Source organism: Schistocerca americana, chromosome 10 (genome assembly GCF_021461395.2).
Source record: "Schistocerca americana isolate TAMUIC-IGC-003095 chromosome 10, iqSchAmer2.1, whole genome shotgun sequence".
In the NCBI taxonomy this organism is placed as follows: Eukaryota; Metazoa; Arthropoda; class Insecta; order Orthoptera; family Acrididae; genus Schistocerca; species Schistocerca americana.
Genome location: NC_060128.1, coordinates 182,188,674 through 182,260,762, shown reverse-complemented (window position 1 = coordinate 182,260,762; position 72,089 = coordinate 182,188,674). Strand labels below are relative to the sequence as shown.

At 40.3% G+C, this 72,089-nt stretch overlaps 1 protein-coding gene across 3 annotated transcripts; it reads right to left on the bottom strand.

The window, feature by feature from the left end:
- Positions 1-16,897: 16,897 nt before the first annotated feature.
- Positions 16,898-60,683, bottom strand: LOC124552492 (max-like protein X). Of its 3 annotated transcripts, none has more exons than XM_047126774.1 (7): positions 60,540-60,683; positions 48,441-48,683; positions 37,115-37,218; positions 34,073-34,213; positions 26,939-27,106; positions 26,334-26,447; positions 16,898-17,221 (listed from the first exon to the last, which is right to left on the bottom strand). In XM_047126774.1, exons 1-7 carry the CDS (start codon positions 60,568-60,570, stop codon positions 17,141-17,143), a joined length of 882 nt encoding a protein of 293 aa, XP_046982730.1. In that variant the 5' UTR covers positions 60,571-60,683; the 3' UTR covers positions 16,898-17,140. The 3 variants fall into 3 exon arrangements, with proteins under 3 accessions (XP_046982730.1, XP_046982731.1, XP_046982732.1); XM_047126775.1 differs by lacking the exon at positions 60,540-60,683 and adding an exon at positions 60,436-60,524; XM_047126776.1 differs by lacking the exon at positions 60,540-60,683 and adding an exon at positions 60,458-60,504.
- Positions 60,684-72,089: the final 11,406 nt, after the last annotated feature.

Sequence of the window (72,089 nt, the reverse complement as noted above, 5' to 3'; positions counted from 1 at the left end):
ACGCCTAGATACGACTCTGACTGGCGACACGTACGTAAGCATCTTGACTGGTCACCTGCATCCATTCATGTCCATTTTGCATTCCGACAGACTTGGACAATTCCAGCAGGACAATGCGACACCCCACACGTCCGGAATTGCTACGGAGTGGCTCGAGGAACACTCTTCTGAGTTTAAACACTTCCGCTGGCCACCAAACTCCTCAGACATGAACATTATTGAGCATATCTGGGATTCCTTGCAACGTACTGTTCAAAAGACATCTCCACCCCTCACACTCTTACGTATTTATGGACAGCCCTGCAGAATTCACGGTGTCAGTTCCCTCCAACACTACTTCAGACATTAGCTGAGTCCATGCCACGTCGTGTTGCTATACTTCTGCGTGCTCGCGGGGGCCGTACGCGATATTAGGCAGGTGTACCAGTTTCTTTGGCTCTCCAGTGTATAAAATGGTCTTCACTGCCATTAAGAGCGTTATTTATGGTGCACTTCTTCAATGACACATTTGTTTGATTGTAGACCGTTTTAAAGCTCCCTTCAACGTGAATTCATGTTGGGTTTCATCCATCATCCATTTGTTCAATTCCTCCCTCATATACACTTTAAGTGGTTGGTTTATCGACACAGCAAGAGGTTGCAATTATGATGTGAGTCCTCCCAGAATAACGGCAAGTTCTGTATTTCCCTGACTCAATTTCTCTTTCACAGGATTTTTCAAATGACTACTGAAGTGATGATCTATCACAAGGAGGGAACGCTTATTCAATAAAGCACCTTTCTTTCTCTCCCACACTCTGTTAATCCAAAACTTCATACCACACTCGTCCATCCAATCTTCGTCATGTACGCGAACACCACCACCTGGCGGCGTTACAGAAGGTTTTGGCACTGTTTCTCCTTTGAAAATAATCGTTGGATTAAGTTTATAGTACCGTCAACACAAGACGAGAGGACAACAGTGTAGTGCATTTTTTCAAGCCCACTTGTTTTTGTAGTTACAGTTTTAGCACCCTTAATGGGAAAAGTTATTTTACTCGGCACATCAAATGTCAGAGGAGTTTCGTCGATATTCTCTATTTGGCTTAGATCCACACTGGTTTTCTTTCGATATTGAATAGTAAAGCGAAGGAAAGACAAAATATTCTCTCCAGATTCTTGTGGCATTTTCTGAGATATTTTAATTTTGTTCGCACCCTAAGTCCTTGATGCTTCTGACGATAAAGGGTACATAACCGAAACAGGTGTACTTATTTGCACGCTAAATAACGTAATCTTCATGAATTCCTCCGTAAGTAATTTATATATTGGTTATAATGTTTTTGGAATAATACATGACATGCTGTATTGTGCGATTTGAGTGCTATGTTGCAAGCTGGAGCAGCTTTCGTCTGTCGTTGAGACGATCTTTAGCGGGAATAGCATTCATGATTTAAATAATGAAACACTGCACCAATTATGTATTTTTCATGGTCAACACGATGCATTCCGATAATTTGTTGTTACAAACAAGTGCAAGTTACATGGGTAATTCATTCGATGTTTCGGAAAATTGCCGACTGCAGGCGGTAACACAAACACGACATAAAATATCTAAGCAAATATTTACTCTGGATAACGAGAATAAATTCTCGAAACGCGCCGTGTTAAGCAGAAAATGAGTGGCACAGTTTCAGGCTTTCAGAAAACATCGACTGTGATGAACGAAATGGCATTTCGTTAAGATCTGAAGAGAATGGCTACCAGAGGGGTTTTCTCATTCAAGGAAGAATGAGGCCGAGCACCGACAGTTTCGGAAGACAGTCAATACAGTAATAATAAGAAAATCCGCGTACAGGGACTCCTCAGAGCTATAATCTTGCAAACCGATTTGTGTTGTGGATGCATTAGCCAAGGTCTAGAAGAGGCTGCTGTGCGATCGCTTGTAGTCAGACAGAATCCTTTGGGGCTTTGGCCTGCATCGATTTGGCTTTCTGGCTTTCATGAAGGAAAAATCAATCTATGACGCTATAAACACAGCAATTAGAATAGTTTCAGAAACGCCACAAAAATATGCATTTGCAAATCCTTCGATATTGCTCACGTCTTCGGTTATCTCTGGTGACCTTCAATGTTCACAAGGCTAGGAAATTGGAGTACCTGAGGCCTTGCACTACAGTTTCATATATTGATGTAGGGATGCCTCCATGCTTATACTGACACACATTGTGTGGGGAATACAGCAAGCACACTTATTGGTGCACGCACGCTGCTAGAAGCGTTCATCATACTTACCTGTACCTTTGGTGAGTCGTGCATTGTAGCACGTGTCGACTGCCTGCACATGTAGTCTGAAAGCATCCCAGCAGGTGCTGTTGCCTACCTGAACTTTCGACTCTGAATTCTGATTGAGTAGCGTGAGCCTCTCCTTTCTTTCTTCTTCATACGACATCACTGCTCATAGTTTAGATTCCAACACCTGACAGCTGTTAAGTTGCTGTAGTTCGGGCTCCAACACCTGATAGATGGTAAGCAGCTGTAGATGGATGTCGCATGTAGAGTTTGAAGAGAGTTACGTCAGAATAGCCCTTTGCAGCTGCATGTGAGTGTGCTGGAAGACAGTCAGTGATAGCACGTACAGACTCTCCACTGCTGGTTCGCCTGAGGATCCCAAGTGTTAGGTCAAGGGAGAGGTGTGAAATCAGTGGAAAAAACCTGCACCCAGGATTATGTCGTAAATGTCTCAGGCCACGAATTGCTATGCAAATTTCTCATGCAAACTCAGGTCCACAGTGTGTGTTTCAGTTCCAAGCAGTGTAATGTATCAAACTTCCTGGCTGATTAAACTGTGTGCCAGACCGAGACTCAAACTTGGGACCTTTCCCTTTTGCGGGCAACTGCTCTACCATCTGAGCTACTACCCAAGCACGACCCACGCCCCATCCTCACAGCTTTACTTCTGCCAGTACCTCGTCTCCTACCTTCCAAACTTTACAGAAGCTCTCCTGTGAACCAGTGTAATGTAGCATTTCAGGCATGCAGTTGGATGACGGAAATTGTATGTTGCATCTGTGGCTGCTCACCAGAAATAATATGTTAACATCAGAGCCAGTTCCTACAAGGAAGTATTGATTTGCTGCTTGCAGTCTACTGACATCACTTGTAGATGGGGCAAAACATGTTTGGCCCATATGCTTGAACTGTAGTGTGTGTGTGTGTGGGGGGGGGGGGGGGGGGGGGGGGGTTGCACTGTGTAGAACAGTTGTGTGCCTCGTGTGATATTCCTGGCTGTGGCCGCCACTATTTTATCTTGTTAGGAGCTCGCCGCCTTGACGCAGCTTCGTACATGTGAAGTAGCATATGGCACAAAAGTGGAGTGAGATACAAGCAACAAATGGTACAGTATGTACCACTCCCGTGGGAGAATCCGCCAAATTATCTGAACTTGCTTCTGATTGGTTGGCACATTCGGGTGCTAGGCGTCAAAACACCTAACTTCTCTTATTAATTATTTATATACTGTTCATTATATTTACCCCAGTTCTTAGTATGACAATCTCTCATGGTTACCCTACAAGTCTATTGTTTTTGTTTAATATATTTCACTAGTTTTGAGAAACATAAGAGGAACGATATTGCAATCGAAGTGCATCTGACACCTTGGGGTCCCTTTGGCATGCCTGGAATATGAAGTATTTCGGCTGTGCAAGTCATTCTGCTTCGGGCGTTCTGGAGAGACGGACAAGTAATTCTGTTTTGGGCGTTCCTCAGAACTGGACGTCGTACTCGATATCAGAGGTCAGATGGAAAAAGTTAGCGTACAATTAAGAAAGCTACATCATATGTTGCAAAAGACAGTGTAAAATATGTGAATATTTAAATAATAACCAAACAGGATACATTAATGAGAAGTGTCGCCCACCATCACTGTCGGTACTACACATCTTGCCCTCTGTAGATACAGAGACTAACCTTGGCAAGTGGCAGCCCAGGACGAATAATTTATACTGGTCGCTGAAATTTGAGTGAAACCAACACAGCTGTGTGCCCCTCTTTGCTGCTGGGAATGCTATTGTCAACCACGGGTGTGGCAGTTGCGGTTGGCCGAATGTCACCATTCCCATGGCAGTTACTCATGACACCATTAACGTGAATGTACGTAAACACTTGGGGTTCCGTATTTCCTCGTGGCTGCAGGTTATGTGGTACGCCAGGAATGTGCTGGTGGCATACATTGTACACCATATCTGAATATAGTCATCGCTTTGTGATTGTCAAGAGCCTGTCATCCAGAAATAATCTGTTTTTCCTCATGTTACATTCACGCAAAGTCGTTGCTTACTGTATCAGAGATGGTAATTTAATTAACTAGAGCATTAAAAGTGTGCTGTGTGGTATGATAATCAGGGTTGATTGATTCACGAAGATGTCTCCTCCACTGACAAGGAGAGGTCCCGAGTGGTGGGATCAGATTTTTTAAGCCCTCTGCATGCTGATGTAGCTTAACCTTGAAGGTATCAAACTCAGCAGCCATTCAGTCTGGGGGACCCTCATTTGTGAGTAATTGACGGAAAAAACTTCTGTATTTTGTGTAACATTCAATAGCATTAAAAAAGTAGTATCATATAGACTGGATGTGTGCTATAATAGGTGACGTACTTCACATGCAGAAGCTGTGGGTTCGAATCTATCAGACATAAACCTTCCACTTTACTGCGTTAAAAAAGATTTTTAAAAAACCACATGTGGTGCTTTAATTATTTTTAAAAAAGTTTATCAAAATTACTTTCATCATTATTTTTCTTCAAACTGGTTTAAATGTATTTTTTTATTTATGTTCCCTTCTCACATTATTTTAAGCATCGTATCAATTTCTTCATTTGGTCTCATTTTTCTTCCTGTCAGTTTTTTCCACTTAAAATCTTTGCTCATGTGATTTCAATTAATTTTTTTCATTACTTTCGATTAAATTTCTTTTGTTTTATCATCCATGTTACAGCATTTATTAATTTTATTCCTCATTTCACTTGGATGTCGTTTTACTTATAAACCTTCCTTCATTCAAATCTTCTTTGGTGTTATTTTGTACATAGTGCACAGGAACTTAGGCTATGTTTTATATGTTTGTATGACAATTACCATTAAAAATATGCTCAACCTGCAATACATTTTGGCGTCACTGCATAATCAATGTAACTAAATTATTTTGTCTTTCGTTTTTTTAATTGATAGATCAGCATTTTGAAATATTTAGCTATTATAATGCATAAATAAAATTAAGTTCACTTTCAGAAAAATTCTGAGTGGAAAAAGAATGATATGAATAAAAATGAGAACAAATGAAAAAGTTCATATGGTGATTAAAATGATCTGACAAAGATGTTGTTGTTGTTGTTGTTGTTGTGGTCTTCAGTCCCGAGACTGGTTTGATGGAGCTCTCCATGCTGCTCTATCCTGTGCAAGTTTCGTCATCTCCCAGTACCTGCTGCAGCCTACATCCTTCTGAATCTGCTTAGTGTATTCATCTCTTGGTCTCCCTCTGCGATTTTTACCCTCCATGCTGCCCTCCAGTACTAAATTGGTGATCCTTTGATGCCTCAACACATGTCCTACAACCGATCCCTTCTTCTAGTCAAGTTGTGCCACAAACTCCTCTTCTCCCCAATTCTATTCAATACCTCCTCATTAGTTATGTGATCTACCCATCTAATCTTCAACATTCTTCTGTAGCACCACATTTTGAAAGCTTCTACCCTCTTCTTGTCTAAACTATTTATCGTCCACGTTTCACTTCCATACATGGCTACACTCCATACAAATACTTTCAGAAACGCCTTTCTGAGCCTTAAATCAATATTCGATGTTAACAAATTTCTCTTCTTCAGAAACGCTTTCCCTGCCATTGCCAGTCTACATTTTACATCCTCTCTACTTCGACCATCATCAGTTATTTTGCTCCCCAAATAGCAAAACTCCTTTACTACTTTAAGTGTCTCATTTCCTAATCGAATTCCCTCAGCATCACCTGACTTAATTCGACTACATTCCATTATCCTCATTTTGCTTTTGTTGATGTTCATCTTATATCCTCCTTTCAAGACACTGTCCATTCCGTTCAACTGCTCTTCCAAGTCCTTTGCTGTCTCTGACAGAATTACAATGTCATCGGCGAACCTCAAAGTTTCTTTCTTCTCCATGGATACTAATACCTACTCCGAACTTTTCTTTCATTTCCTTTACTGCTTGCTCAATATACAGATTGAACAGCATTGGGGAGAGGCTACAACCCTGTCTCACTCCCTTCCCAAACGCTGCTTCCCTTTCATGTCCTTCAACTCTTATAACTGCTACCTGCTTTCTGTACAAATTGTAAATAGCCTTTCGCTCCCTGTATTTTACACCTGCCACCAACAGAATTTGAAAGAGACTATTCCAGTCAACATTGTCAAAAGCTTTCTCTAAGTCTACAAATGCTAGAAACGTAGGTTTGCCTTTCCTTAACCTAGCTTCTAAGATAAGTCGTAGGGTCAGTATTGCATCACGTGTTCCAACATTTCTACGGAATCCCAACTGATCTTCCCCGAAGTAGGCTTCTACCAGTTTTTCCATTCGTCTGTAAAGAATTCGCGTTAGTATTTTGCAGCTGTGACTTATTAAACTGATAGTTCGGCAATTTTCACATCTATCAACACCTGCATTCTTTTGGATTGGAATTATTATATGCTTCTTGAAGTCTGAGGGTATTTCGCCTGTCTCTTACATGTTGCTCACCAGATGGTAGAGTTTTGTCAGGACTTGCTCTCCCAAAGCTGTCAGTAGTTCTAATGGAATGTTGTCTACTCCCGGGGCCTTGTTTCGACTCACATCTTTCAGTGCTCTGTCAAACTCTTCACGCAGTATCATATCTCCCATTTCATCTTCATCTACATCCTCTTCCATTTCCATAATATTGTCCTCAAGAACATCGCCCCTGTATAGACCCTCTATATACTCCTTCCACCTTTCTGCTTTCCCTTCTTTGCTTAGAACTGGGTTTCCATCTGAGCTCTTGATATTCATGCAAGTGGTTCTCTTTTCTCCAAAGGTCTCTTTAATTTTCCTGTAGGCAGTATCTATGTTACCCCTCATGAGGTAAGCCTCTACATCCTTACATTTGTCCTCTAGCCATGTCTGCTTAGCCTTTAGCACTTCCTGTCGATCTCATTTTTGAGACGTTTGTATTCCTTTTTGCCTGCTTCATTTACTGCATTTTTATATTTTCTCCTTTCATCAATTAAATTTAGTATCTCTTCTGTTACCCAAGGATTTCTACTAGCCCTCGTCTTTTTACCTGGTTGATCCTCTGCTGCCTTCACTACTTTATCCCTCAGAGCTACCCATTCTTCTCCTACTGTATTTCTTTCCACCATTCCTGTCAATTGCTCCCTTATGCTCTCCCTGAAACTCGTACAACCTCTGGTTCTTTCAGTTTATCCAGGTTTCATCTCCTTAAATTCCCACCTTTTTGCAGTTTCTTCAGTTTTAATCTACAGTTCATAACCAATAGATTGTGGTCAGAGTCCACATCTGCCCCTGGAAATGTCTTACAATTTAAAATCTGGTTCTTAAATCTCTGTCTTACCATTATATAATCTATCTGAAACCTTTAAGCATCTCCAGGGTTCTTCCATGTATACAACCTTCTTTCATGATTCTTGAACCAAGTGTTAGCTATGATTAAGTTATTCTCTGTGCAAAATTCTACCAGGCAGCTTCCTCTTTCATTTCTTAGCCCCATTCCATATTCACCTACGACGTTTCCTTGTCTTCCTTTTCCTACTGTCGAATTCCAGTCACCCACGACTATTAAATTTTCATCTCCCTTCATTACCTGACAAAGATATATAAATAAAAAATTACTTTTAAACCAATCATAGAAGAAAAATAATTATCTAGGTCATTTCGATAAAGATTTAAAGCTAAAAAAATTGAAGAACTTGATGAGATTCAAACCCACAACCTTCTGTACATGAAGGCCATATGCTATCCATTACACAACACACACAGTCTATACAATGGTGCATTTTAACACTATTGTTACGCAAAATTCCAAAATTTTTGTTCATCACTTACTCACAACTAAGGGCTGGTTGCAGTGTGTGATAACTGGGATTTTAACCTACACCACTATACATATGGTTTCAAAAAGTCACTCCCACCCCTGCGGACCTCTCCTTGTGAGATGTTGCCCCACTGCCCAGTTTTTTGTCATATATTACTTGTCGTAGCTGTTGTTCTGGCGTCTTTGCAAGTCAGTGGGGTTGCAGTGTCGAATTTACCTTCAGCTAGGAGTGCTTGTATGACATTAATTTGGTGAGCATAATCTCTTGTGTTTGCTTAGTAGGGTCATGGACTGAAGTACATTGGCAATTCTATAACTGTACAGTACAAATTCAATTGTCGTGAACCATGTTGCTGGGCGACCCATTGTAACAATTGGAAAATTGGTAGTTTATATACAATTTTCCACAAAAGTCCCATTGGGGACATGCTGGAATTTCCAGTCTGAGATTGACAGTGGATAAGATCCCACGGACCACGTGCTGCGTGGGTGGAAAACTTAGTCTTCTCACATGGCCCAGCTGGCTGGGACCTGCATTTGATTATGAATGCATTCGTCTGGATGATTCCCTATGCGGACAGACCAGTAAAAGCACAAGGTATTGTCATGGAGACCGAATTAATTGTCTAAATACTGTCTTGCTCATGTGAGGCAAGATATGTCTCATCACCAAGGAGGTCAAAATACATTACACACTGTTTGTGCACACATTCATCACTCTTTGTAGACAGTACGACATAGCAGAATTCACTTTCACATTTTGCATCAGCTGTAGTCTGATGAAGGTGGAAGACAACATTACGCAAATCACCCTTAAAGTCAAGATTCTCTTCTAATTGTTCGAAAATACTGTGATCATGGCATGACTCCATTGTTGAAAATAACACTACACTTGTTACATGAAAATAGAATCTATTGTCCATTGGGGGTCACCACTGTAGGAATTCTCGAGTGGGTGGCTCCTGGCATGAAGTTGAAATTTAATGAGAGAGGTTAACACAACTTATGTTGCAAACAATTGCATGTACAGAATAATGGTGTGCACACAATACCAATGTTCACAATGAACTGAGGAAGGCAATTATGTCAAAGATATTCCTCCCTGTGGCAGGGTCATGCAAGTATAATAAGGAAAGCTGTCATGATGTCACAAACTTGAAGCCAATGTCAACCATGTTAGCTACCCGAAATACACTATGTGATCAAAAGTATCCGGACACCTGGCTGAAAATGACTTACAAGTTCATGGCGCCCTCCATCAATAACACTGGAATTGAATACAGTATTGGCCCACCCTCAGCCTTGATGACAGCTTCCAGTCACAGAAGCGTATGTTCAGTCAGGTGCTGGAAGGTTTCTTGGGGAATGGCTGCTCATTCTTCAGGGAGTGCTGCACTGAGGACAGGTATCAATGTCACTCAGTGAGGCCTGGCATGGCGTTCCAAAAGATCCCAAAGGTATTACATAGGACTCAGGTCAGGACTCTGTGCAGGAGAGTCCATTACAGGGACGTTATTGTCGTGTAACCACTACGCCACAGGCCGCGCGTTATGAACAGGTGCTCAATTGTGTTGAAAGATGAAATTGCCATCCCCAAATTGCTCTTCAACAGTGGGAAGCAAGAAGAAGCTGCTTAAAACCTCAATGTAGACCTGTGCTGTGATAGTGACATGCAGAACAACAAGGGGTGCAAGTCCCCTCCACAAAAAACATGACCACACCATAACAACACTGCCTCCAAATTTTACAATTGGCACTACACACACTACCAGATGACGTTCACCGAGCATTCACCATACCCATACCCTGCCATCAAATCACCACATTGTGTACTGTGATTCGTCAGTCCACACAACGTTTTTCCACTGTTCAACCATCCAATGTTTATGCTCCTTACACTAAGCGAGGTGTCGTTTGGCATTTACCGGCTTATAGGCAGCCGCTCGACCATGAAATCCAAGTTTCCTCACCTCCCGCCTAACTGTCAGAGTACTTTAAGTGGATCACGATGCAGTTTGTAATTCCTGTGTGATGGTCTGGATAGATGTCTGCCTATTACACATTACGACCCTCTCCAACTGTCGGCGGTCTCTGTTAGTCAACAGATGAGGTTGGCCTGTACGCTTTTGTGCTGTACATGTCCCTTCACGTTTCCACTTCACTATCACATCGGAAACAGTGAACCTAGGGAGGTTTAGGAGTGCAGAAATCTCGCATACAACCGTATGACACAAGTGACACCCAATCACCTGACCACATTCAAAGTCCATGAGTTCTGCAGAGTGCCCCATTCTGCTCTCTCACAATGTCTAATGACTACTGAGGTCGTTGATATGGACTACCTGGCAGCAGGTGGCAGCATAATGCACCTAATATGAAAATCATATGTTTGTGGGTGTGTCTGGATACTTTTGATCACATAGTGTATTAGCTTCTGGTTGAAGTGCATTGGCATGTATAGTGTATGGTTTTCTTTTCTGATGAGATATCAAAACCAGGTTACAGATATTTTACTTATCTATAAAAAGCAGATTAAAATATAGAAAAATTGAAAACAACAATGGACAACTAGGTGGTGCAAATTGCATACCATATTTACTGTAACAATTTCGTGGTTCCAAATGCGTTGTTTTTTCATAACACATTGGCGTCATCTATAGTGTCACTGTAACTGAGACCCAACAATATGGCAAAGTGCAATAGAAAATGTAAAAAATAAATAATGTTTGCTGTCACTTCTTATGCCACCAAAGAAAAATTGCTTATTGTATATAATGTGGACTGTGAGCTATGATGCTGTGGCATAAAAGCACAATACCATTGCTTTTCTCATTTTTAAGACAACTTCAGCTCCTGATATCAAATGGCTAAGATTTCTGTACAACTCCTATCCAGAGTTTCACGGTACTTCTGAAGGTGATTTATCTGTAGTAGCGAAGCAATAACACTCAAAATACGAAAGTGTACACAGACTAAAATGCACCATTCCAAAATCACCTGACTAGAGCTGCAGAAGATATTGTAGACGAAATTCTCATTCTACGCATCCAAATGCTCACTTCACAGATATTTATACTCTGAGTGGAGAGGTCACTTCAAATTAATAGACCATCCGACCTATTTTGTGGCATCCTACTCGCATCCCAATTGACAGTGCCGCCCGGGTCATATTGCTAGTTGTGAGTTGCTCATCCTACATTCACTGATGTTACATGTTACAAGATTATAAGCTCCATGCTTCTCTTTGCAACACAAACGTTCTGGGCCACTCCCCCCCCCCCCCCCCTCTAGACGAACAATCACTCCAAGACTTACAATACACAGCACTAATGCATCTGCACAGTCACAATCAATTTTCTCTTCTGCAACAAAAAAATAAAATAAAATATAATAGAATTTTAAAAAAAGCTGCTTATTGTGTGTTTACAGAGTTTAAAACTGTTGTCAACATTTTGCAACAGTTGCAAGATTGCCCAACTCACAACAGGTGAGAGATTTCGTTTGTTGGAATTGATTTTCAGTGCAAAGGCACACAGACACAAAAACTGGGATTTCCCTTGGCTGCTTTAGAGCTTACAAGGCCAAAAAGAGCCAAACGAAAGCTGTAGGCAAATAAATGGATAATGCAAAGGATGAATTTGACCCCACACACTGTTGTTAAAGAGCTGGGAGTCAATAATTTTCAGAATGATTTAAGAATGGATGTAATACGCTTTTTGGAGCCACTGAATGTCATAAAATCATATTAGATTAAAAGTAATTCGCTCATGAGAGAAGGTGTGAATTTCGAGGAGGCCATTAACTACATTACAGTTTCTAGACAATGGCAGAAATTACGATGACTCAAAATCAGCACAGCTGTATCCCTAAAATTACTAGCTAAAATGATTCCTGAAACCTGCAATTTGATTTATAGGTATGGGGAAATACAGCGTGCTAAATCAAAACAAAACAAATGATGTTCTAAATCAAAACAAAACAAATGATGTTCAAAATCAAAACAAAACAAATGATGTTCACGTACAATTTACTGAGACGCTGAGAACAATAAGGGCCTAAGGCACACAGTCATCGATTTTGAGATTGTATTATATACACTTGCTCCTGAAATCTTTTTATTTTATGGTAAAACAGTTTTGTCAACATCTGTAGGCCCACACTGTTTATATGAGCACTCACGAAAAGCTGCCTCACCGATTTCTTTGATATTTACTTCCATACGGGCCCAAAGTACAAAGCATAATATTGTTGCACTGCACTGCTCAATTGTTATCTAGTGTTGCCAGCACGATTTATTTACTACATCACATATAGTAGTAGTAGTAGTTGTTGTTGTTGTAGCGGCGGCAGCACTTCATAATCAGAGGTATATCAGCAGTTTTAAGTGAACATCAAGTCACAAATGTGCTTAATGATAATTATAAAAAGGACCATGAAGTGTTGGGATAAGTTAGAAGTGGATATGTGGCGAATTTAGTACCTGTTCTTTGTGTTCTCCTCCTAGTTTCACATTAATTACAAACTTTACAATTGTCAAAAGATACTATTGTCACTAGCCTATTTTCAGAAATTTTGTGTATAATATAATCCTAAATATCAATTAATATTTTATAACTCGAAGTGGGTACAATGTCTATTCATAGGCAATTCAGACTTATGAGACTGGTGACTTGTCTACAAATTTGATTTTCACAAACATCTGTGTTCCTCAAAACTTGGTCTGTGCATTTGGCCCTTATGGTTCTTAGGGCCTCAATTTTTTTTCTATGTAACATAAAATATGTCCCCTATAAATTTAATAAACTGATTTCAAATTAGAAGAAGAAAGACTACAAATGGTGGTGGCACACTTCTAATAAATACAGCAACAGCTACATAAGAAATGAAGCATTTCACAACTGTTAGAACTGTATTTGCTCTTCATAGAAGAAAACTTGGAAACCAGCTTGATTTTTTAGCAGATCTAAAAATTAAGCACTTACATATTACGAATAAAAGTCACTTGATTGTCTGTATTTTGAAATTTTTTATTTGATTTCCAATACTCATTGGAAATGGAATCTAAAATCCAGTCATTTCCATATGTATCGGACTATATATACAGCCTGTGGCTTCATTTATTGCATCCCTATTGTTATACTCTTCGCACGTGTCCCACTACAACCTGCAATCTTGAAACTTCTCCCGAAAAACTTGTTGTCAAACTTTCATACACCTTGCACCCTGTCATGTTAGCCACATTTAAAATGCATTTAATCCTGTGCGCACTGGCAGAAGACTAAGTTTTGTCACGTTGTTGTTATGAAATCGCTACACACGGCACAGTTTGTTGGTTAAAGTGTTGGTGGTATTGACTGTCGAGCGGTCATACCCAACCAACCTCCCAACACGAAAAATTAGATGTTCATATGGCCAGAAGGCCTATGCACATCCAATTTGTCAGATGTTTTGTGCTGACCTCTTTATGTATCGGGCTTTGGTGGGTGGAGAATGCTTTGTCCACTGTACAGAGGCCCCTGGTATCTTGGTCAGGATGTTATGGACAACCTAAAATGCTCACTGGTTGTGAGGTCGAGGCTATAGGCTGAGTGGCCATAACATTCCCAATGGGAATGTTGACACTCAGCCTCAGTATGGGCACCAGTGTGTGAATTGCATCGTCATGTTGGAAAACTCTCCCAGTCTTTGGGATTCCCTGAATACTTGCATATTATTTAATCTACTCTTAACTATTGTCAAATGCAGGTATCTAGGGCATAAATGTGCATTTTTTTCACATCCATCTATTGCTGACGGGGATGGATTTTTTTTCATCTTTCGATTATTACAGCTGTCCGTTTTGGAGATCTTTCTTTCAATATGTGCCATACTGTATACTGATTTCCTGCAGAAATTGTGAATTACCTCAAGATATAATGCCTGTTCACAAGTAATCACAAACATTACAATGGTTTTGAAATATACTTCGTACTACAAATATGAAATGTACATGTAACAGATTACTCCTCAGGATGAAAGCTAAGGCCACCTTCATAAGACAATGCGCAGTTTTTATTAGGAGATATATTACAATTAGTGTGTGTCATTCTATATTTAAAACAGTTTACAAGACCACTCCACTGAAATATAACAGAATGCAAACCTGTCCCTCTGGGAGAGAGAAACAAAAAAAAAAAGTCTCTGAACAAATGTAAACATAGAACTGCTTTCAAATGTACTGCATCATCACTTCTTTTACCTCCAAAGCTAATCAACTATTTAATTTACTTGAATGTGCACTAAGTCATTTTTAACATTCTGGGAAAATACTGAAAAACATTCTCATCATCAATACAAGCATGGCATCCGTTCTCTCTCTCTCTCTCTCTCTCTCTCTCTCTCTCTCTCTCACACACACACACACACACACACACACACACACGTGTGCACACACACAAAACTCTGTTTCTAATTTTAGAGCAAATAACAATGAAGCAAACCTAAGGAACATAACTAACAACCTCAGATCACTAAAATCAGCTAAACATGTTTTATTTAACAAAACTGTTGTTTTTTTTAAACTAATAATATATTTATCCACTGAAAAAAATATTTGAGAAAAATATAACCACTGCATTAAAAAAAACAGTTTCTTTTAAAATTTAGATTGGTACACAATAACAAAACCCTTCATTGCATCAATCATACAATTTAACAATGTCACACACAAAAAATAAAGATCGTGCATTATTATTATTATTTTTTTTTTTTTTAATTTACACTTTGAACGACTTCCTTTGAAAATGGCTTGCTTAATCCCAAGTTAAAAGGAACTTCATATTTTCAACAAGGACACAGCCAACAACTTTGTAACTACAATCTGTATTAAAATATAAGATCTTGTATGTGGACTCACTGGTTAATACAAAAACTTTTAGTGTGCCAGCCAATCACAGTATTTAGTACTGGTAAACAAACTTAATGAACACACAGAACAGCTCAAAATCTGCAATGAGCTACAACCACAACTGAACATATATGCAGAGGTCAATGTTACCATTAAATGCAAAAATGGACATATTACCCTGAAACACCTTAACATCAAGAAACTGTTTCTCAACTCGCTGCTGGCCTGTTTACACTGCCACTGACCAAAGACACAGGTTCCCAATCTTTAAATGCTGGTGCATTCTCATAGGTACAAAGTCCAGTTGCAATTCACACATACTGAAAGGGTAGCATTATCAGTCTGTAAAAGCGGTAATTTCTTTTATTGTACATCTGACATAACTAGTCCCTACATATCTTTAAACAATGTACAAATCTGTCTAAGATGAGTCTCATGGCATCACATGAGAGGGGAAAAGAGGACAGGGATGCAAAAATCGCTGCAGAGGCCAAATGACTTTGATCATTACGTAATCTCAGGAAAACTGATCAAATAGAGTTCAAAATTTGTATACATAACATTACAGTCAGACTGTTTACAAATAACTTTCACTCATTTGCTTCATAAACATATGGCCGTGTGTGACTTACAGCACTGCTTCCTGACATGGAGAAAAAAAAGTCAACAGTTCACAGTTTTCAGTGGCAAACACTGAATTATCCTGGTGTGATTCGTTGTCACAAACTGCCAGTTATGTGTAAGGACTGTAAGGGCTGTGAGACTAATATATATTTGTCAGAAAAGAATATATAACCAGAATTGTCTGTTAGTGCTACCTTTTGTATCCTGGATTCTGCATATAGCTTCTTCCGTGTCCAAATATTTCAACAGAAGGAAGGTTACGATTTGACATCCTGGACAGAATGCAAGCTCGGGGTGACGAATGATGGGGAAGGACACATCTAAGCAACTGAATTAAGCAATTGAAAAAATCATGGGAAGCACTTTAAATACAGATGGGGATCTGAACCACTCTCATTCCAAATGTGAATATGGTTTCTTACAACTTCACTAACTCATTCAGTACAGATATGAAACTTCCTGGCAGATTAAAACTGCGTCCCGGACTGAGACGAACTCGGGACCTTTCCCTTTCGCAGGTAAGTGCTCTACCAACTGGGCTCCTGCAAGCAGAAGAGCTTCTGTGAAGTTTGGAAGGTAGGAGATGAGATATTGGCAGAATTAAAGCAGTGAGGGTGGGTCGTGAGTCGTGCTCGGGCAGCTCAATCGGTAGAGCACTTGCGTGCGAAAGGCAAAGGTCCCGAGTTCGGTCTCGGTCCGGCACACGGTTTTAACCTGCCAGGAAGTTTCATATCAGCACACACTCTACTGCAGAGTGAAAATTTCGTTCATTCAGTTCGTACTGCAAAAAAAGGAGGAAGTTAGATTTTCACATCTCATTTACTATGTGGTCATTACAGATGCAGTATAAGCTCACAGGACAAAGCTGGGGGAAGAAAATGGCAATGGCCTCGGAGGGGAGGGGTGGGGTGGGAGGGGGAGAGAGGAAGGGAGGGGAGAGGAACAGGTATGGGAGAGGGACATGAGAGGGAGTGAGTCTGTAAGTCAGCACAAGACAGAGTAATTTTAGTGTCCACTTGCTCACCTTTTGTTAAGACTGGTAACTGTAGCAGAATGTACAAGTACTGCATCTCACCTGATACACTGCAAGAAACGGAGAGTACAAAGATTGAGGACCTGTGTATGCCTCAAGACTCGATACTAATGATCGCAGAATGAGCAAAGTAACCGCATAAAAATTACTTCCTCTGGAGCAGTGCTGCACCGTAAACGAGACACCACCGTATCGGTAGACTCTGTGCCAGCTCTCTGGCGATGCTAGTTGCTACGATACTGCTAGCCTCCCTCTCCCCTTCCAGTACTTTGTTCCCCAGTCGCAGAGACTGATGTCACAAGAGATTCCGGCCATGGCAAGGTGTGGAACGTGACGAGAGCACTCCACACCACGACTGCTACTCCACGTGAGACCACCAGACGAGCCGGAGGGAAGCGGACACCCTACGGACACCACAGCGAGGAAGTGTTACGGGCACGCTGCTCCTCTCCTCCCAGGCCACCTCTGGACCGGACAGGCACGTGACACGGTTCGACTGGCAGCGATATTGCAGACCTCAGACTCTGGCGCCGCCACCCTGGAGAGCCAACTGCGAGTTGAGCTGCTGCAAGACACCCAGCACCACATCGTGCAGCGTCTGCAACACCAATAAAGCATTGTCTGCAATGAGTGACAAGGATACAGAATCATCACCACTTATCTACATGTGCACTTGTGAAGGATGTAATGCAACTGCAGTATGGCAGTTTCTTTCAAGGGGTATCAGTATCTTCATTGTATGTCACTGTGCAATAAACAAGTTCAATTTGTCAGTTTTGTTTATATCATTAAGACGACTCACACATATTTACTTTTGGAGCAGATTAAGCTTATACAATGATTGTATATGTTGTCCTGTCATATCTAAAAACAGTTATTAGTAATGTTTTCAAATTACCTTTTCAACTGTCTATAAACAATATGAATACTTCAGACCAATTAATTTATTTCACAAAATTATTTCATAATCTCAAATTATTATAAGAAGTACACAAAAAACTTAAAAACAAGAAGTGTTATTTTACTTCAAATCATTTTCATCACACATCTTTTGCATGAAACATTATGTCTTTGATTCAATTTGTGTCCTGAATTTTGGCGGGAGAGGTAGTTGCAGCACAGCTGTATGATGGGAAGTAGCGCACAGAGTTACAGTGCATGAGATTGTGGCTGAACAAGCAGAAGGCAAAAATTTGCTTTCGATGTTATGTCGGCAAGAAAAATGTGAATAAATGGAAGAATTGCAGTATTTGGCTGTTGATACTTATTCAAAAATCCACACTTCTACAGGTTGTGTGCAAATTAATAACAATCCAGCCTACTAAAGAAATGTTTACAATCAACAATCATTAAAGGCATTGATCCGAAAAGGCAAGTTTCACTTCCTGGTTTTGAATAATTTTGAAATTATTGAAACAAAGCTGTTAGTTTGGAGTAAACTGCAATTATACCTAAATGTTATACAAATATTAGCGAACAATGAGAGCAGGAATGTTACAAGGTATAAATACGCATGAGACACAATAGGAATGACAAGACGGAATACACGAACCAAGTGGGTTACTGAAATACAAAAGTATGGGTCTCAAATGGGGATCACATGGAAGGAAAGGAAAATTGGAGGAGCAAGTACACACCGACCAATATACCACAGATTGACGACTGAGAAGGATACAGGAAAAGGATAGTGTGTCACTAGTGGAGTAAACAAGAGAAGAGGATACTAAGGATCTCGGAAGAAGAACAGAATAGGAGAAGAGAAATGTTGCCGGCACATAACAGCAAGTCATGACACGCTAACACTACTATAATCCGATCCACGGATGATGGCAGTTTGTGCACGTCAAGGTACGGACAGGAATGGCATTGTTGACAATTCCAAGCACCAGTTGCAGTACGCGCATGCTTTCCGCTTGAATTCCTGCAAATTATGTCTCTCACTTGCTTATGCAGAATTTATCATACCACCGCCATCAGCAATGACAACTCCCAACAAATGAAATAAATTTACTAAACAACTCACTACAATCACTCATGTTTAACGCTTACATTAGCTATGTCATTCAGAGCAGAGCATTCAGAACACTACTGAATGCTCATTGGCTGTTGAAGTATGCATGACGTAGGAGCGCAGAGCATTCCTAAGCTCGACCGCCATCATTCATGGCTCCAACTATAACAATGCAAATCCTACAGTGCACATTCTGATCATCATTCCTACAAAGTTGGGTACCAATACGGTAAATAGTTTTCTGACTACACTGGTCCAATTAGTGGAAGTTTAATTAATCACTCTGTATTTTGGGGCGGTTCCACTTCAGAGCCTTTAACTATGAGCTGCATACAAACTTTTTTAGCACACACTGCTACTTAATGGCTTATATCTTAAACACAGCTATCAACTATAAGTATGGCACATAAAGTTTATCCACATTTAAATACTACCTGTTTCCAGTTTTCAAAAACCTTAAAAGTTCTTAAAAGTCTGCAGGCTAAGACCTTGTGTTGTGCTCATTGATAACAAAGATAAACAAATATTTTATTGTTTAGAATTCAGTAAGCGTATGGGAGAAATTTATAATTTGATAAATCATACAGGAAGCAGTTTTAATTTTTTTTTAAGTAAAACAGAAACAGATGGAATCGTCCCTCAGGAACATCACATTTTCATTAAATTATTTGTTAATGAACTTCTAGAATGTTTCTTGTAACAATTAACGATTTCGGGTACCCTTGTTATGCAAAAATTGGCAACTGACCATAAATAATGGAAAGTACAAGGTCATCCACACAACTGCTAAAAGAAATCTGTTAAACTTTGGTTACACAATAAATCAATCAGATCTAAAGCCCATAAATTCAACTAAACACCTAGGAATGACACTTACGAACAACTTAAATTGGAAAGAACACAAAGAAAATGTTATGGGGAAGATGAACTAAGGAATGAGTTTTATTGGAAGAATACTTAAGAGATGAAACAGATCTAAAGACACTCACTACACTATTCTTGTGCATCTTCATTTCTTTTGCAGTACCACTGCACAGTGTGGGATTCATAGCAGATTGCTACATATTGGACTACGAGAGTGTGGCCTAAGAGGAGAAACATAACAGCAAGTTCAAAGTACATTGTGAGTAAGCATTTGAATAATCCAGATCACATTCTAATGCCTCCACTGTGCATTAAGTTCACACCGATGAAGCAGTTTGTGATTCATTGGACAAAAGAGGAAACTGTCTCCAATACCTGTGTAACCAATTCCCAACCGTGTAGCCAAATCCCAAACCTGTTGGCTGCAAAGTTGAAAGAAGAATTGGATGTACATGGGTTGATGTCTGAAGAAGACTCCAAGTAGAATGACAAATGGAACAGCAAGCTAAGAGGAGTTGAAAATATATTGTGCATCATTTCCCTGGCCAGATAAGCACCCTGATTACAAGAAAATAGTGAAAGATCTGCTACAGTCGTTTGAGCAGTTGCGATGCAAGGTCTCCCTAAAACTACACCTTATAATCTCACAACTAGACAATTTTCAGGACAATCTGGTTGGCAAATCAGAGGAACATGGTGAACAGTTCCATCATCAGGAACTTAAAACTCAGGAACATCATTATCAAGGTTATTGGGTAATAAATATGATGTCTGATCACTATTGGCATCTCACATGGGATGGCACATAAAAGAAGGACTAGTGTTCATTCATGGACAAATGTAAATAGAAGTAATAATGTCCAACTGTCCATTCAAGTGTTCCTCATCATCAGAAATTGAATGACATCCTCAACTCTGCCCTCGATTTCTTTCTTCACCAACTAAGTCTCTTATAATACTTTTACGGAAAACTCTGAGACACAATTTTTTCGAGTTGTTTATCTCACAGTGATTCTCGTACAGCAAATAGCTGTTTACAAGTCCTACCTCCAACAACCAGAAGTACAGTTTTCGCCACCACTTCAGGCTTTTTTTCATTATTTCTTCCCTCTCCTTCCTTTCTCCTTCCTGTAAGTCGTACTGAGTTATTAGCTGCTGTAGAGAGCAAGAGAACAATTCATTTATCTAGCCATGCCAGAACCATCATTTTGCTATTCCGGAGACATTTTATTTCATGCTTCCATCAATTGCAGAACTGCTTTCTTGATTGCAGCTGGCAGATTTTTGCGACTGCCGTGGATCGTTCCTGTGAGATGCACGTTCTGATTTGACAGTTCACCTGACAATTCAACGCCTATATGATACACTGATTGCTCAGTAGCATTTCTCATATTAGCCAGCAATTGAAGAACTATGATCTCAAAAAATTCAGGTCTACACGAATCAATGACTCTTTTGTTACCGTGCCAAAATAAGGTATCAAACTGCAACTTGATGAATCTGAAATCATGTAAACCTCTGAGTCCCCATTTTGTTTGTTTTTGAGGAGTGTACATTTTGAGTAACAGATGACCCTTGAATGATACTGTAAATTCATCAGCAGCTAAATACCTATACTGTCAATAAATTCTGAGAAACTTGGGAGACAAGTAATCTGACAGATTCTTCGATTTACTCAGATGTGACTGAACCTGACTGCTGACATGTATAGCACTCTCTGGATTAGAAACATGACGTGCCCAGAAAATTTGCATAAATAGTCTGCAAGTAAAACAGTCTGAAAAGAAGTCAGATGATTGCAACCATTCTCTTGAAAAAAAAAAGTATGTGAATTTTTACACTTTTGTAATGCTGTATTCAATAACACACCAAGGAAGCATTTCATTTCTTCCTTGGTAACTTTTTTCCAGTCTCACCACGCAGAATGTTGTGGAAGTGGTGTCACTTTACTTATTTTTGCTGTAGCATACCTGTTTGTTTGGTCTGTTATTTGTTGAAATATGCTGTCTGTAAAAATTAACTGAAAGAAACCAACTGGTGATGATGGAACATTACCAGATCCAATTAAAAAACCAAACTTCAAATCTTCAAAAGAAAAGTCTGTAAAGTCAGAGTCATTTTCGTTCCCACCACAAATATTCTGCTGAATCACTAGATAAATGTACATTTTCGTGGTTTCCATCATCATCTTCACTAAAATTGTTTAGAAATGAACCACTCTCACATTCAAAATCACTCTTACTACCATTGATTTCTCACAAAGCTGTAAAATCTCTTCCTCAGAAAGAACTGAACATGAAAAATTAGCCACTGCGCGCTTGTGAACTTGAACGTAATAATTCCAACATTCCTTTCAACACAACTTCTACAGTTTGACACTGGGTTAACACACGTTCCCCTAGATGGCAGCACTAAGCACCATTGATGCCCAGTACTCTCAGAATCGAGAATTGACGGTGTGGGAGCTGCGAAAAATCGTGTCGTATGAGGCTCGACATTGGAGCGGAAAACAAAATTCACAATGTCGTGCGCTAATCGACACTGCAGCAGAAAGGGTTAAGGTGGTTGTTACATTAAATAATATTTCTCCTGCAATCAAAACAGAAACACAGTTATGTACAGTTCTACTATCCCACCATCATAAGTTTTATGGAATGTTTGCAACAGGTGTTACCTACACCTCGAGGTCGAAACATAGATGGCCCCTTTTAAAGTTCTACCAACAATTCTCCATAGCAGATATCTCTGGAACACAAACACTGCAAATACTAAAGAAAGAAATGCTGATATGAAACCTCCCGGCAGAAAAACGGTGTGCTGCACAGAGACTCGAACCTCACGGAAGGTGCAAGATGAGGTACGGGCCGAGGTAAACCTGTGAGGGTAGATAGCTGAGTCAGAACAGCACCTGCCAGCAAAAGGCAAAGATCCCAACCAAGAGTCTCAGTCCTGCACACAGTTTTAATCTGCCAAGAAATTTCACTGCAAATATTGATCATACAATTCAGGCTTCTGTGGCCAGTTTTTATTTGGTTTTGTGGGCATTAGGACGTACTCAAAGACATGTTTCTGAGCCTATGTCCTGGCTTCTGGTGCTGGAGATATCCTCTAAAGTTATAAGGACTTCCGTTAGTTATTTTCAAGCTCAGACGAGCTTCATAATGCTAGCTTGTTGGAAATCTACAAATGAAGTCTTTACATCCTCTGAAGATGTCACTGGCATTAGAAACCAAAATGTTGTGCAGAGAAATACGATGTTGCAACACAGCTTAGTCATGGCAATGAACTATTCCTGTGTTGATAAGCAGAACGACATCATAGAGAGCAGTGCGGTCATCAGCCTCAGGTTGACCATTGGGCAAACAGGCATCTCAGAATGGAAGAGTGAGATTCAGGATGCTGACAAAGTGGAAGACACCTTCTAACACCCTCGAAAGCCAAAGCTGTAAAATCTTACAGCTCCAGTAGGGCCTCTGGAGAAGCCGACTAAACAAGAAAACTAAGTCAAATGAAGGCATTGTCACCAATGGTGAGGCCCTGCTGCTACAGACTGCTAAGAGTTCCAGTGTGGGAAAGCTGCCAGACGAGAAGTACCAACCAGCCAGCTCACATATGTCCCCCCTTCCCCAAAATCAGATCCTCATTCTCAGATGTTCATTGTATCCACTAGTACCTACAAGGATGAGGTGAAAAATAATGCCTCCAAATTTTTTATGTGAAAATTCTTAAAGCTTTTCAAATAAAATGAACTTTATTAACATTCTACATCTTTATTCTTCTCGTCTAAACATTTATTTCCCAACACAGTCACCCTGGCGACAAACATGTTTCTGCCACAGAGAGACCAGTTTGCTGATACCGTCACCGTAGAATGTCTGACTTTGTTGACAGAGCCACAACCCTACCTCTGCTTGCACCGCTTCATCACTATCAAGGCATTCTTTACGATTTGTAAATGGATGAAAATCAGTGGGACCCAGTCAGAACAGTATAAAGGATGATCAATGACAGTGAACCCAAGATGTCGGATTGTAGCAGATGTCGCAATGCTCGTGTGTGGTCTGCTCCATGTGTAGACACGAACTCTTTGAAACCTTGCTTTCAATTTTCTGAGAGTCTCTCAGTACCTTGCAGAGTTTACAGTGGTGCCTTTAGGCCGAATTCCAAGTGCGGCACACCTCGATCATCATAGAACACTGTGAGCATGACTTTGCCATCCGACATCACGGTCTTGAACAGTGTCTGTGAACCTTTGCGGCCAGGAATGAGCATTCGAGGCACCACCCGTGCAGTGTTTCCTGTACCACAGTTCTGCAATGATGGTCTGAACACGCTCTTGTGATATGCCACACCTCCCTTAGAACTATGTCTGTGTTAGCTGACAATTTTTTATGACGAGTTCATCAACCCGATTCTGAGGGGTCTTGTTGGTTGCTGTATGCAGTCATCCACTCCAACCTTTGACACACAGGATGTTATTGAAGTGTTTTTGGCCATCTTGTTATATGTCTGGAGCTGAATCAGAACACAAACACTGATCTGTCACCCTATGCATTGTGGATTAATTTATCTTTAATGTAACTCAGTCACCGTTCGTTATCTTCTTTATGTGAAGGTCCTGCAAGCAATAACTCCATAGAACTGTGCGCAGCCCTGCGATGACTTGAACTCATCTGCTCTGCAGCTGTTATTGGTAGAAGGAAAAACAATATCTACTCTAATTACTAAATATCTCAATGTTTCATCACTGACTATCTTTTATTTGCTTCAATGGGTGCATAGACCACAGTTACTTCATAATTAAATTAAATATAACAATTAAATATAACGTCTGCCTTGAAGGCCCAACAAGAAGTAAGTTATTTCATTTTAGACCTTCCTTTGTTTGTTGCTGTTTACATTCTTGGAGAGGATGGCTCTTCCTTTACAGTCAAGACACCACCAAGCTGTGATATCAACGCATAAAAGTCCCCACGCACAGTAGGTGAAGACATTTATCCTCCGTCGCATCTTGCCAATTACTCGAGCCTCACATCTCTCTGTTCAACTCTGCACAAACGTCAAACAAAACAATTGTGCACAGTATGTGTTTCACGACATATTTCCTACCTAATACTACTTTACTATTTTGTCACGATCACCATTCCTTGTCATAAATATGGAGTCGGAAGTGTCATTTGCCTAAACAGCGTGTAATATTACATTATGACCACTGTTCCCTTCATTACGAGAATAAACAACCGAACGTCTCAAATCTGTGATGCCAATACGATCACCACTGTACACAGCTTTCATTCTTCTATGGACTTCAATTGGAAGCACATTTTCTGTGGTTAGAAACTCGCCGACATCATTGCATTACATACTACCATGTTACACACTACAATACAGAGCCTTCTAGGCCACAGGTTGCAATTTGCATCAGCAAAGTGGGAAAGTCGACTGAATAATATGCAGAACGTGTAATACCTCAGGCAATACTGAGAACAGAATAAAAAATTCAGAGCTTTACTTTTCAGCATGTCCCCGTAGGTGCATGCGGCACGTCATGCAATGTCAGGGTGCATGCAGCATGCTATGCAATGCCAGGCTGCATACGCGAACAAGGAAAAAAAAAAAAAAAAGATTCCAACAATTTTTCCCAAATTTCACAGTTAAAAACGCACTCTTTCCCAGGTGAAAATACAGTGTTTCCCTGGCGAAAGTAATTTTCTCATTCTTAAGTGACGATATACTTTCCCTCGGAGCTGTAAAACTTATAAATCCTATAAATGACAAAGGCCATTCACCCTTTTACTAACAGAATGCATATCTACTAATGAAGAATGAATAAAAATATTGTCTATGTCTCTGCTACTGTTCCCTTGCACCCTAGTTCGAAAAAACACAATCTGCATCAGATCATATGAATTCAGGAGATCTATCAATATCCTTTTTCTTGCACAATCATATAAAAAATTAATATTGCAGTAACCACATAAAACAAATTTCTGGTACTTCCTATAAAGTGAATCACGAACCCTCTCTAGCTTGAGCAGAAATGCTCTGAAGTCAATGGTTTGGGGACCTATAAACAACAACAATTAGTAGTTTAGTTTCACTAAACTCAGCTGCTCCTGCACAACATTCCAATACCTGTTCAGTGCAGTGCCATGATACATCTATGGACTCAAATGGAATACTGCTTTTTACGTACATGGCTACTCCCCCACTCCACAAGGAACCCCTTGAAAAACAGCCAGCTAATCTGTGTCCTGGTAGAGGAAGCCTCTGAACTGTCAAATTATTTAAGTGGTTCTCCAATATACCAATAATTTCAGAGTCAACATCTATAAGCAGTTAGCTAACTTTACCTCTAATACCTCTTATATTTTGATGAAATATGCTAATTCCTTCTCTACTTGGAAACATGACGTCCTCTGAAGGTGAGCCCTTTGATAAACTTCCGACTTCAATCCAAAAAAGGTGCAGCTCTAACACCAACTACTACAGGAATTTTTCCATGAGCGATCCCACCACCACCCCTACACCGTCACCTATAAGCTTCGCCAGCCTCCCCTTCCCATACCTATTGAGGTGCAGGCTATGCCTAGTGAAATCCGATCTACTGACAGACTCAACCGGCGCCAATGCAATGTGACCCATGCCCTCTGCCATCAGTGCATTCTCCAGCCCCGTGTTAATGCGCCTACCAGCTGCATTTAGATGAGGCCAATCATGACGCTGAAACAGTTGCACGAAATGCAGTACTACTTCACTATTAAAAGTTACCAAACATGGCAGGTATTGACTTGTGAATTTTTATTTTGTATATTAGTTATCTACTATCACCCACCTGTGGCTTACAATGTTCCTCCAACCAGCTGAAGACACAAGCTGACAGTTCAGTGAAATTTGACACAGAGATGTTGCTGAATGATTGGAAGAGTTGATCCATCACAGCCTGAAACTGAAGATTAAAGACAATTTTTATAATTACACCCTGAAGTTGTAAGGGTTTTTCATTTTTTTATTACAAATTCAACAGTTATTTTAATAGTCTGGGGTAAATTATTGGATGTGTGAACAGATGAGGTGGAAAAAAATGTTAAAATAACGGTGCTATCTCTCTTGTATATGTTACGGGGTTAGTGTCTGCATTAGTGGTTATGGCACATAACTGTATCTTTAAAAACTTTCCACTGTCCACCTTAGTTTCTCACATACAAATTATTCCTTAGGTATGATATCAATTATTTAAATTTTTCATTACTAAGAGAGTGAAATTTACTTCAGTGTCCTGGACAATGCTACGAATAAACAGTAGTAGGCTACCTATCCAAATTATGTGACAGAAAACAGATTCAATATGCACTGATGCCGTTCACTACCATACACGTATGAAGGCGGCACTTTTTACAAATGTCGTCAACGATTGAGGGAACCGTGGCACACACTCACCACGCGGAACTTGGTCTCATCCGAGACGCGCTGCACAGCCTGCCCTGGCTGGCTCTGCTGCGCCTTCACAATCTGCTCGTAGTTGGCCTGCATGATGCGCAGAGCCGTCACCTCCTTGCGCAGGCTGTTGCGCTCCTCCTCCTGCTTCTTCTTCTGCTGCAGCAGGAACTGTAATGAGAGGGGCAACAATGTGACATGTTGTGGGTATGTTTTCTGGTAAAATGCAGTCTCCAGTCAAAGCATTTTATTTTTACAATCAAATTTGAATCATTTCGGAGTTACGATCCAATTTTCCTGCATATTAACACCTTAGAGACTGCGACCAAACCGGAACACAGCTTGGGCCGCAACTCTGTGCCAAGAAGACTGCATGAGTATAGGCTGGGCCCTGATTTTCTCAATGTATGAGCCACCAATTGCTCAAAAATTGGACTCATTTCATACGAGAACAACGTACGGATGTCTCACGATCTTGACTGGTGATGCCTACTGGAGTCAATTTCTAGAATTATTTCGAAACAAACATTAGCGAACTTAACAGCTGCTGTCACAAATGGTTGAGCCAACACAGTCGCCCTGATGTAATTTCGTGGGTGTACTCATTAGGTTTCGCAGTTTGCTGTAATTCTGCAACAAATAAATCATGTCTGTTGAGTGAGCAAGAAATTTTGAAGTTCCAATAGGAAGGAATTGCTCAATTAGTCAACTCAGACATTTTTCTTGGGGTGATAATTATACTTTCTGTCATCATTATTTTAAAATTTGTAATCTGTCAAAGAACTAAAGTAAATACAAAAAATAAATCTTGAAGCTTGGTCCTGTTTTAATATGTCTCTTCAACATACATCAATTACATATGTGTCAGTAACACTTCAAATAAAAGCATACGAGCCGAGTTTCCTGGCCCAATGTTGTTCTAAATGGCCGGTTTTCAAAGTGTTAATACAAGGTGACAGTCAGGTTCCCTCTAAACTCGATAAAAATGTCGATTAAAAATTTTGAAGAGACTCAATCTGCTCTACAAAAGAAATGACAGGATGACCGAGAAGGGCTCATACTGCACGCATTTCAGTCTTACGGAGCCAACGGCATTCAGTTTGTAAACAAGCAGCTGTTAGCAGAGTGCCATGAGGGAGTGTTCACTGAATTCTCCATTATGACTGAAATTTCATCCTTACAAGCAACCTGTGTAACTACTGAAGGACAACAATTACCAGTTATGATTGGAATTCTGTCAGCAAATTATGACTAATGTAAATAAGGGCAATGGATTTCCACACAAGCTGTGAATGTCGACGGGGCCCAATTTCATCTCACAGGTTATGTGAATAAGCAGAACTACCATTACTGGGCAAATAGCAACCATAATGAAGTACATGAACACCCTTCAAACATTTCAGATTGTTATGCTGAGACCTTGCAATCTTCTGTTGCACCTGCATCGAACAGTAATCCACAAATTACTGAAACCTGGATTTAACAGTATGGCGGACATTGCAAACTACTAAGCAATCAATGGCAGCTGTGCAAGAATTGTTTGGTAATCATGTCATTTCAAGACTCCATGGCATTCTCTTGTCCTCCAGATTAATACATCTGTATGACCTACACGACTTGCCTGAGAACAATGGGTGTACCAAAGCAAAGAACTCAACACGGAATTTGTGGTTCCCAGCTGACATGTTGCAGCAATCAGTGAGGAACCTCAAGTGCAGATTGAAGGATCAAGGAGGAGGAGGAGGAGGAGGAGGTGGTAAGTGTTTAACATCCTGTCAACAACGAGGTCATCAGAGACAGAGCACAAGCTCGGATCAGGGAAGGATGGAGAAGGAAAGTGGCCACGCTCTTTTGAAGAAACCATCCTGGCATTTGCCTTAAGCGACTTAGGGAAATCGCGGAAAACCCAAATCAGGATGGCAGGACACAAGTTTGAACCGTCACCTTCCTGAATGTGAGTCCAGTGTGCTAACCATTACACGACCCCGCTTGGCAGCAGATCAAAATACTGCATATGTACAGGAGGACAACATCCACAGGATACAATTTTCAGACATTAATAATTTGGATTACTGTCTCTCACCAGGTAAGTTATTGTTGTTCAGTTGCTGTCAGTAAAAATCTTTGGTACATTTTATTCTATTTTTTATTAGGTGTTCCAAAAGTTTCCATTTTTCTGTGTCAACCTGTATTAACAGTAACCTCAAATTACTGCCACAAATATTTACAGAAGAAACATGAAACTAACTGAAGCTGTGATGAGATCAATTTGAATTCCAGAGACATGTAAGAACACACAAGGCTACACTGATCACATGATGTACCTTAGAAAATAGCTTAAAGAAAGGCAAACCTTTATTTATAGCATTAGTAGATTTAGAATAAGTTTTGGAATACGCTGCTTGAAATCTGAAGATAGCAGGGGTAAAATACAGGGAGCCAAAGGTTATTTATAACTTGTAAAGAAATCAAACTGCATTTTTTATGAATCTAAACATTCTGCCACATGAAGGTAAGTTCTGGGCAATTTCTCTTTTGATACGAATGTCATATTATTTCAGTTTAAAAAAACAAAAAAATAAAATAAAATAAAATAAAACTGATCAAAGGAGAGGCAGTTAAAAATTGTTTTTCCTATTGTAATGTACACACTGCACGGAATTGGTATGTTTATCGATATAATGTGCGGCTCAAAATACAGATAATTTGTACTTCCATTGACACGCCTGTGTAATTATGTATATATAAAACAAAGCCTCAACTATTCTATCATAATTATGATGGGTATTTTCATTTAGAATACACTATTATGAACATGAGTCATGTTCTACCAGGTAACACAATGTTCGCACCAATTCCCACGGTTAGATACCCCCGAAATACTTTTCTGTTGTATCCCACTACACCTTCAGGTCAATGTGAGGACCCCACCCTCATAATACGTCTGCAGCCAATTTCCTGTCTATATGTCTGACTACCCACTTTCCTCGGAAGTACAGGTTGATTATTCCCACATCACTTAAAGTGTATGGTAAAAGGAAATTACTTGCATTATTGTCTGGGATGGTTCCATTCACAAATCTTGCTCTCTGTTGATGTAAAATTAAAACTTACTATTAAGCATCGCCACAAGGAATGCACCGTTCATCATACTTTTCTCACAACCTATAGATGTCAACAATATTGTAGCTTTTACAGAAGATCATTGGCAACAAGGTTAACCTACATCACATTTCTTATTGGTGCTGAAATTACGATTAAACTTAGGTTTCACAAACCATACACACACATATATTTTGCTCGAGTTCAACATAACTATTGGCCTGAAAGTTGCACATAAAATTTTTTGAGAAGTAGCGAATATTCTCGGTCATATTAAGGCGAACCGACGGAACTAAAATCCTGAATGTGGAATACAAGTACTCGCACAGTCACACACTGAGTCTCTCATAAATAAAATGTGTTTACATGTACCATGACATAATAATGTCATCTCAGATGTTACTAAAATTGATTTCATAGTTTTCTTAACAACTTTTTTGCTGGAATTTCTACAAGGTCCAACAGAAGGCAAATTCATGCGTTTTTCGTTACACAGGTCGAACAGATTCACACCTCTTACTGAACTTTTATTTTTATGTCTCAGAATAGTTTTACGTTTCCATGATAAAATGTATATCCCATGCACCTATAAACTATGAGACTGTCCTTTTTTCATATTGCACAGTAAAAGGAGAGATGTCTATTTATTTATTTATTTACTAACATTTGAAATTATCACTAAGTGGCAATGCTGTAAGGCTGTGAGAAGACTTTGAGGTGCCTATAGTGAAGACAGCAGAGGATCAAGTAGGTAAAAAGACGAGGGCTAGTAGAAATCCTTGGGTAACAGAAGAGATACTGAATTTAATTGATGAAAGGAGAAAATATAAAAATGCAGTAAATGAAGCAGGCAAAAAGGAATACAACCATCTCAAAAATGAGATCGACAGGAAGTGCAAAATGGCTAAGCAGGGATGGCTAGAGGACAAATGTAAGAATGTAGAGGCTTACCTCATGAGGGGTAAGATAGATACTGCCTACAAGAAAATTAAAGAGACCTTTGGAGAAAAAAGAACCACTGCCTGAATATCAAGAGCTCAGATGGAATCCCAGTTCTAAGCAAAGAAGGGAAAGCAGAAAGGTGGAAGGAGTATATAGAGGGTCTATACAGGGTCCAGTCTCCAGCAGGGATACGACTTCCTCAAATCCTGTCCTGAAATGAGATCCATCCTTCATGAAATCCTCCCCACTCCACCAAGAGTGTCTTTCCGCCGTCCACCTAACCTTCGTAACCTCTTGGTTCATCCCTATGAAATCCCCAAACCACCTTCCCTACCCTCTGGCTCCTACCCTTGTAACTGCCCCCAGTGTAAAACCTGTCACATGCACCCTCCCACCACCACCTACTCCAGTCCTGTAACCCGGAAGGTGTACACGATCAAACGCAGAGCCACGTGTGACAGCACCCACGTGATTCACCAACTGACTTGCCTACACTGTGAAGCTTTCTATGTGGAAATGATCAGCAACAAACTGTCCATTCGCATGAACAGACAGAGGCAGACAGTGTTTGTTGGTAATGAGGATCACCCTGTGGCTAAACATGCCTTTGTGCACGGCCAGCACATCTCGGCACAGTGTTACACCGTCCGGGTTATCTGGATACTTCCCACTAACACCAACCTGTCAGAACTCCGGAGATGGGAACTTGCCCTTCAGTATATCCTCTCTCCTCGTTACCCACCAGGCCTCAACTACCGCTAATTTCAAGTTGCCGCCGCTCGTACCTCACCTGTCATTCTACAACATCTTTGCCTCTGTACTTCCTCCTCGACTGACATGTCTGCCCGAACTCTTTGCCTTTACAAATGTCTGCTTGTGTCTGTGTATGTGCGGATGGATATGGATATGTGTGTGTGTGTGTGTGTGGGGGGGGGGGGGGGGGGGGGGGTATACCTGTCCTTTTTTCCGCTCCCAGGATTGGAATGACTCCTTACCCTCTCCCTTGAAACCCACATCCTTTCGTCTTTCCCTCTCCTAAAAGCTTGAATTTTTTGTGTATGTTTGTGTTTGTTTGTGTGTCTATGATTGGGAGGTTGTTATACCTTGCATTTATGTTCAAGTGTCAGTGAATATATATATCATAATTCTTTTTTCACCAACATGAATTGTGAGAAAATCATTACTGAACAACATATAGTCTCTTAACAGTTATATTAATCACAGATATATTGGTACCATCTTTGCATTTTACATAGGACTACAGAGTAGTGGCAATCAAACGAAAGAGAGACAGATGGAAAAAAGTAAGCAAACTGTTCATTATTTCAAAGATAATCATCATAACTGTTAATGCATTTATCCCACTGTGAGACAAGACACTCAGTGCCTTCCTGGAAAAATATTAGCTGTTGCCTACGGAAGTCTTTCTTCAGCACTCCAAAAATACAAAAATCTCATGGGGAGAGATCAGGACTGTGTGGTGGATGTGAGCTCGCCTACATATTGCCAAGTCTGCTTTGAGTATACTCCAGAAGTTTCGCTGGGAAGCCCTTACACATCCTCCATACCATCCCAATCTCTCCCCATGTGATTTCCATACTTTTAGGGCCCTGAAGGAAGACATTTGTGACCATCAATTTCCTTTGGACACAGAGGTGCACACCTAGAGGCAGGGAACTGCAAACATTTTTCAACAAAGGCACTGACCATCTTGTCTCGTAGTGGGTAAATGTACAAACAGTCCTGGCAATTCTTTCTCAAATTATGAAAACTTCACTTACTTCTTTTCTGTCTGTCGTTTTTTCATCTGACTGTCTCTTATAATTTCTGCTGCTGGCATCACAGTTCTACAACAGACTAATTCAATAGCATTTCACTCTAAAATATGATTATTAGTATCAGAACAATTACAATAATCAGAACTTAGGCTTTATCAGTTTTCAACATCCATATGCAAAAGTTGGCGATTCTGTGCCCAAACAAGAAAACGTGTCTGATCGGATAAGGAAGAAACTGAATTGCACCACCACAATACCAGCATGAAAGGGACACCGAGGTAATGTAGCTTTTTTTCTGCCTGGCTTTCTCTCTGTCATTCACTTGTGTCATAGTTTGAAAAAATAAATGTCTTTCACACAAATCAAGAGAAACCAGACATGTTATCACTTTACAGAGAGTGCAAAACGAATGCGAAGTAATTGAGCTGTCCTCTCATAGTTATTCTAACAGAGAGTGGCAGACAAGAGTGACAAGTCACCAAATGTGCAAAAAAATTGTCACTGCAAGGACACTGGAGGGTAAGAGCAGCCACACAATTAGTGGAGTGAACAAAATATATTTTCTGGCAGCTGTTGCTCATAATCAATATTTTAGCCCCAAAGAAATTACGAGTACATCTGGAATAATTCAACCCAGCATTGTTCGCATTTTGTGCACAAAGAGCTTCTGTCCGCATAGTGTATCACTTCACCAGCCAATTAACTAGCACGACTGCAGTAGGTGCTCAGAATTCTGTCACTCAGTTCTGATGTGACAACAGGTTCTTTCTTCAAAGACTTCTCTTTACTGATGAAGCTACCTACACAAATCATGCCTCCATCCTTGCTACCCTCCCTGTTTACCTTTCCCTGTTGCTTCATAACCTGGGTTGTGAGTAACTGAATCCACTTTCTCTTCTTCCCTTTTTTATCCCCTCTCTCCTCCCTGATGAAGGAACAAAGTTCCGAAAGCTAGGAATGTAAATTTTCTGTTCTGTTTTGTGAATCTATCGGCTGTACTGAGCTGAGGTAAGTACTGGCCAGCCCCTATATCTCTTTGTTAGTATTTGTTTCACATCTTAATATGAGATTTTCCATTAATCATTTGGATACCTGTAATTAATACAGTTGCGATGAGAGACTACACATCAATTAGTGAGAACATATTCACAATTCATTTGGGTGAAAAGAGAATGACGATATCTTAAATTTTTCAGGAAATATTTGAAATGAACAACTTAGCGGACTCACTGTACATTGCCACACAAAATGATCAAGAATTTTTTGGCATCAGCTCTATACAGGCCACAGCCATGTTGGGGGGGCTGAGTAGTACCTCTATGTAGTCTATGGACTTCTGGAGGACGGTGGCCTTGCTCAGCTTGTAGCCAGATGTCTCGGGCTGCTGGCACGTCGGAACCAGCGACTGCAGCGCATCGTAACCCTTCTTGATGGCATCCCGCCTCTTCTGCTCTGCCTGCAACCGATACGAAGCCAACACACATAAATTAGTTGTATTAAGGATCATGATAATCATTCCACAGAAGAACAAAGCAGTTTACATGTAAAGACCACAGGACTTTGAGCATTCTATTTCGCACTTTTCTCAGATTTTTCCAGTTTCAAATACACTTTTTCCCAGTTGAAAATACACTGTACCCTGGGTGAAAATACATTTTTTCCATGTTAATCGACAATATACTTCCCTTGGAGCTGTAAAATTTATCAATCCTTTGAATGGTACGGATTTTATACACTGGCATAGAACTTCCTGACACTTTTGGGGGGGGGGGGGGGGGGGGGGGGGAGGGAATCATACAGCACGATAGCTTTCAAAGCACTGAAACTGAGATTGCAATGCACTTTTGTCAGTCAATCAAAGCTCATGTCATGTGATCCCTGCAGATAGGACAAGTAATGTAGTCAACCAATGGCAACATGACTGTTCAAGTAGCATGAACAGAAACATAAACACACAATCAGGAAAAGTTAATATGTGTGTATGTGTGAGGGGGGGGGGGGGGGGGGGGGGCAGGGGGGGCGGGGGGAAAGGGGGGGGGGGGAAGGGTAGGTATATTAGGGTTAGGCAGGACCCTAAGGGTACAGATTGAATTGCAGCAGCTGAATATTTCTTACAAGCAGGATTTTATAGACTGTGCAACGAATATTTTGTAGGTTACCTGACCGAATACATGTTCCATCAAGTACTTCAACTTTATATAGAAAAGCCAATTACATGTGAAATTGCTGAAGAACTCACCTGCACTTTTTTTTAAGTATAACTGTACTTCTTGCCAGCATTATTGCATAATTTGTTATCTATGAAAGAACTAACAGAAATATGGAAAACTAACCTGTAAGGTTGGTCTTTTTCACTATATATATAAACAAAGATGATGTGACTTACCAAACGAAAGCGCTGGCAGGTTGATAGACACACAAACAAACACAAACATACACACAAAATTCAAGCTTTCGCAACCAACGGTTGCTTCATCAGGAAAGAGGGAAGGAGAAGGAAAGACGAAAGGATGTGGGTTTTAAGGGAGAGGGTAAGGAGTCATTCCAATCCCGGGAGCGGAAAGACTTACCTTAGGGGGGAAAAAGGGACAGGTATACAATAGCGCGCGCGCGCCCACACACACACACACACACACACACACACACACACAGATATATCCATCCGCACATCATTGGGCCAAACTCTTTGCCTTTACAATGTCTGCTTGTCTCTTTTTCGCCCTAAGGTAAGTCTTTCTGCTCCCGGGATTGGAATGATTCCTTACCCTCTCCCTTAAAACCCACATCCTTTCGTCTTTCCCTCTCCTTCCTTCTTTCCTGATGAAGCAATCATGGGTTGCGAAAGCTTGAAATTTGTGTGTGTGTTTGTGTGTTTTTTAGTGTCTCCTATCAACATACAAACGCTTTTGTTTGGTAACACAAATGTACCGCTAAAATTTTAAGTAATGCCATAAATGGCTGGTCCTCTGGACCCGAAATTTTTCTAAGTGCCTGGTCCTCAAAGTATTAAGTATCGGATGAGAGTCAAACCCTCCATGATTTAAGAAATTTGGCGCACATTCTCACACGTACCATACATAATTCACCTAGTGTAAAAGGAAATTTACTTTGAAGGTAATGCTTTTCAAACCACCATTCGCAATATTTTCCCGTGATCTGCTAGAAACCTAAACAGTTATTGCATCATGTTCATTGAAAGCATTTTATTGATACGAAGTATTGCATAGTGTTTGTCCTGGAACCTTTTTGACACATTTTGCTGTTAGCAGACACTTATGTGTCCATTATATTTTGTAGCTATAAATAGTGAGTTTTCATTGCAACTGAAGTTTTATTTTGGAGTTATTCTTTCATTTATGATTCATCGCTACAGTCTTATTCTGCAGTAGTGTCCTAAAGTAAAATTCTTTGTTAGAGTATCAGTTCTTATCAGTCAAAATTACAAAAATTTAACTGAGAACTAAAACAATGAAAAATTGCTGAAATTCTAATAGACTTCAGGGGTCTTCCTGGATGAAAAAATTCCTGGGTTTTTCACAGATTCTCCAATTGTTCCGGGGCACTTACACCATGATAATGTTGACCAAACTCAAAAATTTAAAATGCTGCCATCATCTACTTATTAAGATGTATGATGTTATGTTAAAAGTTTAACACAATAAGACAAGTATTACCATTATAAACGTTCTGTTTGGCTTGAGACAGCTTAACTTATCGCAACAAATACCTGGACTTTACTCAAATGAAAATGACGGCACTCAGCAACTTCTGACAAATTTTAAAAGCATAATTTCATACCTTTCCTAAATATTTTCTTGCTTATGTGCTTGAAGTCCAATATTTAACACATTAACTCCTTGGTGAAACAATCAGGCGTTTGAAGCTGTTTTGCACAAGGGAGTTCAATTCTGTAAAAATGCGGCATTTTAATAGTTGAAAAAGAATGCACGGAAGTAAAAATGAAAGCAAATACAAAATTAATAAAATGACCTGACAAAGGATTAGAAAGGGGAAAAAATGTATTTGAACCAAGTAACTGAATAAAAATAATGACCATAGTCATTTCAAAAAGAGGTAGACTCAATAGGACTCAACTACATAACCTTCAGTACTCCACCCCAGTAACTTAACCACTATGCTACGGCACCATTTTAAAAACTATTCTTGATATTAACGCTCTAATAGATCAGGCTCTAATAGATCAGAACAAATGTTTTTTTATCGATTACTTGCAGATGACAGCCCACCAAGGTGATCAGCTGCAGGGTGTAATACACAGAACTGTACATATCCAACAAGTTGTTACTACCACCGAACGCCTGTCTCTAGCAAGTTACCAACTCCTCTCACTACGTACCTGGGTGTGGGCCTCACGGCGGCGCTCCTTGTAGCTCAGTGCGTTCCCCATGCTGCTCCCCCTGCTGCTGCCCGTGCCTCCACCGTCACTGTCGTCTTCCTCGTCTGTGCGAAAGACGAAATTACACATCACTTCCTGTTTTTAACAAATTGACCACTAACAGTTCTAAACCACATACCCACCCAGCACTTCCGACTGCTGTCCTGCCACAGTCTTACCATACCCCATCAGAAGCAGGGATGAACTCTGCTGCCATCACTACACAACCTCGTATGTTGGTATGACAACCAAGCTGTCTCCAGCATGAACGCCCTCCGCCAAACTGTGATGACAATTGGTTTGTGGAGCCCTCAACTGTGCGGTCATCACCGCCCATACAAAGTCCCAATTGTTACATAGTCCAAATTTTACACAATCCATTATAGCCACTAACATGAACAATGATGATGATGAAATGATGAGGAAAACACAAATCCCCAGTCCCCGGGCAGAGAAAAATCCCCAACCCCGCCAGGAATCAAACCTGGGACCCCGTGATCCAGAGGCAGCACTGCTAGTCACTAGACCACAAGCTGCGGACTGCCAAACTGTGGCACAAAATGTGGCTGAGGGCAAAAGCCAGCAAGTTTTCTTTCTCTTTTGCGTGTGCCTACCGACAGGGAAGGAGTTTACAACGTATGTCCAACTGCCATACATATTTACCAACTGGGAAGCATTGCTATGTTTACCATCAAATATAAATCCAGGTGCTACGAAGGCTTTTCGGAAGGTATTTCTTTGGAATACAGCTTTGCACGGAAGCGAAATGTGGATGATAAACAGTTCAGATGAGAACAGAACAGGAGATTTTGAAATATGACTCTACAGAAGAATACTAAAGATTGTTTGGGTCAATCACATAACTAATGAAGATATACTGAACCAAACTGGAGAGAAAAGAAATTTATGGCACTGCTGGACCAAAATAATGGCTGGTTGATAAGACAAATCCTGAGCTATTCAAGGAAACACATTGATACACAATTTAGTAATGGAAGTACAGGTGGGGGGGGGGGGGGGGCGAACTGTAAGGGGGGGGGGGGTGCAATACTCAAGTACCATAAGCAGATTCAAATGGATGTAGGTTGCAGTATGACCCTTTCAAAAGACAAGGATTCAACTGACAAAATCAAAGAAAATAAGCTGTTATTGCAATGAGGTTCTATCTGACTTCTGTTACAAGCAGATCATACTTGTGCTGCAAACTGTGAAGAAATAGCACAGTTACAAGAATGCAGAAAGCTCCAACTGATATCTCTTTATCTGATTTGAGGTTATATTTGACAGAAGGAATTTAATTTTTTAATTAGTGAACTATTTAACTTGTAAATAATTTTAAATAAAATTGAGTTTTTGTGTAAGTGTTAGTTTCCATTAATCAGATCTTATTATTTTAACAAATTTTGGGATTTAAAAGAGGAAAATATCTAATATGTAAATTGCTCCTTTCTTTTTTTGGGGGGGGGGGGGGGGGGGAGGTGGAGGAAACACGAAAAAGGAAATCTGCTCTTATGAACTGACTGAAGAATCAAGCATTGAGGTAATAGCATGATTAGATACTGATTTATTATAATTTTCAGAGGTTGCTTGCAGCATCACATTTATATAGAAAGAGGTAGGGCAAAGGATAACTTAGTTATATTGAACTTTTTCTACAGTATTTTTGTGAATGTTCTTTACAGTTCATTGAGAAAAGCACTGACTAGTACCGTATCAGAAACTCTGACATAAATTTAAATGAAAAAAAAATAAAGTATTAGGTGACACTTTGTCATTCCAAAGGGTCAAAAAGTTATACGGAAATGATGAGGCTTATACAGGACAGACTAGCATTGAAAGCTGCATCTTCATACTGAAGACCATGACAACAATTCAGGCTTTACAACCACCCACTACACCTGGAATAGGATCGCACAGCACAGGTATCGGAAAAAAAACACACACACACACACACACACACACACACACACACACACACACACACACAGAGCCACCCACTACACCTGGAATAGGATCGCACAGCACAGGTATCAAAACACACACACACACACACACACACACACACACACACACACACACACACACACACAGAGTAATGAGTGAAATACCCTCAGACTGCTTCCTCCACCCACTCTCGCCTATCCAGTGCAGCCACGGTTCGTCAGACCCGCGCCGCCCGTTCCCGTTGCGCCGCCAGTGGAGCCAAGCATCCCCTATAAACGGCTGATAGTTCAAGCCACTCTCTCCAGTCTCCATCCCGTGCTCGCCACCACCCACTTCACTATCTGCCGCTGGAGGAGCAGAGTAGCTACTTCGTGCTTTGCCAGCTGTTATATTATCAGACCCGTGGACGGGTAGCAATTGTGCTTTCTGATAACACACACTAATGGCAGCTAGGCACAGATAAAGACTGATCAGTGGAACAACTTCCTCATAAAGGTACAATTTTAGCTGAATCAATATTAATTAACATGAAACCAGAGGACTGAAGTCAAGTTCCTTGTCACATAAATACGCTGTGTGTTAAATCTAATTCTATAAAGAAAATTTAGCGCACATAGGATTATAAAAGGCCAGATAGATTATTTCCATTCAGCCTTTGTCACTGATGAACGGCGGTCAGCACAGGTGCACGAATCGGGTGCCTGCTGCGGAGGCAGATATACGAAGCAACATTGGCTGAGCGGTCATTGAGGAAACACGCTGGTAGCCCCTCGGTTCATCTGGACTGTCTGTTACTAAACACTTTAATGTCTATTCATCCGAACACATCTCTGCAGCCATCATTCACCCTTGTGTTCTATGGCCCATGGTGCACCACAGTTGCCGCAGTGCCCTTTTTGGATAGTGCCATTTCACCAAGTACAGTATACTTTAACCGTGTCCCCATACAGTGAGTTGACGAACTTAGCCATTTTGGAAATCCTCCCACCCTTAGTCCAAAAGCCAATGATCATGCCTTTTGGATGTCAAATAAATCACCCCATCACAACATTATAACAATGACTGCACTTTTTCCGCATTCCCCCAACGAGCTTTATATACCTTCCACTGCTAGTGACCTGCCATCTGTGAGTGGATATTGCTCGTTGACATCGAACATGGGCAGTGGTCATATTAATGTAATTGACTGTGTACTTAGCATGTGGCAATAAATACTGCACTGCAACTATCTTAGATGAACTGTATAATTTTACAAAATAAATAAAACTAAAACAATAAATCTACAAATTAATACCTAAGTTTTTGATCCGTTGTAGTGCTGCCACTGTAACAAATCTATATTTCCAGGGTAAGCTAATCTGCTACAGTTTGTTAAAAGTGCATGGTCATCTGATGTTCACTTCCACAACCACACTGAGAAGATGAAGACACACCAATGGAGACTTTCAGCACAGGCACCACAGCATGTACAAATCCTGTTAATTGTCTTCCAAACATGTCATGGTAATTCCATGCCAGTTGGTCTCGTATCAAGTCTTACAAGGTCTGATATTCCACGTGAGCAATGCTAATCCAAGCTTCTGACCACTTCATCTACATTTATACTCCGCAAGCCACCCAACGGTGTGTGGCGGAGGGCACTTTACGTGCCACTGTCATGACCTCCCTTTCCTGTTCCAGTCGCATATGGTTCGCGAGAAGAACTGGCGAAAAGCCTCCATGCGTGCTCGAATCTCTCTAATTTTACATTCGTGATCTCCATGGGAGGTATAAGCAGGGGGAAGCAATATATTCAATACCTCATCCAGAAACGCACCCTCTCGAAACCTGGACAGCAAGCTACACTGCGATGCAGAGCGCCTCTCTTGCAGAGTTTGACATTTGAGCTTGCTAAACATCTCCGTAACGCTATCACGCTTACCAAATAGCCCTGTGACTAAACGCGCCGCTCTTCTTTGGATCTTCTCTATCTCCTCTGACAACCCGACCTGGTACAGATCCCACACTGATGAGCAATACTCAAGCATAGGTCGAAGGAGTGTTTTGTAAGCCATCTCCTTTGTTGGTGGACTACATTTTCTAAGGACTCTCCCAATGAACCTCAACCTGGCACCCGCCTTACCAACAATTAATCATTTCACTTCAAATCGTTCCGTACACATACTCCCAGATATTTTTACTTCCTGCTCACGTTGAAATCCATTATTTGCAGCAATTCTGCCAACTGCCTGGATTTTAAGGGGCTAATTCTACGTGCAGGCATGTCAGAGTGGATTGGAAGCTGGTGAATTTTAATTAATTTTTCATGTTCCATGAAAGGGGCAGTCTGTATCTGAATATCTTGTGGCCACATGTGACTTAGAGATGTTCACCAATGAAGGGGAGTAGATATGATGCAGCCCGTTATTGCACTCATCGCTACATTTAACTGAACGAAGATCTTTCTCACATTTAAACTGTAAGCCACACAGGAGAACAGTATTTGGCAAGAGTTTGTTAAAACTCAGCTTCTGTGTGTGTGTGTGGGGAAGTTAAGTACTTGGTCTGTACAGCATTTTTTAGGTCTGAATCCTGCTTGTCCGACAGAAAATCCTGCTTGTTCAATAGAAGTAACTTCACAGATCTTTGGACAGATTCTGTTAAGAACAAGCCTTTCTAACAGTTTGCAGCAGCTTAAGAGGGTGACTGGATGATAGCGAACAGCTTTATTCACTGGTTTGCCAGGTTTCAGTATAAGTAGGATTTTTTGTTCTTTTGAAGGCTTTTGGAAGGTTAGTCGACAGCATAATATAGACGAAGCTTGCAAGTCACTTATGAGTTTTGTTTCCACAACTGATGAGGAACTCTTGTTGTATCCCATCAAATCCTGAAGCTCTTGTCTTTTTTTCCATTTCTTTGAGCGCTCCGTTGTTCACATATACCACAAAAAGTTTGGAATACTCTTAGTTTGCTGGGCGCCCTCTGCTTCAGATTATAAAACTCTTTCTTTCCCATTCTTGCGAGTGGCTTTCATTAGGGTGATATAGAGAAGGAGGTTATTCTATTTTTCAGTCTGATCTGGTGTTACATCAGGATCTTATTGGGTAGTTTTCTTAAGAGAAGCAGAAAATTCCATTGATGCTGAATTCTAAATAAAAGTCAATTCCAAACTCTGAACACCAATTTAAAGGAAGGCAATTCAAGGAAAAGTTGTGTTCTTCAAGCTTGTTGTCCAACTGTCTGTAACCTATTGAACCGTGTCAAAGATACAAGGAAAAAAACTAGCAGTTGTAAGACTGCAATATGATCACCACATTTTTAACAGAACAAAAAGCAAAGGACTGGGATGAGCAGATATTAGCCCTCAGCCATCTGTTCTGTGGCATATATCTTATCATCATGTGTATTGTCTATTGTCTCCACCCCTTTCTGTACTAATTAGGCCTGACAACGAGACAAAACACGCACACGCACACGCACACGCACACGCGCACACACGCACACGCGCACACACACACACACACACACACACACACACACACACACACACACACACACACACACACACACACAGTTGCACTCCATAGCTTTTACTGCTTCAACATCTTACATTTTATATTGTCTGTTGCATCAAAGGGGTAGAAAAAAAAGGCTAATGCATAATGAAGGACTTGCAAGGCAGTGATTACCTTCTGGAGGTGAAATGGGTATTACTGCTGATACACAAATTAAGTACAAACTGGCCAAATGAGCGGAACTCGAGATCTGAGGGTTCCATTAAAACTTAATTCTGTATACAGATAGGTCATCCGTCCTTAAAAATTGAGACTCTCAACAATTTTTGCCTGTTGTTGATATCGATACTAGCAACATGTCGGCCCTGGAAACTCCAAAACCACATAAAAATCTTTATAGTCGTTCCTGAGAGTACCTCAGACATACAAAAATAAGATAGCAGTAGACTTCAGTTTATACAGGGTGTATCATAATTAATGGCATAAACGCATACAATTGAAGGTATATTATATTAGAAGCAAAAAGTCTCAGTAAACACAGGGTCAAAATTGCATACCTTAAGAGCTACGAGCAATTTTTCGTCTTCGATACTGTGAAGTAAATCTCTTCTACTGAAAGCTCTTTGCTTTCCATATTTTGGGAAATGGTAACGTGGACCAAAACAAGAAAAAAAGTCCAGTAAACATGTGTGCTCTAAAATTCATACATTAAGAGCTATGAGCATGTGCTCATCTTCGCTACTTGGAAACACAACTCTTCTAATGAACAATTGCTCATAACTTTTACGGTATGCATTTTAGAGCAAACGTTTACTGGACATTTTTCTTGCTTTGGTTCATACTACTACTTCCCAAAATGTGGACAGCAAAGAGCTTGCAGTAGATGAGATTTGCTTCACAGTATCGAAGGTGAAAAATTGCTCATAGCTCTTAAGGTATGCATTTTCGACCACAAGTTTACCGAGACTTCTTTGCTTCTAGTATCACATACTTTCAACTGTATGCATTTACGCCATTAATTAAGATACACCGTGTATATGTTGAGAGCAAAAATTTAATTAAATATTTTTATTTACTTACCAAAACATGACTACAACTTGCATTTTTAGTTTGCATGCAGTAATATTTTTCTGTTAAACTTCTGATGGATGGCGACTGTAACGTAAGCTCCAACGGTAAAAAGATATTTTTACGTGATACAATTTTAGAATTTAACCATTTTTGGATTTTTTACGCTTTACTTGTACTGCGTAACTTCGCTTCTTGCCAAATGTCATGATTCTAGGTGAACAGGTAGCCAGCCTCTGATGGGGTAGGGTAAGCCTATGATGGGACTGGGGCAGGTGGTGCTGGGTGGGTGGATTGGGCAGGTCTTGCATCTGGGTCATCCACAAGGGTGTGATCCATATGGCAGGGGCTGGAGGTTTGAGTGGCATATGGATGGACTAGGATGTTGTGGAGGTTGGGTGGGTGGCGGAACACCACTTTGGAGGGGACGGATGTATCTTGGGTAGGATGTCCCTCATTTCAGGGCATGATGACAGATAATCAAAGCCCTAACAAAGGACATGGTTCAGTCATTCCAGTCCTGGGTGGTATTTGGTGACAAAGGGGGCACTTATTCATGGTTGGTTCTTGGGATGGATAAGAGGATCGTGTGTATGGGGATATGGCTTTCCTTCCATCTGTACCTTTTGTTTGTGTACTTTTCAACAACGCAGCACTTCTGTCTTTTGATGAGCCATCTCCTGCACTTCTAAATAATTTTCCACTCCCCAGAAAAAGGATTCTTAATAGTCAGATGGAAAGACAACAAAATAATCCTGTAATGGTTCTGTTTTAACAGACTGAGGTACAGAACCCTAAAAATAAGACAATTCCTAGCATTGGGAACTAACATTTCTTCCTCAGAAAGCAAAGAATGATAAATTTGAGAAGGTTAAAAACAATGGGCAGGTTACTCAAACACCAGGATGAGAGAGACACATGATCCAATACTGATGATTATACTGCTTAGCTGTGCAACATGACAACCTGTGACACACTTGACAATCCCATCAAGTGTAAGATGTGCAGTGTTATCCATTTTTTAAACGCGCAAAAAGTCTGACACGTCAAAATTTATGCACAGATAACTAAGGTTTACAATAATGTGATGAACGAAACATCAGTTCTGAAATGGTGTATCATGTTTAACGGCAGACAGAAGAATGTTCATTACGGAGATCACTCGGAACGGCACTCAGTAGGTGACTGGCAAACTCAAAATAAGAACTGAAACAAAAATCTAAGGAGATATCCATTTTGTAATTAGTGGACTACATTGGCCCACTGTCAGACGCTTCAATGACTTCGTCATTCCGTTAAAGACAAGTGCAGTGGAATGCTAACCAATGGAGTCATCCTCCTTCTTGATAATGTACAATGGCGTGCTGTGGGAGTGACACTGGACTTATTTCAGCAGTTTTAGTGGTAAATGTTTTAACATCAATCATACAGTCCGGACTTAGCCCCAAGTGATTATCACTTATTCCCCAAACTGAAAGTTTCTTTTGAATGGACAATACTACAGAAGTGCTGATGCACTTAAAGAAGCCACTAATCAGTGGTTCAAAAGCTTGTCAGCAACTAAGTAGGCAGAAGACACAGAAAAGCTAATAAAACAGTACAATAAGAGCCTAAATTTGAATGGTGAGTGCGCAGAAATGCTGCTTGGGTATCAAACTTATGCAAAATACAGTCTCGTATCATTATATCAAATAAAAATTTCTGTAGAAAAAATGTTCTTTACTTTCCAAATGACTCTCATACATAGGTTTTCTTGACAGAGCAAATAGCGAAGGCTGCAGAGAATCAAACAGGCAAAGAGACAAGCTCCAGAAGTAATCTACATTACACTTACATCTACATGGTTACTCTGCAATTCAGTATTCCCTCATGTGATCCAACAATTCTCTGTAAGTCAAATTGAATTACGATGCAGTCGGCTTCTACCAGTTTTTCCATTCTTCTGTAAACTGTGTCAGGGACACAATATGTAAACTCACTGATATTTTGATGAAGCCTAAGCTGACCATTTCAGAATTACGTCATATTTGGTACATGGTTACCTACTTCTCTTAAGAGTAAAACTGCCAAATAGCTCAAGTATCTGACCAAACAGAGGCATTTGGCTCTAGTTTAAACAGATGATTTTAAGGCCACATAGAAGGCAAAATTGCGAAAAATTTGTTTTTTGTGTGTGTGTAATTTATTAGATTGATTCTTTAAGAATAACCCTGCAAAGTTTCATAGTTGGATTCTGGCTAGAAACATGTTTTAAAAATATCTGTCTGGGCATCTGTGACTGTTACACCCCCTCTTTGTATGCTGTGATCCACACCTTCACCAAGCTAGAAATTTTTTGTGCTTTAATTTTTCATTCACACAATCTAAATGAATTGCAGGAGAGTCTAGAAGGTGGTGAGAAGTCTTTACTTGTTCCATTGTTTACAATGTGTGTTTTTTAACAGTACATGCTACAAACTTTTTTCAGTTGTTAGTTTTGCATATATCAACCTGATTTGCTCTAAATGGGTCATAATCGTAGACCTATATTCAAAAAAAAAAATGAGGAAATGTTGAATTTCGCGTGTAAAGATACAGGAAATTTAAATAACAGTTTGCAGATGCTGCTCTTAAATGTGAAGAACAATTTTCGACAAAGTCACAGAGTTCATAAAAGAAGAAAATAAGTGAAGGAATTGATGACACTGTGTACAGTGCCAAAGACGAGTTCCCCAGTGGATTTAGGTTAACTGACTCAGAAATACTTGTCCATATGATTAAAGTTTCATGTGCATGTGGTAACTGTGGGTCAAAGGGCCTTGGGCTGTATGACGACATTGTCCTCATTTGTTATGAAGACAGCTGCATGTGATGCCTGTCTAGTGTTCAATAGTGGAAATGTATGTAGGAATAAGTGCCTGCAGAGACTAGGTTCCAAGCAGATGGATTCATACTGAAGATACTCTGAAGCATCGATGAAATGTAACTGGACAAAGCTCAGGCAGCAGAATAAAAAATGCCAAAGTTGGGTAGACAAAGAAGGCAGGGGAAGAGATTACTCCAGGAAGAGAACAAAGATTATGGATATGGACAGCATTAGTCACTAGAGGTACAGCAATATTGTCAGAAATTGAAATCTTTTCAAAGCAACTATGACTGTCAGCAAAAATCTGTTCCACATGTTTTATTATCCTCTAATGCACATGTAAACTGTGAAATTCCAGTTTAATTGCTTGATTAGTTTACAAGAAAAGGTACATAACAGAAACAATAGTAATTAATAATTCGTATCGTCACAAAATGTACGTCAATGTGCATTTTCAAACAAAAACTGCACAGAACATCAAACTTTATGTTTTACATAATGATCTCAAGTTTTACTATTTTAGCTGTAATATTTTTGGACATACATAAATGTTGAAGTACTTTAGTCCTTAACTATCATGTTGGGTGTGTTCACTGGGAGAGGCAAAGTATTGGTCAAGAACAAGGCGCATAAGGGCTACAAATTTTAAGTCTGGAATTTAAGGAGGGATTGGTTGAATGGTGAAATACAGAGGTCCCCACCTCTTGGAGCAATACCAATGGTTAAGTAGAAATAAGGAAAAGTATGTGGAGTTGTTGTTTGGCTATGGCGAAAGGATGTTTGCAAAAGGAATTTATGGACTGAAGCACAGGAGCTAGGGTGCATTATGAGATTACTGAAAACATTGGATACGACTAACCGGTTCACTTTAGAGAAGAAAGGTTAGAGCAACGTGATGGTTTATTCTGCACTGGCAAATTGAACACTGAAAGAATGGCCAGAAAATTAAAAAAAAAAAAGACATAACCCTTAATGTACTGCAAAGATTGATGAGTAGCAGGAAACACCGAGGAAATGGAAATACAGAAAACAAGTAGTCAAATAAGAAAGTGTCAACAAATGGGAAAAAAAGATTGAAGATAGCCAAACACAGAAGCAGACTGCTAAACAATGAAAAAGACATAATTAAACAAAGCAAAAATGTTACCAAATACACCACCACAATCAAGATTTCACATTCACACTTGTTTCGCATTCACATACATTGCTAATTCACAACCTATTACCTCCCAGCCTGACCTAGATATTGAGTTACATTACAGATTAGTCACTCGGCACAATCAAGATATATTTCACACACTATCATTCAATAACCATAGTATCAAAATGAAAGGCCATTCAGCAAACACACTTGCTGGTGTACGGACATCGCCACTGTAGGAGCTTGTCACTAGTTATCTCATACCATCCTCCAACTGGCTTCCTTCAACTTGGTTGAATGGTGAAATACAGAGGTCCCCACCTCTTGGAGCAATACCAATGGTTAAGTAGAAATAAGGAAAAGTATGTGGAGTTGTTGTTTGGCTATGGTGAAAGGATGTTTGCAAACATTTGATCTAAAGCACAGCACACTATTTTTTTTAACTTTGACCATAATTTTCAATTGATTGATTCTTAATAACTCTATCGTGTTGAATATAGTTGGTTAAGTTAGGTTTTCCTTTACAAAATCCAAATTGTTTAAAATAAGAATGCCTTTCTGGAACAAATGTTAAATATGTTCTGTCGCACACGATGTAAAAATATTTTAATGATGTGCTTTTGGTGTCCAGCAGAGCTGTCAGTACCAGCAGATCAGCTGAAGATCCGAAAGCACACCATCAGACTCAACTGATCCATAACTACACCTCAGGCTACACTAGAGATCAGGCTATCTCTACAACAGAGATGTTGAGTTTCAACCAACCAGGTATGAGAAAACTAAGTGTCTACTCACCAGAATTGTGGTTGGAGGATGATAATGTGTGTATGGAGCCCGCACTGCTACTCCGGGAGAACGGGTAGCGCAGCTCGCGTTCCGTGGGGCTGGACGGCTCCATCTTCATGTCGATCGCGCTGCCAGTGCTGGAGTTGCTGACATCCATCATGGCACTATTGCCGACGACTGCCCCGTGGCTCACACTGACTGCACCATGGTACTGGGTGGGCGCAGACACTGCCCGCAGGTTGCGTGCGCCTCCTGTACAGAGTGTCACCGGTAAGCTCTCGAGCACAATCGTGAGGAAACGCTCGAACTATCGTGGAGAAATTGTCGCTATCAAAGACATTTTGGCACGTGTATGTGTTACATAAGAATGTACTCCTTGCAGATATCACGTGTTAGTGTGAAAGATGTGGAACGTAATACAAATTCTGTAGCTAACTGGGAGTCAGTAACACTGGCATGTCACATTCGGAGAACACATTAACACTTAATCAAGCAATGGAAAATCCAGGATGGAATGTAACAATATTATGAAAAGGAAAGTTGCTTCTCACCATACAGCGGAGATGCTGGGATGCAGATAGGCACAACAAAAAGACTGTCACAAATAAAGGTTTTGGCCACTAAGGCTTCATCAACAATAGACTACACACACACACACACACACACACACACACACACAGGAGGCCTTAATGGCCATACGCTTTATTTTTGACAGTCTTGTTGTACCTGTCTGTGACTCAGCACCTCCACTAAATGGTGAGTAGCAACTTTCCTTTTCATGATACTGTTACATTAACACTTAACTGTGACAAACTTTAATGCATACAGTTTCTGACCCCAAACTCTTGTAAAACTAAAATTTTATTGTCAAAAAGTGGTCGAACTGTCATAGAAATCGACCATTTTAACCTATTACGATTGTGGGTAGATAGAAGGCTTTCTTGAAAGTCATGTATACATTGCTGTCAGTTCTTTCCAACATGTCCGAAGGGACAGACACCACTTTGATCCTGAATCCACTATGAATCATGACACAAAGGGATTAAAGACATTAGCTGCCAGTGGACATCGATTTATATCAATGGGGTAAGTTGAAAATTTGTGCTGGACCGGGATTCGAACCCAGGTCTCCTGCTTACTAGGCAGATGCTCTGATCACTATGCCATCTGGACATAGTGGTCACCACAACTGCACTGACTATCCCAGCACATCTCACAAGAGACCCAAATTCATCTTGCCAATTCCTGTAAATGTTCAGTGCAGATGCACACTAAGCTCAAATTGTTGCGAGAATGGGCAACATGCCAAGAGTAATGGGGCTAATGACCAGGGGACACTACAACCACGGTGTGTGGTATAAGTCAAGAATTTGAGTGCGATGGGAGTTGTGCTAGGGTAGTCCATGCAATTGTGGTGAACAGTGTGTCTGGACGGTGTAGTGGTCAGCGCATCTGCCTAGTAAGCAGGAGACCCCGGTTCGAATCCCGGTCTGCAATAACTTTTCAACTTATCCCATTGATATACAGGGTTATTCTAAGTGCTGGACTCATTTTCAAAACTTCGTATTTATTCAAGTACAAATCCAAAATGAACAAGCTTTATACCAATGGGAAAAAGAAGTTTCAAAGTTGTTTTTTTTTTTTTTTGTAATCTTTGATATCAATTTAATAAATTTAATAATTTGTAATTAATTAGTTTTTAATAATTAGAAATGTGGTAATGTTATAAATGTTCAATGTAGCAACCGTCGGCTCACGGCAAACATCGACGCTGTAGCCAAACTCGTCCCACACATGCGAAAGCGTATCTGCTATTACTACGTGCACAGCAGCAGTGATCCCGTTCTGCAGATCATTCAGAGTTGTTGGTAGAGGTGGGACACAAACAGCTTCCTTCACATAACCCTGTAAGAAATAGTAGGGTGTGAGATCAGGAGATATCGGTGGCCAGAAGTGCAGAGCCAGGTCCTCAAGTCCGCTGCAACCGATCCAGCACTGAGGAACGGAGTCATTCAAAAAGCCTCGTATATCACGGTGCCAATGGGGCAGAGCCCCATTCTGTTGGAAAATGAAGACGTGGAAATCTTCCATTATTAAGGGAATAGCCACAGTTCCAACATGTCCACGTACGTGATTACCATTACAGTTCTTTCCTCGAGGAAAAATGGTCCACAAACCTTTGTACGGGATACGGTACACCAACACGTCGATCTTCGGTGAGTCTCTTCCGTGTTGCAATGGTGAATGTGGATTTTCCAAACCCCATATGCAACCACTGCATCTCTTGACTTTTCCACTAAGGTGGAACGTCACTTCATCGCTAAAAATTACACGCTGTAGAAATGCGTCATCCTCCATCTTTGCTGGCATATAACCACAAAATACGAGACACTTCCCTCTGTCATTGGGTTGAGAGCCTGCACAAGTTGTTATCGGTAGGGCTTGTACAGCAAACACCTTTTCAGAACTTTCCATACAGTTGGTTGAGATATTCCAAGTTCTCGACTGGCTCTATTGGTAGACTTTCACGGACTGCGCACAAAACTTACTTGAATCTGTCAGGCACCACACACACACACACACACACACACACACACAGTCAGACAGTGCTTTTTCCTTTGTACACATTCCCTGTCTGTTTACATTGCTTAAACCAACGGAAAATGCTTTTGCGAGTTGGTGGTCAAATACCAAATTTGGTCCACCAAATAGCCCTGTAAATCCATGCCCACTGGAAGCTAATGCCTCCTCAAACTGCAGGTCACTTGCAGCCTGAATCAAGTGTGTGTGTGTGTGTGTGTGCGTGTGTGTGTGTGTGTGTATGGGAGGGGGGGTGGGGGGGGGGGGGCACCTGCGGTTCTCAGCCATATTTTATAAAGATATGCTTCTAGCACTAATGGCACAATCCAAAAACATCAACGAATGCTAAGAGCTCCCCAAGAGGGTATTTTTCTTGCTGAGTAACAAACAAAAATACTAACAGAGACAGTAATATTTTAAGATGTGCTTCATTTTAATTAAAGCTGATGAATTCAGCCATGAGCTACATAAAGTTAGGCACTTACATCAGTGACAGGGTGGTGTACAGCACGGCGTCTGCACAGTTAACAGGAGTGAGAGTGGAAATATTTTGTTCATCTTCCAAAGCTGGCAACTCAAGAGCATGCGCGACTAGCACCAATCAGCTGCTATTATATAAACGTCACATATTAATTCATGAATGTGTGTTATTGAGATGGTCATCTTCAAATGTGGTACATGTCTGTAGCAAATAATTTCGAATCAAATTAAGGCTGTTGAAATACAGTGAGTAAAAAAAATTATATTCAAAACATTTAGTAAAAATTTGTGATCATGCCTCATACAGCAGTTACTGTTATTAATTACAACAACAAACAAATTTATGTGGGTTACCAAATAATGTTAAATCTGTAGGGAAAGGTGTGGTAAAGTGTCGAGGACTGGAAAAGTGGCCAGTGCGTATTTTTTACTCTGAACAGCACTGCTGCCTGCCGAGAAGTGGTCAAATTAGTTGTAATACACATCGGCACTGTTGTCAGTGAGATTGACAATGGAAGCTTGTTCTGTTACTTTTTATTACAAACTGTTTTGTTTCTTAGTCATCTGACATAAAATGAGTGTAGTTTCAGCTCTCTGAGACTGCAGACGTGTGTGCAAGTTGCGCCTGTGTGTGTGTGTGTGTGTGTGTGTGTGTGTGTGTGTGTCTACTGCTGACAAAGGCCTTAATGGCCGAAAGCTATGATTGTGTGAATTTTTTTATTGTGCCTGTCGCGAATCAGCATCTCCGCTATATGGTGTGTAGCAACTTTCCTTCTCTCGTATTGTTACATTCCATCCTGGATTTTCCATTGTTTGATGTAAAATAAGTCATTTATATTATTCTTGTTCCCTCACATGCACAGAGAGTAATAATTTTTTGCAATATCAATGTTTAAACAATGTCTTTTGGCCAATAAATGTAGTTCCTTCTTATTTTTTTCCAATTTTATGGTTTCTTTTGTGGATCACTAATGCCGACATGGCATTTGATCGCGAAAAGTGGCGACACTACATGTCAGGTGTCTACCCGAATAACAATTAGTTAGAAAAACTCATGTAATACAACACATAAAACTGACTTCTAATCCCTTTTATATATAATCATCCACCATTCTGTCCCTTTGTGACAATTCTGAATTAATTACATAACTTAAAAGCGTCTCTGTACTGTTACACTGGGCCTAATACAATATTCTGATTGTAAACTGTATACTGCAGCCACTTGCTATCCTTCCCAATATTAGGGCATGAAGATGCCTAGAAAATGTGCTCGGAATTCAGAAAAACAAACACGTAATTGTATTGCGATGGCCCCTTCGGTAGGGAAAACTGGACACCATGTAAACCTTCGGAAAAATACGTTTAGTACCACTATATTATTTTCTTTTTCCATTTAAAAATATTCGGTGTGATACCTTATAATATGGAGATTCAAAATGAGTATCTGCTAAGCTTCTGTCAGTAGCCATTGTTTGCTGAAAACTGAATCCGTGTTTAAGGTGCCAATCCTCCCTTCCATATGCAGTGCAAGGTGTCACCCTGCTATATTGGCTCTAAAGAAAAAAAGTTTAATGACCGCTGCTTTGATTCCCTTGTGTCTTGTTTCTTGGAAGTATCAAGTTCAACATCTGGTGCTGAAACTGATTGCCGCTATCTTCACTATAAGGTCAATCTCCCAAGTTTCTGACAATGAAACACAACAGCTTGTTTACACTGGTTTCTTTCACTCTATTATCTCATATGGTGTTATATTCTGGGCAACTCCAACACTCACCAACAATATTCTTACACCCGAAAAGGGCAATCAAACAGTTCGTGAACTTCAAGCAGACCATTGCTCAAGTGTCTCAGAATTCTAACTCTGCTGACGGTGTAAATATATTCCACTGCGGGTTTCATTGTTGACAGTATTGACTCATTCAGAAGAAACTGCAGTATTCATTCAGTGAACACTAGATGGAAAAGTGACATGCACTCTGACTGTATTTCGTAAGGACTGTACACAAAGGTGTACACTACTCAGTGGGCTTCATTAATAACAGGCTGCCAGCAGAACTGAGTGAATGAATGAGTGAGTGGAGGAGGAAGAATGCCAGCTGCAAAACTCAATAGCGTCTGTTACCAAACTGATCAGCTACAACAGGAGTCTGATCCATATTATGTGACCTGTTAAGACCCCTATAGCAATTTGAGCACAGACGTAACATCCCATAAAGGATTAACTGCCATTCCTAATTTACTTTCAAGCAATAAATAACAGTGGACACACAATGGAAAACTACTTCCAGAGGTAAACAATCCTCCATCACTGGAAATAGTGATGCAAGTAGGCCATCAGCTTCTGGAGAGCCTAGTTCATGATGTAAGGAACAGTCAGAGCTTCTTAGAACGTCTCACATACTGCCTAAGAAGAAGAAACAGTTGCTTGTCACACAAACATCTTCACCAACAATGAATTATATGCACAGTAATGATTGTTGGAAGATTATAAGTATGATGTCCTGTAGGATGGCAGTCTCATTATTGTTTTAACAGGTTTATTCGTCACAGGTTGTTGTTATCGTTGGCACAGTTTTCATGTCCTCAGTTTATTTTAAGTGTTTCGATGATTTTTTTGTAGTAAACCTCAGGACTGAAGAGAAGCAGAAATGTTTTTGTTTGCATCTGTACTCCAACACTAAAATCTCGAGACTGAATATCATCTCCTACACGAGCTAAGTACATCATATTTCTCTGTAACAAGTTATTCTGTAAACATTATTAATGCACTATACTAGCAGTGTTGTCAGCTACAGAGTGCTTAGGGGAGAACATTATGTATCATGTTATACTCTTTGTTGATTACTCTGTTTCCCATGATAACCCTTCACTTTAGTCAGATACATTATTTATTGTGGGTAGCTCTGCCTCATAAACACAAGAGGCCATTCCATTCACTACTGGGTAGTGAAATCCCAAGGTAGTGCCTGCCCTTACTGCCTGGTCAAGGCTAGCATTAGGTTTTACACTTGTGACCTCATAACCTTTTTCTACACCTGTTGGCCTGCACCCCTCCCACGACAGCAATCTAGCAGCAAGAATTTTGGGGTCAACAGAAACCTCCGATCTTACTCGTCGGCTTTGACCCGTGACGTAAGCGTGTTGTGGTGTGTGACGTCATTACGGCGCGGAGTTTGGTTTGTGATTGTGGCGTGTTTGTAGATGTCGTGGCGGTGTTTGTCGTGCCCTCTGGTGGTGTGTTCATGGTTTACGTTTGTTTGGTTTGTTGGGGTCAGTTTGCTGTTGCTCAGTGGTGAGTGCTGTGTTCGTGGTTTTGAAGCGGAATTTGTATTAGTGAGTTAACGGTTTTGTGTGATGGTTAATGTAATGGTAATTGCTGTACGTCGGGTGAGTTTGTTATTGAGTGTATTCGGTTGTGGTTTTTTGTTCAGGAATGGATATGAAAGACCGCATGAATAGTGTTCGGTTCAGGGCGATGATGGGCGAGACACCGTTAGACCTGATCAAGTTTCTACAGCTATTCGGATTAATTGCCGAAGTTGTAAAGTGCTCTCTTTGCCGTGAGGCGATGAAATTGGTTAAAGTTCCGGCCTCTCGGACCAGGGACGGGTACATGTGGTGCTGCAGGAAAGATGGCGTATGGCGTTCCATAAGGCGCGGTACCTGGTTCGAGAAGTCTAGATTGGGCATGCGTGAGATTGTGCTTGTTACGTATTATTTTTGTTATAGATCCCCACAGAGTTTTTGCGCATTTGAGACTGGTGTGAGTGAGAGGACTGTTTTAGACTGGTATTCCTTTTGTCGTGAAGTGTGTTCGGAATTTATTAAGTACAGGGGTAAGTTGGGGGGGGGGGGGCATGGGGTGGTTGTGGAGGTGGACGAGTCGCAGTTTGGGAAAAGGAAGTATGGGAGGGGGAAGTCTGTGGCTGGTCTTTGGGTGTGGGGGGCTGTTGTTCCGGGGGGTGGGGGTTCCGAATGTGTTTTTAGGGTTGTGGAGGGGAGGTCGAAGGCTGAATTAGTGGGGTTAATTGAGGAGTATGTAGAGCCGGGGCCCACAGTAGTTTCCGATGCTTTTTCTTCTTATAGGGGGTTGGGTGAGAGGGGATTTAATCATTTAGTAGTGAACCACAGTTTAGAGTTTAAGAATTATGATACAGGGGCTTGCACTAACACAATTGAGGGGATGTGGGGGGCGGTTAAGTCAGTTCTTGGGAGGGGGAAGAGGCGCTCTTCCAACCTTCAGTCTCATTTAGATGAGTACTGTTGGCGGAAGAGTGTCCCAGAGGGCTATTGCATTGTTCGGGTTTTTTTAAGGGCTGTGGGTAAAATGTATAGGCCGAAAGTGGTTAGTTAGGGTGGGCTGGGTAGGTGGGTGGGTGGCTGTGGTTCAGGGTGGGGTGGGTGGTTTATTTTGTTGTATAGTGTTTGTTAAGGTGGGGGGGAGGGGGAGTGTGTGTGTGTTTTCTTTTTGTTGTGGAGGATCTATTTTGTTGAAGTTTTTGTTGAGTTGTAGTGTGTGATTGAGATGTTTTTTATGTTGTATTTAGTTTATGTTTGTGGGTTTTTTATTTTGGGGTTGTGGGGGAGGGGGTTGACGTTTGGGTGGGTTGGGTTTTTATTTTAGTTCAGTATTTTTTCGTTGGTGTGTGTGTGTGTGTGTGTGTGTGTGCGTGTGTGTGCATTTGTGTGTGATTGTGGTGGCCAATCTAGGTTGTGGGGCTGGAACTTTTTTGTGGTAAGTTCCATTTTTTTTTGTTTTTGATGAATGTGTTGTGTATTGGGTATAGGGAAGTGTTTCATTGAGATTTGTGGCTGTGAAGGTTGGTATTGGTATTTGTATTGGAAGATGTGTTTGAGATCATAGGTCATGGGTAGTGGTCGATATGGGATTGGTAACTGGTGTTGAGCTATATAGCTGGAGGGAAGTGTTAATCTCAATGTTTGGTGGAGTATGTCGATTTTTGTAATTGGAGATGGGATCGGGAGTTGCTGTTGAGCTATATAGGTCAAGGGAAGTGTTCGATCCCAATTTATGGGATCGGGAGCTGCTGTAGATGTATGCAGGTTCAGGGAAGTGTTTGTTTGTTATGGTTTGTGGTGGTTTTTGATTTTTGTATTGGGTGTTGGGATCGGGAGATTCTGTTGAGCTATATAGGTCAAGGGAAGTGTTCGATCACAATTTATGGGATCGGGAGCTGCTGTAGTTGTATGTAGGTTAAGGGAAGTGTTTGTTTGCTTTGGTTAGTGGTGGTTTTTGAGTTTTGTATTGGGGGATGGGATCGGGAGATTCTGTTGAGCTATATAGGTCAAGGGAAGTGTTCGATCCCAATTTATGGGATCGTGAACTGCTGTAGATGTATGTAGGTTTAAGGGAAATGTTTGTTTGCTATGGTTTGTGGTTTTTTTTTTATTTTTGCATTGGTGGATGGGATCGGGAGATTCTTTTGAGCTATATAGGTCAAGGGAAGTGTTCGATCCCAATTTATGGGATCGTGAGCTGCTGTGGATGTATGTAGGTTTAAGGGAAATGTTTGTTTGCTATGGTTTGTGGTTTTTTTTTTTTTTTTTTTTTTTTTTTTGTGTTGGTGGATGGGATCGGGAGATTCTGTTGAGCTATATAGGTCAAGGGAAGTGTTCGATCCTAATTTATGGGATCGGGAGCTGTTGTAGATGTATGTAGGTTTAAGGGAAGTGTTTTTTGAGTTTTGTATCGGGGGATGTGATCGGGAGGTTCTGTTGAGCTATATAGGTCAAGGGAAGTGTTCGATCCTAATTTATGGGATCGGGAGTTACTGTAGATCTATGTAGGTCAAGGGAAGTGTCTGATTCTGGATAAGAATGTGTTTTTTGGTATTTGGTCAGTTTCGTGATGTTGATTTTTTTCGTCGTTTTGCGTGGTTTTGTATGGCGGTCGGTGGCTACATTTGTGTATATTTAGTTTCTCCCCACCCAAAAACCCCCAATTTCCCAGGCTTGTCCCGTTAGAGTCATTAGGCTTTTTGTGAAACCTGTGTATTTCAGTGTTTATGATACGTATGCGATGTTTTTATATCCGCCATATTGGAATTGTCGTTTATGGTCGTTTCCGCCATATTTGTGACGTCATGGGTCAAAGCCGACGGGTAAGATCGGACGCTTCTGTATTTCCGAATTTTGTTCCTTTCCCCTGTAATTGGTTCATCTAATCTGCCACAGAGAGCTTAACAGTTTGGCCTGATGGCACCAGTATGTATGTTAAAGCTATGAATGAAGCTGACCTAGAGCAGAGTTTCACAGTAGCTGCAGAAGAAAACAAACAAATGGTTTAGGTATAGCAAATTAACTGTGAACAACAAAAACATAGCTTAGATAAACTTCAGACATATAACAAATGAACTATGAACCAATCTCACAGTACAGCTTGAGCCGTGTAAGACACAGCAACTCTCCTCCCCGCCCCTGCTCGCAATACTAAATTTGAAGCAGTATGGCTCAATGAAAAATTAATGCTGAAGAAACATACAGAAAAATTAAGTAAGCATTGATATGTTTTTAGAATCCAGTGTTATGTTCATACTTTGCTCTCATACCTAGCATATTATGTTATGACACCATATTTTCGGAGAATACGAATCTGGTGAAACACACATTTATGTTTCAAAAGAGAGCAATGAGAATAATGAAATGAGTGACACACAAAGAATCACATAAAAAAATTTTCAAGGAAATAAAAATCATGACCCTATCATGTATCCATATTCATATGTTTTCTCAAGGCATACGAGGAACATTCTGTGTTAAACAGTCAAGTCTACAACTACAAAACAAGAAACAGAAATGATTTTCATACAGAAATTTACAGAAAAGCGATGTATCAAGAAACTGCTCTTTATCAGCCTAAAATTCTGTTTTGTGAACTACCAAGGAAAATCAAAAGAACGTCAAAATTCCATATATTCAAACAATGCTGATTAGCAAGAGTTTTACTAGGAATACTTGAATCATCAGCATTCAAAATACAGCGGTTTATTTCCTTCATCATAGTGGCCCAAGTGCTAATTTGAAAAATAAATTGTATTCATTTTTATTCTATTTCAGTATATTATGACTATTGTTATGAGTATGGTTTCATGTTATACATGTTGTTGTGGTCTTTAGTCAAAAGACTAGTTTGATGCAGCTCTCCATGCTGCAAGCCTCATCATCTCCAAGTAATTACTGCAACCTACATCCTTCTGAATCTGCTTACTGTATTTATCTCTTGGTCTCCCTCTACGATTTTTACCTTCCACACTACTCTCCAATACTAAATTGGTGATCCCTTGATGCCTCAGAACATGTCCTACCAACTGATCCCTTCATCTAGTGAAGTTGTGTCATAAATTCCTCTTCTCCACAATTGTATTCAGTTCCTCCTCATTAGTTACATAATCTACCCATCTTCTCTTCAGAATTCTTCTGTAGCACCACATTTCAAATGCTTCTATACTCTTCTTGTCTAAACTGCTTATCATCCATGTTTCACTTCCATGCATGGCTACACTCCATACAAATACTTTCAGAAAAGACTTCCTGGCACTTAAATCTTTACTCGATATTAACAAATTTCTCTTCAGAAACACTTTCCTTGTCACTGCCAGTCTACATTTTATATCCTCTACACTTTGACCATCATCAATTATTTTGCTGACAAACAGCAAAACTCATCTACTACTTTAAAAGTGTCATTTCCTAATCTAATTCCCTCAGCATCACCTGACTTAATTCGACTACATCATATTATCCTTGTTTTGCGATTTATACATAAGAATATTTTATTAGCAGACATGTAACTGTTAATCTTTCATGTCCTGTCATTCATGTAGGAACATGTTTGATGAGATAAATCGAATCAAATGCATGAAATTCGACTCAAACCAACTTCCCACATAAAAATACTTTGTCACAGGGGGGTCACATGTCAGAGAGAGAACTTAAAGACAAAATGGGAATATTGGATTATTATTCCAGCAACTGACAAACATTTCTGATTTGGAAGGAAATGTCAACTTCCACTACTGTTCTAGAAAAGACATACAAGCACAATTCATGTGCACTTTTATTGCAACAGCCTGTGACAAGCACAACACCCTCTTAATTTGCAATCACAAACCACAAATACTTTTCAAAGGAAGGATCATTCCTTTGCCATCTCACTCAAAGCACATGAAAGTATAGTAGCACTGAGTACAACACTCCGTATTTGCTCCGAGTATGAAACACGATTTCTTACAGCTGATAAATTCTGAAAACACACTCTCAGTATGTCTACTACACTGAACAGACATGTTGTCGAAAACACACTTCAAACGTGACATGGCAGTTTGTATTCGCGTACATACAAAATACAAAGGTCTACGTCTTTCTCACTGACTGCAACAGCACATCAGGCTATGTTATTGTTTTGGTATTTCCCAGTGTCTCAGCGTGCCAGTTGTACGCTGGGCAGTAACGAGTTTTCTTAACTTCCTGGCTAGTCTTTGAAAACCCAATTCACACGTACATGCGTCCAATATGTCATCAGTTTCAAAATTGTACTATTTCCCTGTATATGGTATGGAAGACTGGTGCATGATGACTGTCAATAAGAAATATTGACGAGCAGCAAACTGCTTATGTATTAAACAAAGCTGTCGTTTCTTCGCCACTGCTGTTTGAAATATCCACTATAACAAGAAAAAGAGGCTGGCGGTAGTTAACGTAGACTAATGTAATGTGAGAAATGAACTGAGGAACAGAGATAGTGTCAGCAAATTGTACATATCGTAGTGTTGATCCCTAATGAATAACTATCCAACAACACACAAATAAACATTTAACAAAATATTCTGTAACAGCTGTTCATATTGTTACTTAACGACACCATTCACCACAAACATACAAACGTCACAATAATGCTGATCTTAAATTGCTTAATTTCGCTCACTCTAAACAATGCCGCCTGCTACCTTTCTCCCCAAACGCCTGGATATACACACGCCATGACAAGGAAGTGTTGCCAACATGGAAGGTTGCTTATTTAGTATTTACCCAAATAAAAATCCATCCCATTGGTGTACATCTCGGCCGAATCTCAAGATGCAATGATCATTTTACTGACGCAGCGTCTGCCTCAGGCTGTCTTTAGACTACTGTAAACGGTTTAGAAGAATTGAACCTTGGACCCTGTTATCTCTCACTTTTCATTAGACGTATTCATCATTCTCAATTGACAGCATTTAAAAATATTATTCAGAATTATTCGTAAGGGGTTTGTTAAAACATGCGAGCTGCAAACGAACGAATCATTGTCCAATTGTGAGTTTGAAATGAACAGCAGTATAACATTCGTTTAAAAAGAGCTTTATTGCGTTTCATTATCGTCCTATTAGTTATCTCGGCGTACGGAGATTAGTTTCAAGGTCACAGTAAAAAGTAAACACCAACTTCGACAGCGCAAGCAATTGCAATAATTACGGATCCCGTACAAAGCGTAGAAGACTTGTGCAAATCTATACATGATTCTTGTGAGACTTAAAACTGAATTCATCAACATGTTATGAAAAGTGTGAATAGGCCTATTCGCTATCTGACAAAAGCTGTAAAAATTAAGAGAAAATGCAATTTACCAGCAAGGAGACTGATAGAGTCGTTTTAACCAGAGTTTCTGCCGCACTATTTGATACATTAGCCGCAATTTTCAATGTTTCTCTGTAGTACGTCGTCTTCCTATGAAACGTCATGGAGTTAGGGATATGCAAAACGGAGGCAAAAGAAGGAGCAAGGAAATAAAATGACAATTACATAAAAAAAAGAGAAGATTTTGTTGACAAGTTTGCCCACAACTGACATTTGCCTTCTTGCGTGACCCAAAAGAAAAGTGCTAAATAGGCTTTCACGGTATAGTTTGCGTTCACTTAAAAGAGTTTGCCAGAATTTTTTTCAGCATCTCCAAGGCACTTCCCCAAACGAAACTGTGACCATAAGTGGTGCCCTTCGCATACTTTTACTATCTTCTTTTACCAATTTGATATGGTTCCAACAACTTGAGCAATATTAGAGGATGAGTCACACAAGTGTTTTGTAATCCATCTCCTTTGTAAACTAATTGCATTCCCATAGTATTCTGCCCATGAACCAGATCCTTCCACCTACTTCTCCTGCGACTGAACGTATTTTATTTATTCATCCATAGAACATTTAGTACCGTAGTATCGGACATGTCAGAAACATTACAGAAAAATATACAGATATAAAACATTAACAAAATAGGATAGGATAACGCGAGAATAGCGCAGGAAGACATCCATGACGTAATCAAAGGAAATGTCCCAGCATTCGCTGTACTGACAAGGGACAATGACGTAAAACCCAAGTCAGGATGGCTGCATGGGGAGTAAACCACACACCTCTTGAATGCGAGTCCAGTACATATGTGAGCATTCCATTTAAAATCCCTACAAATTGTTGCCTCAAGATTTTTTTGAGTTGACAGGTTTCAGCTGTGACTCATTGATATTGTAGTCACTGGATATTACTTTTTTTTCATTTTGTGAATTGCACAATTTTACATTTTTGAACATTTAAAGCAAGTAGGCAACATTTGTCCCACTTTTAAATCTTACTAAAATTTGGCTGAATATTTGTGTTGCTTCTTTCAGAGAGTAATTCATTATAGGTAATTGCATCATGTGTGAAAAGTGAGAGGTTACTATTAATATTATCTATGAGGTCGTTAACATGCAACATGAACAGGAAAATCAGACTTTCCTGGAGTACGCCTGAAGTTACTTCTATATCAGTCAATGACTCTCTTCCCAAGTCACATCCACGTCTACATCTACATACATACTCCGCTAGCCAGGATGTACCCTGTATGATTACCTGTCATTTCCTTTTCTGGCTTACTCACAATTAGACCTGTGTCCTCCCTAACATGAAAGCCATCTTCCAATCATGAATTTCACTGGATATGCAATGTGATATTACTTTTGATAAAAAGGGTATGTGTGCTATTGAATCAAATGCCTTCCAGAAGGCAAGAAATACTGTGTCTATATGACAGCCTTGATCAATGACTTTCAGGATGTTGTGAGAGAAGTCCATGTTGGGTTGCATCAGATGATACATGATTATGGAATCCTTGCTGGGTGACATAGAAGAGGTTATTCTTTTTCAAATGCACTATTACATTTGAGATCAGAATATGTTTTGAGTTTCTACAACGAATGGATACCAAGGATATGGGATGGTAGTGTTGTGGATCACATCTGCTACCTTTTTTGTGCTTTCTTCCAACTACTGAGCAGTTTTTTATTTAAGAGTTCTTAGGTAAAAAATTGTTAAAAATGCTGCAGATTGGGTGTAAATCTGATAGGGATTCCATCAGGCTCTGGAGCTTTGTTTAATTTTAACAGTTTCAGCTGTTCCTCAACACTAATGACTATTTCAGTCTTCGTAGTAGTACAAGATCTGAACTGGGGCAACAGCCCTGAGTTTTCCTTTGTGAAAGAAAATGTAGCCTTTGCTTTACTACCCTCAGTTTCTATTCTTGTCTCATCCATAAATATCTGGACATTAACTGTTGTGCTGCTAACAGCCTTTACACCCAACCATAATTTCTTCATATTTTATGAGAGATCTTTCAGTAATATTCTGCTATGGAAGTCACTGAAAGCTTCTAACATTGCCCTCTTGACAGCCAAACTCATTTTGTACACCACCTCTCTATCTATAGCCCTATGCTTCATTTTACAAGTGTTATGCAGTGACTCTACACCATGGAGGGTCCCCCCCATCATGAACTATTCTACTATACACATATTTATCCAATGCATGGTGACTATTCTTTTAAACTTGAGCTATAGTTCTTCTATATTATGTTCCTCTCCTGAGCCAAAGGTTTCAAGTTCCTCATTGAGATATGACACTGGTTCCTCTTTATTTAGTTTACTGAACATGTAAATCTTTCTACTTGTTTTAGTTGTCCTCTGTACTTCAGTAATTACTGTAGCTATAACTGCCTCGTGGTCACTGATACCAGTGTGGACATCCTCAAAGGTGTCAGGTCTGTTTGCTACCATTAAATCCAATATATTTCCATCATGAATGGGGTCCTAAACTATGTACTCTAGATAGTTTTACAGAAGGCATTAAGTAGTGTTTTACAGGATGCCTTATCATGTCCACCATCAACAAAAGTGTAATTATCTCAATTCATTATTGGCTGACTTAAGTGTCCTCCAATGATTACAGTATTTTTCGGATACCTATGTACTAATACGAGGGTTGAATGAAAAGTAATGCCTCCACCTTCATTAATTGGGTTTGGATGGGAATATTTTAATAAATGAAATGCAGAAGTATCCTTAGAATGTGATCTTTAATTACCAATATTCACTTTTCCACATAATCACATAGTGGCTACCACTTGGACGAGTCACCATCTAGGTCTGCCAAATGCTGTTGGCAAATGGGGTGCACTCAGCCCTTCTGAGGCCAAATGAGGAGTACTTAATTGAGGGCTACCAGCTCCAGTCATGAAAACTGGCAATGGCTGGGAGAGCAGTATGCTGACCACAAGCTCCTCCATATCCGCATCCAATGACGCTTATAAGATGCGGATGACACAGCAGTCAGTCAGTGCTGTTGGGCTTTCTGAGGCCTGTTAGGATGGAGAGACTATGTTAATGACAAATTTCTTCAAGAAACAAATATATTTGGAATCAGAAGATAGTATCCCACTTTAATGAACAACCCTGTGTAGGATGCTCTTGGGTCCATACCACAAATAATTTGTGTTACACCCTTTCAACTAGGGACTAATGAAACTTGGCTTGAAGAGTTAACACAAAAAATGATCCCATATGACATTATGGAATTAAAGTGGCTGAAGTTTGTTAGCTTTGTTATTTTTATTTTGTCTCTGTATCTACATCTACATCTATATCTATATCCTGCAAACTACCATGAGGTGCATGACATTGTACCAGTTGTTACGGTTTCTTTCTGTCCCATTCACATATGGAACACAGGAAGAATAATTGTTTGAATGCCTCTCTGTATGCAGTAATTATTCTAATCTTGTCCTCACAATTCCTATGTGAGCGATATGCAGGGGGTTATAGTGTATCCCTAGAGTAATCAGTTAAAGCCAGTTCTTGAAACTTTGTTAATAGACTTTCTCGGATAGTTTACTTCTATCTTCAACAGTCTGCCAGTTCAGTTCCTTCAGGATTTCTGTGACACTCTCCTGCAGATTACACAAACCTGTGGCCATTCATGCCACCCTTCTCTGTATATGTTCGGTACCCCTGTTAGTCCTATTTTGTACAGGCCCCAAACACTTGAGCAATATGCAACCTGCATTGAAAATGAAAATTTGTTAGGTTGCTTCAGCAGTTCTGTGATATGTTCCTCCCATATGAATTTATTGTCAAGTTTTAATCCCAAGAATTTAATACTGTTAACCTCTTCTAACTAGTTATCATCATATTTTAGACATAGACTGAGAGGAAACGTCTTACAATTTCTGAACTGCTCACAGTGTCTTTTTTTCAAATTTTACTGACAACTGGGAATTTCCCCACAGCTTCACCTGCATATATTTTTGACACATATACTGAACACAACCCCTCCTCCCCCTCTCTGTGTCTATGTCTTCCTCTCTCTGCCTGTCCATCTCAAACTAGTATACCAGGAGTAAATCTAATGATTGTCTCTAACAAGAAGTCTGTGTATACAAATTAGCTTATTTTAAATTAATCTAAATTTGTAAATACTGATATGAATATAATAGAGGGAAACATTCCACGTGGGAAAAATATATCTAAAAACAAAGGTGATGTGATTTACCAAACGAAAGTGCTGCCAGGTTGATAGACACACAAACAAACACAAACATACACACAAAATTCAAGCTTTCGCAACCAATGGTTGCTTCATCAGGAAAGAGGGAAGGAGGGGGAAAGACAAAAGGATGTGGGTTTTAAGGGAGAGGGTAAGGTGTCACTCCAATCCCGGGAGCGGAAAGACTTACCTTAGGGGGAAAAAAGGACAAGTATACACTCGCACACACACACATATCCATCCGCACATACACAGACACAAGCAGACATTTGTAAACACAAAGAGTTTGGGCAGAGATGTCAGTCGAGGGGGAAGTACAGAGGGAAAGATATTGTTGAAAGACAGGTGAGGTATGAGCGGCGGCAACTTGAAATTAGCAGAGGTTGAGGCCTGGCGGATAACGAGAAGAGAGGATATACTGAAGGACAAGTTCCCATCTCTGGAGTTCTGACAGGTTGGTGTTAGTGGGAAGTATCCAGATAACCCGGACGGTGTAACACTGTGCCAAGATGTGCCGGCCGTGCACCAAGGCATGTTTAGGCACAGGGTGTTCCTCATTACCAACAAACACTGTCTGCCTGTGTCCATTCATGCGAATGGACAGTTTGTTGCTGGTCATTCCCACATAGAAAGCTTCACATTGTAGGCAGGTCAGTTGGTAAATCACATGGGTGCTTTCACACGTGACTCTGCCTTTGATCGTGTACACCTTCCGGGTTACAGGACTGGAGTAGGTGGTGGTGAGAGGGTGCATGGGACAGGTTTTACACCGGGGGCAGTTACAAGGGTAGGAGCCAGAGGGTAGGGAAGGTGGTTTGGGGATTTCATAGGGATGAACTAACAGGTTACAAAGGTTAGGTGGATGGCGGAAAGGCACTCTTGGTGGAGTGGGGAGGATTTCATGAAGGATGGATCTCATTTCAGAGCAGGATTTGAGGAAGTTGTATCCCTGCTGGAGAGCCACATTCAGAGTCTGATCCAGTCCCAGAAAGTATCCTGTCACAAGTGGGGCACTTTTTGGATTCTTCTGTGGGAGGTTCTGGGTTTGAGGGGATGTGGGAGTGGCTCTGGTTATTTGCTTCTGTACCAGGTTGGGAGGGTAGTTGTGGGATGCGAAAGCTGTTTTCAATTTGTTGGTGTAATGGTTCAGGGTTCCGGACTGGAGCAGATTCGTTTGCCACGAATACCTAGGCTGTAAGGAAGGGACCGTTTGATGTGGAATGGGTGGCAGCTGTCATAATGGAGGTACTGTTGCTTGTTGGTGGGTTTGATGTGGACGGAGGTGTGAAGCTGGCCATTGGACAGATGGAGGTCAATGTCAAGGAAAGTGGCATGGGATTTGGAGTGGAACCAAAGGAGTTGAGGTTCCAACCTCCATACCTCACCTGTCTTTCAACAACATCTTTGCCTCTGCACTTCCCCCTCGACTGACATCTCTGCCCAAACTCTTTGCGTTTACAAATGTCTACTTGTGACTGTGTATGTGCGGATGGATATATGTGTGTGTGTGTGTGTGTGTGAGTGTATACCTGTCCTTTTTTCCCCCTAAGGTAAGTCTTTCCGCTCCCGGGATTGGAATGACTCCTTACCCTCTCCCTTAAAACCCACATCCTTTCGTCTTTCCCTCTCCTTCCCTCTTTCCTGATGAAGCAACCGTGGGTTGCGAAAGCTTGAATTTTGTGCGTATGTTTGTGTTTGTTTGTGTGTCTATCAACCTGCCAGCGCTTTTGTTGGGTAAGTCACATCACCTTTGTTTTTAGATAAATTTGTAAATACTTTGACATGTCCTATATCCTTGTAAAAAGAGATCTGCAGATGAATAAAGCTGCTGCTACTACTACTACTAAAATCCCACCTTTATCTGTATATCTCTCTCCTTTTTGTCCATTTCCTCCATCCCTTGCTCTGACTATGTCTTTCTCCCTCCCCTCTCTGACCCCCAGGGGTTTGAAAATCATTACACGGGCCACCATGCAAAGCAGGTTGATAAAGCAGGCTGATACTACTCCAACACAACACACCTGTCATGCAGGGCAGACTACGTGTTTAGATCCAGAAAACTATTTCTTCCTCCTGACATGGGAGCTGTCCAGCAAAGCAGTTTGATTTGGCATTCCGATACTGTTCCCATATAACATGCATGGCGGCCTATACACCAGGAGCTAAAAGTACGTTTTTACCTGTATCTCGACTCCTATTGAAACAACAAGGTTATAAACCCCACAGTACTGATACTTGCGAGGTATGATGCAGTTTCTGTAACACATTTGGTTGAAATCGATCCAAGGGTTTGGGAGGAGATCACAGTATACACTCATACACTCTGTTTTACACTGACATGACAAAAGTCATGGGATTGTGATATGTACATATACAGATGGTGGTAGTATCATGTACACAACATATAAAAGGTCAGTGCATTAGTGTAGCTGTCATTTGTACTCAGGTGATTCATCTGAATAGGTTACTTATGTGATTATAGCTGCATAATGATAATTAACACACTTTGAATGTGGAATTGTAGTTGGAGCTAGATGCAGGGGGCATTTATTTTCAGAAATCATTAGGGAATTCTGATTTTGTGATCCAGTGTCAAGAGTGTGGTGAGAATACCAAATTTTGGATATTACCTCTCACCATGGACAATGCAGTGACCAACAATCTTCACTTAGCGAGGGAGAGCAGTGCCATTTGCGTAGAGTTGGCTGTGCTACACTGAGGTTATGAAATTCATAGGATACTGATATCTGCATACAGAGATGGTGGTAGTATCATGTACACAACCTGTAAAAGGTCAGTGCATTGGTGCATCTGCCCCGATAGCTGAATGGTCAGCGTGACGGACTGCCATCCTAAGGGGCCCGGGTTCGATTTCCGGCTGGGTCGAGGATTTTCTCCGCTCAGGGACTGGGCATTGTGTTGTCTTCGTCATCATTTCATCCCCATCCGGGGTGCATGTCACCCAATGTGGTGTCGAATGTAATAAGACCTCCTCCAAGGTGGCTGGACCTGCCCCATAAGCAGCCTCCCAGCCAATGACTACAGACGCTGATTTCCATTTGAGTGCATTGGTGGAGCTGTAATTTGTACTTAGGTGATTCATCTGAATAGGTTACTGATGTTATCACGGCTGCACAATGGTAATTAATAGACTTTGAATGCGGAATGGTACTTGGAGCTAGGTACATGGGACATTTAGTTTCAGAAATTGTTAGGCAATTCCAAAAATTGTTAGGCAATTCCAATTCCGTGATCCAGTGTCAAGAATATGTCGACAATACCAAATTTCAGATATTGCCTCTCACCATGGACAATGCAGTGGCCAACAGCCTTCACATAATCATGAATAACAGTGCCGTTTGCGTAGAGTTTTCCATGCTAACAAACATGTAGCACTGCTTGAAATAACCACATTAATCAATGTGGGACATACGTTGAACATGTCCAATAGGACAGTGTGGTGAAATTTGGCATTAATTGGCCATGGCAGCAGACAACCAACACATGTGCCTTTACTAACAGCATGAATCACCTCTCTTGGGCTTGTGACCATATCAGTTGGAACCTAAATGACTGGGAAACTGTGGCCTGGTAAGATGAGTCCTGATTTCAGTTGGTAAGAGCTAATGGTAGGGTTGTAGTGTTTCGCAGAAGCCGTGAACCCAACATGTCAACAAGGCACTGTGTGATGTGGTGGTGGCTCCATAATGGTGTGGACTGTGTTTACATGGAATGGACTGGGTCCTCTGCTCCAACTGAACTGATCATTGACTGGAAACGGTTATTTTCAGCTACTTGAGAACCATTTGCAGCCATTCGTGAACTTCACGTTCCCAGAAATTATGCCCATTTCACCAGGCCACAATTGTTTGCAACTGATTGAAGAACATTCGGAACAGTTTAATCAAATGATTTGGTCATCCAGATCGTCCAGTATGAATCCCATCAAACATTCATGGGATATAATGAAAAGGTCAGTTCATGCTCAAAACCCTGCACCAGCAACACTTTTGCAATTATGTATGGGCTTAAAGACACAATAATCAATGGTTCAACAATATACTGTATGCATACATGCCAACGGTCATTCATTTGACCACTTCCTGTGAACTCTTCCTCTGCTGTAATGAGCACGCTGGTCTATGTTCTGTGTAAATTGTTCCTAGCATCAGAAATTGCCATCAGGGACCATATGTACCCTAACTAAATATATTTGTTTTGGTATTCTGTACCTTCCATATTAATGTGAATGAATGGTTTCAACACACCATGTATGTAACACAAGGATTGACAATGAACCATTTCATTAGCTGATCTTTTAAAACTATACTTAATTTAAACAGTGGAAAGTCCTGGATGGAGTAACAACAATGTGGAAAGGGCAGATTGCTACTCACCACACAGAGGAATTATTGAGTTGCAGACAGGCACAACGGAAAGACTGCTAAAATAAACTGATGGGGAAAAAATCGCAACACCAAAAAATAATTAACACAGACTAACAAAATTTTGGGAATACATTTGTTAGGTAGCATATTTAAGTGATTAACGTTGCAAGATCTCAGGTTACTGCAAACATGAGATAAGCCATTGTAAATGTGATATTCTTGTACATTAATAACCAGTGTAGCTACCAGAATGTTGAATGCAAACATGAAAACATGCATGCATTGCGTAGCACAGGTGACAGATGTCAGTTTGTGGGACAGAGTTCCATGTCTGTTGCACTTGGTCAGTCAATACAGGGATAATTAATCCTGTTTTTGGATGATGCTGGAGTTGTTATCCGATGATGTCCAATATGTGCTAGACTGGAGACAGATCTGCTGATCGAGCAGGCCAAGGCAACATGTCAATATTCTGTAATGACATGTTGGGTTACAACAGCAGTAGTATGTGGGCAACCATTATCCTGTTGGAAAACATCTCCTGGAATTGCGTTCACAAATGGCAGCACAACAGGTAAAACCATGAGACTGACGTACAAATTTGTGGTCAGGACGCATGGGATAGCCACAAGAGTGCTCCTGCTGTCATACAAAATCATACCCCAGACCACAACTCAACGTGTAGATGCAGCGTGTCAAGCACGTGGACAGGTTGGTTGCAGGAACTCATCTGGCCACCTCTAAACCAACACAGGGCCATCACTGGCACCGAGGCAGAACCAGCTTTCATCAGATGAACAGACCTTGCAGCAGTTCACCTACATTGTTTCTTCATTTGTTGTCCTCGGTGTTGACGTACTGCGTTGCTACACTGGCTGGAAAATGGGGTTTCACAGTTACGTTTCACAGTCTTTTACTTTTGCTGTTCACAACCCCCCAATAATACACAGTGATACGGCCAGTACACTATTGTTTAACCTTCGATAAGCCTCATTAATAGGTTGCAGGCGAACATCCACATACTGCTACAGCAGTTTCCTGTTGAACATCTATGAGCCGTAAAAGCCCAACTACAAAGATCACAGTTCTCAAAGAATAGAAAGGCACATATGGAGCAGACACTGTCACTGTTTTAACACATGGACCAATTGTGTAACACTTATTACACTCTTAAGTTGATGCATTGTTGTCGTTCTAATCCACACAGATTCCTCGTCTGAAGCTCGGCTGAGGACTGACGATCTTGTGACCAGAAATCAGGCCCTTATATATCATCACAATAATAGATACTGAAACTACACATTGTTCAAAGTTAAATTTACAGAAATTACAATTAAAACTTAACTCATTAAATTAACTGAATACATAAAAAAAACTGGTTCTTTTTCAGGTTCTTCTACTACAAGAGTTGGGCCAAATTATTTGTTTAAATCATGAAATTAACAAATATAGTTATGCAAACAATACTTTTGACAAAACTGTTAACTGAACTGCAGTGTGATGCCGACCGTTGTTAGTCGAGCAGCGGTCATGTGCCAAATAGTTTTATCTTGTGACTTTGGTTTTATATATATGATGGAACAGAATGATGATGAGAGCAGTTGTTTCTATTTTTTATTTCTGTGACAATGATTTTATATCAGCTGGTCTGCCTTATGTATCATTATATCCAAATGGTTTATAAATGTTAAGCTACATTCAGATCCAATGATGGCACCTTTAGCGCGTTGAAACTGGTCATCCAGTAAACAGTATTTAAGTGATCTTGGCCTTTGAATTATTTCTACAACAGAGTGATCACCCCACAACACACTACATGTTCACTGCAAAACTGTTAATTACTTTGGAATTAATTAAGGGCTGGTTTTGCTAACATGTTTTCAACTAGAACCAAATAGATAATTTAAGAATACTAGCATTTCATCTTCCAAATGTTTACAATTATTACAGAATTTATATTTGTTTATACATCAACAACAGAATTTAAGTTATGAAACAATTACTGGTTTCACACTATAACAAAAGATACTAGCTAGGAATAGTCAAAACAAATTAGAAAATCAATTATGTACATAAGACTAAGCATAAAATTAAATCTGGTGTTAAATTCTTTAAAACTGAGGGCCAATCTTTCTCTTTCATGAAAATGCAGATTATACTCATGTATGTTAAAGCTAATTAGTTCAAAAATTAAAAACTGAATTTTAAGGAGGCATATGGCAAAACAAGAGGGGAAGTAAAATTATCCCAGCTTGCTTCGTCACAACCTCCACCCTGCCCTCCAATGAGCTCGACACCACTGATATCGCAAGTGGCAGTGGTTTGGGTTCAGTGGAATGCATGCTACAGGGCATCTGGCTTGAAG

Bases quoted from the DNA above. Each gene is read 5' to 3' on its own strand.
- LOC124552492 (XM_047126774.1), bottom strand. From the start codon at position 60,570: ATGTACACCAATGGGATGGATTTTTATTTGG. The intron at 27,107-34,072 runs GTACTACTCAGC...CTCTCATTACAG, and splicing joins AGTCCATAGACTACATAGAG to TTCCTGCTGCAGCAGAAGAA. The intron at 17,222-26,333 runs GTGGGTGATAGT...TTGGTGTTGCAG, and splicing joins AGGAACATTGTAAGCCACAG to ACGCTGCACGATGTGGTGCT.